This window comes from Carassius auratus, unplaced genomic scaffold (genome assembly GCF_003368295.1).
Source record: "Carassius auratus strain Wakin unplaced genomic scaffold, ASM336829v1 scaf_tig00025918, whole genome shotgun sequence".
NCBI classification, from domain to species: domain Eukaryota; kingdom Metazoa; phylum Chordata; class Actinopteri; order Cypriniformes; family Cyprinidae; genus Carassius; species Carassius auratus.
In genome coordinates, this window is record NW_020525467.1 from 8582 (window position 1) to 80670 (window position 72089).

At 36.2% G+C, this 72089-nt stretch overlaps 4 protein-coding genes, 1 long non-coding RNA gene and 1 other non-coding gene across 6 annotated transcripts; 1 reads left to right on the plus strand and 5 right to left on the minus strand.

The window, feature by feature from the left end:
• Window positions 1–20415: 20415 nt before the first annotated feature.
• On the minus strand, window positions 20416–23860 carry LOC113078516 (ependymin-like). The gene is made up of 6 exons (XM_026250815.1): window positions 23706–23860; window positions 22814–22848; window positions 22473–22607; window positions 21164–21350; window positions 20790–20877; window positions 20416–20708 (listed from the first exon to the last, which is right to left on the minus strand). The coding sequence occupies exons 1-6, from the start codon at window positions 23803–23805 to the stop codon at window positions 20594–20596; spliced, it is 660 nt and encodes a 219-aa protein (XP_026106600.1). The 5' UTR covers window positions 23806–23860; the 3' UTR covers window positions 20416–20593.
• A 2889-nt stretch (window positions 23861–26749) lies between these two features.
• Window positions 26750–35652, minus strand: LOC113078514 (alpha-protein kinase 1). The gene is made up of 14 exons (XM_026250813.1): window positions 35370–35652; window positions 35006–35108; window positions 34509–34663; window positions 34245–34443; window positions 34107–34166; window positions 33943–34029; window positions 33759–33835; window positions 33546–33641; window positions 33361–33465; window positions 31151–32690; window positions 30921–31068; window positions 29735–29897; window positions 29277–29463; window positions 26750–27375 (listed from the first exon to the last, which is right to left on the minus strand). Exons 2-14 carry the CDS (start codon window positions 35091–35093, stop codon window positions 27197–27199), a joined length of 3084 nt encoding a protein of 1027 aa, XP_026106598.1. The 5' UTR covers window positions 35094–35108; window positions 35370–35652; the 3' UTR covers window positions 26750–27196.
• A 198-nt stretch (window positions 35653–35850) lies between these two features.
• On the plus strand, window positions 35851–35941 carry trnar-ucu (transfer RNA arginine (anticodon UCU)). Its single transcript is given in 2 exon segments — window positions 35851–35887; window positions 35906–35941. It is a non-coding gene; the product is annotated as a tRNA-Arg (tRNA).
• Window positions 35942–48408: 12467 nt separating this feature from the next.
• Window positions 48409–53270, minus strand: LOC113078517 (macrophage mannose receptor 1-like). Its single transcript, XM_026250816.1, has 5 exons — window positions 53216–53270; window positions 52771–53115; window positions 51570–51896; window positions 50806–50894; window positions 48409–48848 (listed from the first exon to the last, which is right to left on the minus strand). Exons 1-5 carry the CDS (start codon window positions 53268–53270, stop codon window positions 48738–48740), a joined length of 927 nt encoding a protein of 308 aa, XP_026106601.1. The 3' UTR covers window positions 48409–48737.
• A 12930-nt stretch (window positions 53271–66200) lies between these two features.
• Window positions 66201–69410, minus strand: LOC113078519 (uncharacterized). Its single transcript, XR_003281544.1, has 3 exons — window positions 69133–69410; window positions 67492–67580; window positions 66201–67130 (listed from the first exon to the last, which is right to left on the minus strand). It is a non-coding gene; the product is annotated as an uncharacterized LOC113078519 (long non-coding RNA).
• Window positions 69411–69552: 142 nt separating this feature from the next.
• On the minus strand, window positions 69553–70290 carry LOC113078518 (snaclec coagulation factor IX/factor X-binding protein subunit A-like). Its single transcript, XM_026250817.1, has 3 exons — window positions 70227–70290; window positions 69737–70126; window positions 69553–69638 (listed from the first exon to the last, which is right to left on the minus strand). Exons 1-3 carry the CDS (start codon window positions 70279–70281, stop codon window positions 69553–69555), a joined length of 531 nt encoding a protein of 176 aa, XP_026106602.1. The 5' UTR covers window positions 70282–70290.
• Between the last annotated feature and the right edge of the window lie 1799 nt (window positions 70291–72089).

The window sequence follows — 72089 nt, forward strand, 5'->3', positions numbered from 1 at the left end:
TCATATCTAAAATCAGATTCTGAATCTCCACCCACAACCCTGTCTGTCCAGTTTCTGCTTAGTTTCATTTCTGCATTGATTCATAAGACTTTTTTTGAGAAAACTAAAACTTCCGTATAATCATACCATCGTCACAGATATGCACTTCATTTTTAACATAAGGGCATTTGTGACCATTTGGAACTTGAATGTGTGAGACCTCTGTATAATTCACTTCCAGATTCACTTCCAGTCTGTCATGCTGTTTGATATAATATAAATAGGCTGATGAACTGGAAGTCTGGAACATTTAAAGAAAATGGCTTCCTTCCTTCCTGCAAAATCAGGTGGATAGCCTAGAATTAATTACAGATAGAGGTGTGACAGATTGAATCTCACTGCGGTGTTTATGCATACCCGGAAGGCTGCAGTCCAATGAAAATATTTGTTTACATTCTCAAGTATTGTGTACAAGGGCTGCATGATTAATCAAATGTGATTGTAATGTGTATCTCATCAGAAAAGCCAGTTCTGTGATTCATAGTTAATCTCCATCACATGCTTTCAGATGGAGCAGCATTTAATACACAGAGCCGTAGTTCTCTGACAAGCAACTAAAACTATGTCCATAATCGCAGGCCGATTTAATCAGGCACGCAGGATATTTCATAGTGATTAAGGCTAGCATTGCATTATCACATACTTAATTATAATTAAAAGTATAATAAGACAAACTCAGATAAACCATATATTGTCATAGTCGTGTGTTTGTTAGACATGTTGACTTAATAAAAGCAGCTAAATCTTCTGTTTATTCAGCTAGCACTAAAGGGATTCCCGGAATTCTTGTAAATATTACCACATGGACAGAAATGTGTCAGCAGCATTACAGTCAGATGACTAGTCTCTTTCTCAAAGACATTCCATCATTTCTTCCATCTATCTCTGTTCTATCTCCAACGATAAGATCACAAACCTGTTCTCATTCTCATGTGCAAAAACCATTTCTTAATCTGAAAACAAAATCTGGCTGAAGCACACGAATATCATATTCTTGAAAATATATTAATTACACGATTAAATGAATCAATAAATGCAATCAAATGTTATTAATTGGTTATTTCTGTTAAAAAATGACTAGGCTAGAAAATAATTGCTTAGACATGTATTGTTTCCAAAGACAACATAACCAAATATTACATAGAATTTTTCTATCATCTTGTTTTCTTTAACTAAGCACAATGTTTGGAACCGATTGGTCAAAGGAATCATTGGTCTTAGTTTATGAGTCAACATTACCAAAATTATATAAAAAAAGATTTATTTACTTATTTTTACTCTAAAACAGAAGTGCATGAGCTCAAATCAATGAAACCCACAATCAACCAGTTTCAAAAAGAAAAACTAACCTGTCCTAACTGAAACAGAACAAGGTTGATGATAATACAGCATAATGAGAGATTTACAAGCAAAAAAGGCCAGTCATTTTTTGACAAGGAATTAGTTAAAGGATTTTCAGAACAGAACAAGGGTTAAGAAAATGATTACTTATCAGAATCACCTTGTTTTAGGGTCACAAACAATACAACTATTCATTGTTAAAACTACTACCAAACTGATCACCTAAATGAAGTAGAATGAAATACACAAAGTTTAGCTGACAAAGATCCATTGTCCATCAGTTTTCAATCAGTTTCACTTTCCAGGAACCACAATGTGACAATATTTTTGACTTTTCTCAGCTGAACCTTTTGTCAACTGACCCTTACTGAGGTAAAAATAAAAATCACAGAGATAAGAAACCGGTAAAACCACTCTGGATAGGCACTTCCAAAACTTCCAAACTTCATCTTCATTGAGTTTTCTTCTTCTTGTACTCTCATTCCAATTTAATTATTACTTTGTGTCATCATGACTACAGTTCCCACTTCATGAACCTGGACGTATTTTCTGTGACGTCTCTCTGCAAATGTTTTTCACAAGGTAATGTTGCATGGCAATGAGTATTTGTATGATTCATCCAGCTGCATTCCTCTGGAACTTTTGAAATTGCAGCTGAAAAGGAAGAAGGAAACAGTGATTTCCAAATAAATGTGGCTAGGAATGTTCACATGAAAAGAGGCAGAGCTATTTTTACACACAAAAAAAATAAACAAAGCACTTTGTTAAAATGTAAAAAATAAAAAATATTACACTAAACTAAAAACCAAGTGGCTGAAAACCTTCATGAAATATTATAAAATGAACTAAAATAAAAATTTAGTAGTCCCTGGTTCATGATTTCATAACTTGACATTCCTGTGGAGAAAACCAGCTCACAAAAACACAATTGTGAACAAGAAATGGAAGCTTTAGCCTAAGTTCTGCCAGGAAGACTCAATCACTTCGTCATTAATTACCTTCATCATTATCCAATCACGTCTTTATACTCCTGTATAAAAGATCGTACTTACACATGTTTGAGTTCGCAGATGCCAACGCGACAACAACCTCCACCCTCCCCACCACCACCAGGATGGTCCTGTCCTTACCTTCCAGGGGGGTCTGCTGCGCCCCTGCCTTCGTCTTCAGGCAGGAAATGCAGATTCGCTACCCTCGGATTACGAACCATGGACGGGGCCTTCCGCCAAAGAAATTTATAATTGTGCTCGCTGAGCTGTCAATAAATGTATGCTTCGTACATTCCTCTATCTCCCGAGTCTTTCTGGTAGAAATAAATTGTTAAATTACTTCCTTGGTCAATCAGCACAACCACAATGATCACACAGAACATGGTTGCTTAGTTAAAAAAAGGCAAATCGATAATAAAGAAAAGAAAAGAAAAACAGCATCTGAGATTGAGAACTTTTATTTTTTTTTAATGGGAACATGATAAAATGTTGGGAACAATATCTGTTTCTCATGGCCAATAATTATTATTAATATGCTACGATATACTTTGCAAATACTTTAAATGCCAGACAGTCATGCAGATAAAGTTTTGACTTTATGATTGTGCCAGTGTGTGATAAATGAGCGTGTTTTGTCTTCATTTATAAATTCATTGCTCAATGAAATTAGTTTTATGGTCTATTAATTAGCCGAAATAAAATTAAATATGTTAAATTTGTTTATGTTACATAATTAGGTTAACTGAGTAAATGGAGACTGTGGTATGGATTATTTTATTTTATATAACATTTCTTCATGATAGATTCATTCGAATGCTGTCTACATTGGTCACACTACAGTCTGGTAGCCTAGGCCTTGGGTTAATATAATCACTTAATAATGTAATAATTGATATAATTTCTTAATTTCAAAATTAAATATTACTAAATCAGTCTCTGATGATTCTAAGTTGCTATGGTCACGTAGGTTTATTTACATGAGATTGTAAATATTATTTTAAAGTTTCAAATTGTAATTCTATTTCAGATTTCTAATTATTTACAAAACTTACTACCAATATCTGAGTGAAAATTGCTTGAATCCTGCATGTTTTTATTTTTTATTGTACAAATCATTTATGGCACACATAAAGAAGCTATTCATTCCCATTTAAGTATATTTTCTTCAGTCTCTCTTCAACCTGTCAGACCAGGCTGGCATTTCTCTCACATAATAGCGACAGGCTTTATTTAACGTGCTGAAAGTCTCCTGACCCGAAGCAAATCTAGTTTCAGAGATTATAAATTATGTCAACACAAGTAATGTCAAAGACTTGAAGAAAATCAACACGTACCAGTAATGTGATACGTGATCTTTTCCATTTTAACTGGAGCCACATTTTTTTAATAAACCAAATACTTTCTGAAAACTTCACTAATACTCAGTTGTTTTTCAACCAAATTCATGTTTAGATAATAAACTAGGGTATTAAATTGAGCCCACAGGATCAGGACAGTTAAAAAGAACATTGATTTGTGTATTTGGTGTAATGAAATGTGTTTATGAGATGTAAGGTTAAAAAAACACATTATTGTCCACATGCTGTACATATTTCTTCCTTAAATACCCTGTCTTCCTGTCCTGTCTACCCTACTGTCATATTGTATGTATGTATGTATGTATGGACAGGCTGATGGCTAATTTCGCTGGTACTTGTGACTAGTGACAATAAAGGGCTACTACTACTACTACTACTACTTATTGTTTATCCTCTATGCCCCGTCTTCTGAAGAGAGAGGTGTGCTCTGATTGGTCAGATATCCAGTGTGTTGTGATTGGCTGAATGTCTCAAGTATGTGACAAAATGTTACTTCCCTCACCAAACTGTGATGCCAGCGATGAGACCAAACCAGTAAATCTTATTATTACATAATACATAATTACTGATTACAATGACTTATACTGTTTTTACATGTTGCGTTGCATATCGTGCCAATAATACATGAAACCATGTTTGCATTTGTGATTGAAGAAACAACAAGCACTACATATTTAAAATATCAAAAATATTTTAATATCAATAACACTCTAAAATAACACAACAAAAGATAGATTCAAATATATTAACAAACTCAAATCAGAAGGGTAAAAGATTTGCATGAGAAATAGAAACAATAAGCTGTTCAGTACCCTCGTCAATTTGTAATTCCTAATAACACTGTATGAGATGTCTTATTTCTAGTTTTCAAATATTTACTTTGTTTTTATTGAAAATAAATGTATTTCTGATCTGATATGTGATGGGAAAAGGAGTAGAACAAGTTTTGTTAAAGGGCGGGCCTTGAACTCGGGTCAAAATATTCTGCAGTGCTGTTTATCACAGCCAGGCATTGGTGGGCGAATTATTTATATTATTATATTACTTCAATATTTTTATTATTCAGTACCTCTGAAATAATCTGTAAAGTATAAAGCACTAAAGAGATAAAGGTGACATCATTTGACTTGATCGGAAACGTTCTGAAGAGATTGAAGTATAATTTATGTCCTACTTACGATATTGTTTTTGAGCCTGTCCTCCAACAAAAAATGACCATATAGGTTGTTTGTGTAAGTACCTTATTACAACATATAATTACTTTTTAAAGTTAAGCACCCTGTAGCGGGCGTAAAAATAATGACAGTATTACGTTGCATCTGTTGTCATGAAATGACGTATAACGTCATTACCAATCAAAACGCACGTTTATTTAAATGCAATGTTTGGACTTTTTACACCGATCTCACAGTAATTTGTACATGGGTCTTATTTCAGGGATTTGGATAAACGACCTATACGAGCGTATTGGTTGGAGGACAGGTTGTTATTTTTAGATACACAGTGATAGTTTGTAGTTTACAGTAACTTATGTATAAATGTGTTCTATAATAACTATTCCCCGCCTCCAGTTCTCTCAAACCTTTGAATATGAATCATTACATGGAAAGTATTGTGTTCTGGGAAACAGTATCCCATGCAGTGTCTTCAGATGCACACATCAGACTTCAGCAAATGTAGCATTCCATGCATACAGAACATTCTCTTACTATTCACTGTGCACACGCAGCATACAGCGGTATAGGAGCAGGTGTGTGCTAGTATGCCATTCTGAACACAGATTCTGTACTAATTTCAGTGTACTTGAGTTATATTCAGCAGATTCTTGGAAATATAGTAACTCATCCAGGTATTTGATGCATACTGAACATTTACACACTATGCACAGCATGCATACTGGATACTGCAGAAATAGTAAGAGTAGTATGATAGCATTGCATTTCAATACTAAATAGAATAGAGAGCTCATAAGAAATAATGATACCTCAAAACCTCAAAGTCTGTTATTTGATGCTGTTAGTTTCTGATTCGGCTCATTAGAGTCATGTGTTCATGAATCGAGCTGCACTGTTCATGCTGAATGCTGTTTTGATATCCATGATGTGGAAACTCGTTTCTCGCCACTATATATTTTGTGGAATTTTTATTTATTTATTTATTTTTGGAAATTGCTAAAAATTGTTCTGTGTTTTTTCATTGTCTGATAAAGTACAGAGGAGGAAAATACAGATATCCACTGCTTTTTTAAAACATTGTTTTATTTAGTGACATGCACTGACATGATAAATACAAAATTATACGAAATAGCAATAATAAAGACAATACAAAATCTCAATTGCACCTCCAAATTTTTTATTATATGCAAATCAAATTTTTGACATTTTCGAATCTATTAAACTTCCTGGTCATTTCACGTTCAACAGTGTCATATTTTAGTTTGTGTGAAGGAACATACGTTTAATTGACAAGAATTTATGAATATAACACAGAGGATGTGGCAATGGTCACATGACAAGAAATTTATATAGATGTGAATATCTAAAAAAAACACAAAGTCATATTTCCGAGATCCAAGTCATGCGTAATGTGTGTCAGGTTTGTGTGAAGATATCGCAACTGGTGTGACTTGACCAGGAAGTTTATGCATGACGGAAAGATTAATTACAGATTCATCTAGTATTCTTTTGGTGATCTGACTCATGTATTATGGGAAGGAAATGTGTGTGAACAAATCAGACCAGTTGCAACATCATCAGATCACACAACCAGGAAGTTTAATAGATATGTATGACCGAAAAATACAGAAGACTTAAGACTTTTATTGTGGCGATCTGACTGTATGATGGAAAGCAAAATGTTAATTATAGTGTAAGAAACATCAACTTTGAAGCACACGCTGATTGATGGACTAGCATTACTCAACATTACCACCTTCAACACTACATTCAGTGAAGATAAAACAGTAAAAAATATAATAATAGTTCATTTAAATGGAACCGGAATCGGAAACCTGGAAATTGTAATACATGTTGAATTTTGCCAAACTAAGTCGACAGTAAGTAATAAACAGTATTGAGCATTGAGTAGTGGAGTATTGTGCATTTTTCCTTTCCACTATTTTTTAATAGTCATTTAATTTTGTAGCTCGTGAGTTATGTGAGCAAAGCTGTTTTACTTCATAGTAATGTGAAGTATTATAAATTGTTTTTCATGGCTTATTGATTTTTTGCCTTTTTTGAGTTGTCAGACTTAATGAAAAATAATGAAACATTCAAACATTTTACAAAAAAAAACAAAAACCATCGTTAACTCTTCTCAGGCTAACTCATTCATGTCAGGAGGATGGTTAATGGTTGTGATACAGTACATATGGATGAATCTTATTTTATTTTAGTTCATGTATATGGTTTTAATAGATCTGATATGAATGCTACTCTGATGTTTGAGATTTCTTTGCTTATTGCCCTCTGCTGACTTGATTATTGGAGGAGATTTCATTGAAGCCCCTAATTATTCTGAAGACAAATATCTTCCAAGACAACGTCAGAGTGCTATGAATCCAGTCATCTCTAGTTTCTGTCGATCTCTGGGTTTGATTAACCAGGTTTCTGTTTCCTTGTTCCAGTATATATTTTGTGGAATTTTTATTTATTTATTTATTTTTGGAAATTGCTAAAAATTGTTCTGTGTTTTTTCATTGTCTGATAAAGTACAGAGGAGGAAAATACAGATATCCACTGCTTTTTTAAAACATTGTTTTATTTAGTGGCATGCACTGATATGATAAATACAAAATTATACGAAATAGCAATAATAAAGACAATACAAAATCTCAATTGCACCTCAAAATTTTCTATTATATACAAATCAAATTTTTGACATTTTCGAATCTATTAAACTTCCTGGTCATGTGACCTGATGACATCACACCCGTTATAAGATCTTCACTCAATCCTGACACACATCACACATTTATAATAAATTGGATAAAGAACTATTAATTAACCCTCATCTATACAGAGCCTGATCTATAATGTTATTTTTCCAAACTAGTGGTTTCAGTTTCTTATTAATGTGTAATAATAACATTATGAAAATCTCAATCCAACCTTTTTTATATGCACATATTTCATATTGTTAGATTGGTCCCCCATTTCTAAACACAGTTTTACACCTCTTACGTGTACATTTTTTTTCACGTTCAACAGTGTCATATTTTAGTTTGTGTGAAGGAACATACGTTTTATTGACAAGAATTTATGAATATAACACACACAGAGGATGTGGCAATGGTCACATGACAAGAAAGTTATATAGATGTGAATGCTATGTGCTATGAATCCAGTCATCTCTAGTTTCTGTCGATCTCTAGGTTTGATTAACCAGGTTTCTGTTTCCTTGTTCCAGCTCGTTTACTTGGTTCAAACCAGATCAAACTCTCGTATTGAGTCATGGCTAGTCTCTGCTTCTCTGATTTCATCTTTGACGTCTGTCTCTTGTAGTCCTTCACCACTGACTGTTCACTGTGATACTGATTTCATATTGAAGCCAAACTATTCTAGAACCTATAACCCTGGCTACTGGAGATTAAACTCTTCCCTGCTGCTCAATGAGTCGTTCTGCTCAGATCTAAAAATAACAATCACTGATATCACATCTTAGGTTTAGGTAAGGGTAGGGTTTGGGTAAGTTAGGGTTAGGGTTAGGGTTAAGGGTAAGATCTTCTGTACAAGAGGAACTAAATTCCTTGTATCCTGAAAATCAAAGGGAGATTTTCTATGATCTTGAGCCAAATGGCTTTCATGAATTTGGCAAAAAGAACATCAGCTTTTTATTTATTTATTTATTTATTTATTTATTTTATTTATTTTTTTATGAGGGGTGGGGATCTTCAGGATTTTTTTTATTGGGCTATATAAGCACAGCAGGCTATTTTTAAAAACAATTACTCATTTAACATAAGTTTTCTTTAAGTGTCCGAAAGTTTACAGACAATCGTTTTTTCCTCATATTATTGCAGTTTTATCATTACTGATGAGATGATAGACGGTGTCAGCTTTAACAGGCTGACTTGACACTAATGCACAGATATATTTAAATATCAGATGTTTTGTCCTGCTCTGAAAACATAACTTACTCATCAATTTCGTATAAAAGTATTCGAAAAATAGCTGTGCGCGCGTCTCACGGATCAGATTCTGTACGCGTGTCTCACGGCTCTGCGCACACTGGCTCAGTATAGATTCTGAATCGTTGAAGAGAGAATCTTGATGCATTGGAGAATCGATTTTTCCTCCCAGCCCTATTTTTAATCTTGTCCCGTCTCTCCCTTTTTCAATCACTGCAGAATTATAACATTTATATGTAGTTAACTGCACTGGTATCAGAGGAATTCAGGATGGAGAGGATGGATTAATCAGAAGTCAAGTGGTCAAGGATACATGCATTTTTTTAAAGACAAAGTCAAAGTCACCTTTATTTATATAGCGCTTTAAACAAAATACATTTCCTCAAAGCAACTGAACAACATTCATCAGGAAAACAGTGTGTCAATAATGCAAAATGATAGTTAAAGGCAGTTCATCATTGAATTCAGTTATGTCATCTCTGTTAAATAGTTAATAGTTAAATAGTCTCTGAGCATTTATTTGCAATCAAGTCAACGATATCGCTGTAGATGAAGTGACCCCAACTAAGCAAGCCAGAGGCGACAGCAGCAAGGTACCGAAACTCCATCGGTGAAAGAATGGAGAAAAAAACCTTGGGAGAAACCAGGCTCAGTTGGGGGGCCAGTTCTCCTCTGACCAGACGAAACCAGTAGTTCAATTCCAGGCTGCAGCAAAGTCAGATTGTGCAGAAGAATCATCTGTTTCCTGTGGTCTTGTCCTGGTGGTCCTCTGAGACAAGGTCTTTACAGGGGATCTGTATCTGGGCTCTAGTTGTCCTGGTCTCCGCTGTCTTTCAGGGCAGTAGAGGTCCTTTCTAGGTGCTGATCCACCATCTGGTCTGGATATGTACTGGATCCGGGCGACTGCAGTGACCCTCTGATCTGGACACAGACTGGATCTGGTGGCTACGGTGACCTCGGAACAAGAGAGAAACAGACTAATATTAGCGTAGATGCCATTCTTCTAATGATGTAGCAAGTACATTGGGTGTTATGTGAAGTGTTTCTGGTTCCGGTTTACCTAATTAATGCAGCCTTAAAATCCTTTAACGGATTTGGATATTAAAAGCATATTAGTATATTATGTGTAAGCCAGGTTAAAGAGATGGGTCTTTAATCTAGATTTGAACTGCAAGAGTGTGTCTGCCTCCCGAACAATGTTAGGTAGGTTATTCCAGAGTTTAGGCGCCAAATAGGAAAAGGATCTGCCGCCCGCAGTTGATTTTGATATTCTAGGTATTATCAAAATGCCTGAGTTTTGAGAACGTAGCGGACGTAGAGGATTATAATGTAAAAGGAGCTCATTCAAATACCGAGGTGCTAAACCATTCAGGGCTTTATAAGTAATAAGCAATATTTTAAAATCTATACGATGTTTGATAGGGAGCCAGTGCAGTGTGGACAGGACCGGGCTAATATGGTCATACTTCCTGGTTCTAGTAAAAACTCTTGCTGCTGCATTTTGGACTAGCTGTAGTTTGTTTACTAAGCGTGCAGAACAGCCACCCAATAAAGCATTACAATAATCTAACCTTGAGGTCATAAATGCATGGATTAACATTTCTGCATTTGACATTGAGAGCATAGGCCGTAATTTAGATATATTTTTGAGATGGAAAAATGCAGTTTTACAAATGCTAGAAACGTGGCTTTCTAAGGAAAGATTGCGATCAAATAGCACACCTAGGTTCCTAACAGATGACGAAGAATTGACAGAGCAACCAACAAGTCTTAGACAGTGGTCTAGGTTATTACAAGCTGAGTTTTTAGGTCCTATAATTAACACCTCTATTTTTTCAGAATTTAGCAGTAAGAAATTGCTCGCCATCCAGTTTTTTATATCGGCTATGCATTCCATTAGTTTTTCAAATTGGTGTGTTTCACCAGGCCACGAAGAAATATAGAGCTGCGTATCATCAGCATAACAGTGAAAGCTAACACCATGTTTCCTGATGATATCTCCCAAGGGTAACATATAAAGCGTGAAGAGCAGCAGCCCTAGTATTGAGCCTTGAGGTACTCCAATTCAATTCAATTTCAATTCAATTCAAGTTTATTTGTATAGCGCTTTTTACAATACAAATCATTACAAAGCAACTTTACAGAAAATTATGTTTCTACAATATTTAGTAGTAGCTAGTAGTTTGTGCACGTTTGACAGGATTTTAGAGAAAATACAATAAAAATAATAATAATACAAGACTTAGTCAGCTAGACGATGAACTATCAATATTATTAATTAATAGTTAGTATATTATGCAGTCACACATGTAGCAATAATTGTTAGTTCTCCATACTGCACTTTTGATCGATATGATACCTCTTCATTCACTGCTACGAACTGATTGCGGTCATTTAAGTATGATTTAAAACATGCTAATGCACTTCCACTGATGCCAACAAAGTGTTCAAGTCTATGCAAAAGAATGTTGTGGTCAATTGTGTCAAACGCAGCACTAAGATCCAATAAAACTAATAGAGAGATACACCCACGATCAGATGATAAGAGCAGATCATTTGTAACTCTAAGGAGAGCAGTCTCAGTTCTATGATACGGTCTAAATCCTGACTGGAAATCCTCACATATACCATTTTTCTCTAAGAAGGAATATAATTGTGAGGATACCACCTTTTCTAGTATCTTGGACAGAAAAGGGAGATTCGAGATTGGCCTATAATTAACTAGTTATTTGGGGTCAAGTTGTGGTTTTTTGATGAGAGGCTTAATAACATGTCAAGGAAATTGTTTAATTCATGTGGAAAAATAAGATGGAACACATCAACAGAAAATCCAAATGCAGTCATATTCACAGGGAGGGTTGAATGTCTCTTTACATGAACCATATGTTTTAAATCAACTTGCTAAAAAAAAGTGTTTGAAGGGGAATTGAGTTTGGTTCCTGATGCGATTTTTTAAGAGATGTGGACATGTACAGTTTGTGCTTTCTTGTTATTTGTGAAGCTTTCATACTTCCATAAGTCAGTCATCTGATTTATTTTCTTCGTGTCTTTTTGAAGTCTGTTACAAAAAGGTAGATTGGTCTGTGAATCCTAAAAGTGAGACGGATTGGCTAACTACTAATTGGTCAAACTAGTTTGTGTGAAACAGCCCAGACATATTCACTATGTCATCATGTTTACAATCTATATATCTACCCATCCATCCATACATTATTTCAGAATATTTGAGATAATATTGTTTGTTTGTTGTCTGATTTTTTTTTTTTTTAATTTAAATTATAGTCAAAGTTTTAATAATTTGGCTATTTTAAATGTTTGCCTTTTTAAAAAATGTCTATATAGTTTACTAATATTTTTTACATTTTTCATTTTTTGCTAACTTTAGTACATCAAGTTAAGTAAGTAAATATTAGACATGTTGCTTTGACAAATAGATGAAAGCATGCACTTTATTTCAGAATATTTAATATAGTTGTATTTATATTATTTGTATTTAATTTTTTCTCTTTTTATTTGTATTTTTGCACAGTCTAAAAGGAGTATGCTAAACCTACATTTCACTGCTTGTTGTTTGTTTAATATTTTGTACATGAAAAAAACATGTACATGTTTTGTTTTGCCAGTTAATCTTTTATTTTTTGATGTCCATAGTATTTTTCTATATTTTAATCTCACTTGGAAATGTAACTTTGTAAATTAAAATGGGAAATGTTGCTTTGGCAGCTAAATTGTTTATACGAACATGTATTCTAATTGAACCATTCGGTACGCATTACAATCTCAACGATTCGGTTGAGCAGTACTTTTACATTTCCCTCTTTTCCTCACTTTTATTCACGTGAGAGTGAAGACCGTATAAAACATCCCCAGAGTGTGAGTCTGAAGATCTGAAGTTCTGGATAGATTCGGTTGAGCAGTTCAGTTTCTGATGGAAACACCTACACACCGAATGTTTGCATGATCTCACAGGCATCACATTTCATTTAATTGGATGTTTCACATATCACCAGAGTCAGGAAAAATGCTGATTGATTGCTGACAAATATATAACGACATATTTGATTATCACATGTGTTGAGATTACAGTTAGTGTTGAGATTATAGTTAGTGTTGAGATTAGAGTTAGTGTTGAGATTAGAGTTAGTGTTGAGAATAGAGTTAGTGTTGAGAATAGAGTTAGTGTTGAGATTAGAGTTAGTATTGAGATTAGAGTTAGTGTTGAGATTAGAGTTAGTGTTGAGAATAGAGTTAGTGTTGAGAATAGAGTTAGTGTTGAGATTACAGTTAGTGTTGAGATTAGAGTTAGTGTTGAGAATAGAGTTAGTGTTGAGATTAGAGTTAGTGTTGAGAATAGAGTTAGTATTGAGATTAGAGTTAGTGTTGAGAATAGAGTTAGTGTAAAGATTAGAGTTAGTGTTGAGAATAGAGTTAGTGTAAAGATTAGAGTTAGTGTTGAGATTACAGTTAGTGTTGAGAATAGAGTTAGTGTTGATAATAGAGTTAGTGTTGAGATTACAATTAGTGTTGAGATTAGAGTTAGTGTTGAGAATAGAGTTAGTGTAAAGATTAGAGTTAGTGTTGAGATTACAGTTAGTGTTGAGAATAGAGTTAGTGTTGAGAATAGAGTTAGTGTTGAGATTACAGTTAGTGTTGAGATTAGAGTTAGTGTTGAGAATAGAGTTAGTGTAAAGATTAGAGTTAGTGTTGAGATTACAGTTAGTGTTGAGAATAGAGTTAGTGTTGAGAATAGAGTTAGTGTTGAGAATAGAGTTAGTGTTGAGATTAGAGTTAGTGTTGAGAATAGAGTTAGTGTTGAGATTAGAGTTAGTGTTGAGATTAGAGTTAGTGTTGAGATTAGAGTTAGTGTTGAGAATAGAGTTAGTGTTGAGAATAGAGTTAGTGTTGAGAATAGAGTTAGTGTTGAGATTAGAGTTAGTGTTGAGAATAGAGTTAGTGTTGAGAATAGAGTTAGTGTAAAGATTAGAGTTAGTGTTGAGATTACAGTTAGTGTTGAGAATAGAGTTAGTGTTGAGAATAGAGTTAGTGTTGAGATTAGAGTTAGTGTTGAGAATAGAGTTAGTGTTGAGAATAGAGTTAGTGTTGAGAATAGAGTTAGTGTAAAGATTAGAGTTAGTGTTGAGATTACAGTTAGTGTTGAGAATAGAGTTAGTGTTGAGAATAGAGTTAGTGTTGAGAATAGAGTTAGTGTTGAGATTAGAGTTAGTGTTGAGAATAGAGTTAGTGTTGAGAATAGAGTTAGTGTAAAGATTAGAGTTAGTGTTGAGATTACAGTTAGTGTTGAGAATAGAGTTAGTGTTGAGAATAGAGTTAGTGTTGAGATTAGAGTTAGTGTTGAGAATAGAGTTAGTGTTGAGATTAGAGTTGTGTGTGAATGATCAGACGTCTCTGTCTGTTTCCTTTGATTCAGCTCCTGGATGATTCTGGGACAGAGTTTTTATAAACTGTTATTGCTTTTATTAATAGTTTGAATTAGATTTTTATTTTTTATTCTTAGTCAAATAGTTTTGTGCTTTTGTAATTTATGTATTTATTTGTTTGTGCATTTATTAATAAATGTATTTAAACATTACAGTTAAGGTTTAGTTTCTTTCTTTTTTAGCATGTTGCCTTTGCAACTAATTAATATTATTTGTATTTTAGTTTATTTCAGCTTTATTTTTTATTTTAATTAACCAAAATGAATACAACGAAATAAGGCTAGTTTTCTAAATCAGATTTGACAGATATCAGCTGCAAAAAAATGTGGCCAAGAATATTTTGAGATGAAAATTAAGATAAGGAATGTTTAAGATCTGAGTGTGTCTGGATCACACACACACACACACAGATGGAACTGAAGGGTTCTGTGTGTGTTTGCTGAAACACTTTCAGTTCTGTGGTGCAGTTCAGTTTCTGATGGAAACACCTACACACCGAATGTTTGCATGATCTCACAGGCATCACATTTCATCTTATTGGACATTTCACATATCACCAGAGTCAGGAAAAATGCTGATTGATTGCTGATAAAGATATAACGATATTTGATTATCACATGTCTGAGGCGTCACATGACAACAGAACAGCCTCCTTCAGATGAATTCCACATAATAATAAACACCAATAAGGATTCGGCATAAATATGAACTAAATCAAGGTTCATCTAATAAACCTTAACACTTGGATAAAATCAGGATTAAAGTTGAATTGTTGAACGTTGAAGTCCTGGAGCTCTACAGTGGATAATTTAACTATTATTGGTACTACGATGGCATTAAATCACTTTCAGATCTACAGTCTTCAGAAACCTAATCGACCAGCACTAGCTGATATTCTCATGATGAAGTCTTTTGTATGAAAACCCATTTCTGCCACTAAATAAAGAAGATAATTGTGACTTTTTATCTCACAATTAACTCTTTACCTTTTTTTGATGTTCTGTTTTTATACCTCTCAATTTTACTTTTATATCTTGTAATTCTGCACTTTTAAATATATATAAAAAATAAATAAGCCCTTTCTTAATCGTCTGTCAGAAACAGCTTCCATGTGTTTGTGGTTGAGGGATGAAGTTGATTCCCTGAGGCTGTTTTAGAGAAGAGCCTGTGTTCCTCGATCCACTCATGCTTTCTCTTCTCTGCTGAAATCTCTTTCCTGTGCCCTCTTCTGTGTGTGTGTGTGTGTGTGTGTGTGTGTGTGCTCCTCCCAGCTTCCCATGCACCGTAGTACCAAGGTAAGCCTGAACACTGCAGCAAAGCATTCTGGGAAATATCTGGGCCAATATCGGCTGTGTTCGGAATGGAATACTGTTTCCACTGAATGAGATGAAAATTGGAGGTCACCAAATTAAACCTGTAGCATGCTATCATTTGAAATGAATTTAGATACAGATGCTAATGAGGCTGATGACCAGAAATCATCTGGTGAGTTTTCCAGAGCTAGTATTCCCATCCTCAGCAGCTTAGACTCCACTAGCATTCATTTATTTGAACGAATCCTGATTCAGACGGGACAGTTTTTCACCGCAGAGCATCCTGGGTCTGGTGAGCACTGTGTGTGTGTGTGTGTGCTGGGGTCAGAGGTCAGGCAGGACATGTGATTCTTCTGCAGCTCGTGAAACAAGGATGTCATCTGCTTGAGAATAACTGCACATGTTTGTCCAAGGCTCGGGACTTTGTGTCAGTGGAGTGATCTTATAGTTTAATGTTGTGTTCGTCTGTAGTCCACGAGACGCTCCGCTGCTGCATTATTCACTCAAAATATGAGAGAAATATTGGAACTCAACACGTCGAAGATCAAGAATCAAGATTAGGTGAAAACTGAAACCAGCTCATTCACACAAGACTCATATTCAGTGCATGTTGTAGACGGACAGATGTGACTGATTGTTCTCACACAAGAGATGCAGAGAAAGCCATGCAGAGTTAAAACAACTTCCACTTTCAGAAAACACATCATGAATTTGTGGAGGTTTATTCCTCTTCACTGAGTCTCTTATGTTTTTACAAACAATCGTCTCTTTGTATTGAGCAGTGCATAATCGAATGTGCTGCATTATTTTGCTCATTGTGCCCTCCTGTGGCTTCGGGAGACAAGACTAAAGTTTACTTTAAACCTATATTTATACAGTTATTACATTTTATTTTGTGTAAAAAAACAAAAACAAATGTTGTCTTAATAAAGTGAGAAAATTAAAAAAATACTTTGTTTAGATAAATACAAAAATCTATTGCTCTGTTTTAACAAAGGTTAAAATAAAAATGTCAATAATCATCGATACCGAATATGAAATAATATATAAATGTTGATAATTTTTTAGCTATATTGCCCAGCCCTTATTAAAATATTAAAACAAAATCCATAAAAATGTAAACGTATTTCATAGGGCACTGAAATGTATTTTTTTGTTTGTTATGAAACAAACACCTTGTTCAGGCTCACCTTACTACTAATGCGCGTGGGAAGCTGGGAGGAACACTCACACACACACACACACACACACATAAACACACACACACGATTAATACTCACACACACACACACACGTTTGTTTTTGTGTAAAGTGTGTTCATCCCATAGGTGTAATGGTTTTTATTCTGTAGAAACTGTATATTCTATGGTCCTTCACCAACCCTACACCTAACCCTAACCCTCACAGGAAACTTTGTGCATTTTTACTTTCTCAAAAAAACTCATTCTGTATGATTTATAAGTGTTTTGAAAAATGGGGACATGGGTTATGTGCTCATAAGTCACCCTCTCCTTGTAATACCTGTGTCATACCCATGTCATTATACAGAGTTGTGTCCTGATATGATACAAAAACAAGAGCACACACACACATACACACACGCACGCACACACACACACAAACACACACACACACACACACACACACACACACAGGTACAGATACTGGAGGACCGAGAGACGCTCATCAGAGAGTTGGAGAAATCCCTAGAGACCGAGATCAGATCACAGAAGACTCGACGTCAGATATCACTAATAATACATGTGGAACATTCACACAGTTGAGATATCAATAAAGAAATAAAGATATTTTAAATAATATCAGCATTGAGATATATGTAAATGAGTTGGATATAAAAGTATATTACAAACAGGGTTGAAATATGCTAAATTAATATGTATTAAATATGCATAGACATATTATAAATAAATAAATATTATTTTAGAAATATAAATATATTATAAGCAAGCAGTGTTGAGATTATAAATATTGATATCATGATTTCCTTTAATGCCGCTTTGTGTATTTTGACAAGCATTACACAAGTAATATTGACTTGACCTGAATTAAATCTAATATATGTTGTAATGTTATATGTATTATTATTTTTCATGGGTGTCACAATATACTATTGATGATAACGATACAAATAAATAAAACATATAAAAAAAAATTTGCACACCTTGTTATATATATATATATATATATATATATATATATATATATATATATGTGTGTGTGTGTGTGTGTGTGTGTGTGTGTGTGCATTTTTCCCCAATTGTTGGCCAAAACAACACAAGAGAACTTGATGAATTTCCAGATGCATGTATTTTTCAAATTTGTAAAAATAATATTTTTTAATGTTTTTGTCAAAATAATATGTTTTACATCTCTGATAGGGCTTGGCGATATATATATATATATATATATATATAAAGAGCAACAAAGAGCAATAGTTTAAAACAAAAAGCAATAGAATTTTTTTTTTTTTTTTTTTTTTTTTTTTTTGTAATCACTGCATTTTTAAAATTTGCCCACTTTATTAAGACATTTTTTTTTCTTCACAAAATAAAATGTAATGAATATAGGTTTGAGACTTGAGTCTTGTCTCCTGAGGCCACAGGAGGGCACAATGAGCAAAATAATGCAGCACATTCGATTGTCAATGCAAATACTTGTCTATAAAACGTGCATAATATCTAAATTAACTCATATTCATCAAATATAGTTTTGTAAATTGCATAAATAAAACAGCATCATATGTTTATGCACTGCTCAACACAAAGAGCCGAATCGCTCATCACACAGACTGCATTTAAAAACAGGAGAGACTCGAATGCGTGAAGTGTTTGAACTGCATCTCTTGTGTGAGACACATCAGTCCGTCTACAGCATGCACTGAATATGAGTCTTGAACTATATCTGCATTCAAATGCTAATCTTCATTTTAATTCGACTAATATTCACACACACACACACACTCTCTCTCTCTCTCTGCGTGACCTCTGACCCCGGCAGGCTGAGAGTCCTCCACATCAGCAGAAACAACTCTTTCTCATTGGTGCTTAGTCAGTCAACATCTCTTAAAATACTACAGTACTGTCATGTTCTAGTGAAGCGAGTATCTGTATTTCGTCTCATCTCGTCAGCTGTCTCAGAGTGATATAGCTCATTACTGCCCAAGAGTATGATGAAGCTTTTACTCTTCAGCTCAATCATATCTTCATGAAAGACACACGTTGAACAAGGAAATATCTTTCTCGTAGTATTCTGTCCAGTTGTCTGGGATGATGGTGTGATTTTTATCTGAAGAGAGCATGTCAGCTTCACCGTTTCCTCTAGCTTTGGATTAATCTCATTGATTCCCGGTCGTAGTCTGTTGTGGACGTTCATCTCTTTGTACGTGATCTCTGTGTGTTATCCTCAGCTCTTGGTGTGTGTTCTGTCTGTTTCTGTTTCTCTGTTTCTTCTCCTTAAACCTGTCTTGTGAAGTGACTTTTGGTGAGGCGTTATATAAATACAAGTTAATATTATTATCATTGTTGTTATGTGAGATTAAACTTGTTACATTTCAAGAAAGTTTTTGAAATAAAATGCTGAGAATTAACTGCAATTTAATGAGTTTATTTTCAGCATTTTAGTTTCACTTTATTCTCCTAATTTATTGAGTTTATTCATAAAATACTTACTAACCCACGTTTAGCCCTAATCCTCATCCATAAAAACGATCATCAAACAAAAAAGGTATTTTTTTTTCAGCAAACAAATTTTAACATTTAAATTTAAAGTTAAGATTATTAATTGTTTTTATTTTTTTGATGAGAGAAAAAGTATGGATTTGTTTCCAAAGCTGAAGGCAACTCGAGGCCTGTCGTGACTTTTATTATAGTATTACAACACAGTCTCAGAATTAAAAAGATATAAACTCACAATTCTGACTTTTTTGCCAGTTTATATCTTGCATTTCAGAAAATAAAGTAAAAATTGCAAAACTAAGTTGCGAGAAGTAAAACCTGAATTGTGAGAGAAAGTCCAATGGTTTGTTTTGTGTTTTTTCTGTGACAGAAACAGGTTTCTTGTGCTTCAGAGGAACTCAGCAGGACACGCTTCTGGTTTTCAGACAGATTTACAGAGACATCATCTTTTCTTTAACAGAGGAAGAGTCTCTCAAAGCTGAACCCGTGTGGACAAGCTTGAGCTGTTAATTAGCTGATCTTTGTTAAACGCTTCGCAGATATCGCTGCGTCCATGCTCTGGTTTTGTAGTTCGTTGTAGTTGTAGTTTGGTTTATTATTTCACATAATGTTTGGTGAAGGAGGCTAACTGTGCTAACGCTGTAGTGAAGAGATCAGCAGTTTGGATGATAACCGTAGGTTTCTCAGTGGAAACAATTGCAAAAAAATTATATTTTGACCTTGACTTTTTACATTTGAATTTAAAAAGAAATGCACATTACCAACATTTGGAAGTCACTTTGGATAAAAGAGGGTCTCAGTTCTCCCTTCCACAAATTAAAGCAGAACCTGACAGACACAAACACTTGATTTTGAGCAGTACCTCACGAAACCGGTCTTAATTTAGCTCTTTAAAGTCTTTAGACATGTTCTGGAAAGCAAGAGAGAAACACTGCTGAAGAACTTCACTGTAGAGTGTGATGAGAAGATATAATAGACATTATCTGTGTTACATCACCTAAATATCTATAGACTGCATTGATGTATTGAGTTCTATTCAATTTATTCCTAAACACATACACATACAGGTGGAAAGGCCAGAAATATGAAAAAAATAGACGTTTCAGTTTTAGTGTTTGAGAAAAAAAAAAAACGTTTATTTCCCTTTTGTAAATGATTAAAGTGCCTTTGACTGTACATACATTAGGTGCACAAATCACAAAGACCAGCAACAGCATTTAAAACAAAGAGCATTGCTTCAGAGCTGTTAAAATCATGATAAAGGAGTGTAAGAGTGTGTGAGGCAGGTCAGTTCAGTAAAAGGCGCTGAAGAAGTCGAGCTGCTCCTCTTTAGTGTCTGCATGAGCACAGAAAGGAGGAGGAAAGAACTGCTCCGGGTCCTCGATCCCGGTCACCGCATTGAAATATCTGCAGAAATCAAGACGAGAGCTGTTAATCATCACAACACATCACAACACACAGAGCAGAACCAGCTCTTATCACACGTACGAGGTGAGGATCCAGCCCGTTTTAGGAGTGTAGTAGAGCGTGGACACCGGGATGCATCCGAACTCTGTGACTGTGGCCACATATTTACCTGGAATATAAAAGAGAAACAATAACCTTGATTTGAACTACGCTCCATACAGCACTTTATATGAGGACTTCTGAACCATTATCCAGCATTAATGCATTGCTCATATTCACAATGCTTTTGACTTTGTAATGTGACAGACTTCTGTCAATCATAAACAATACCCAGAGGGCAACTGATGCACTAAAGCTGGTAAATATACAGATCAAACTGAAGTCAAACGTTGTCTAGTCTCGAAGGCTCGTTCGTGTAGTGAGTTTGTGTGAGCTGTGGTTGAGTTGTGGCTCACCTGCGGTCGCAGGGACGTCCCCCGTCCAGGTGTTGACCAGCAGACCCTCACCTGGAGCTGACGAACCTCCCAGAATCACCTGTGACAGCAGCGAGGCGTTGTGGGGAATGTGTGAGGGGTGGAAGGCTGTGTGGAGAGGGTTCTTCTGACACGTGCGGTTCTTATAGTCGATGCTGTAGACCACGGCCTGAGGACGATCACAACACACACACTGGTAAATCATAATTATCATAAAACAAAGATAAAAAGTCAAGTTTAAGACAGCCAACAGGGATAAAGAGTCAAAATTATGAAAAAAGGTATAATATTGGATAAGTCAAAATGACTTTGAAAGCCATCATTATGAGGTGAACACCAAAATGATGAGACCCGAAACTGACAAAAAGTCCATTCTGAGATACAATTACTTGTGTGAGTCAAACTTGAATCTTTGACAAAAAGTCATAATTATTATAAAGTTAAAATTGTGACATAAAATGAAAATTATAAAATTATTAGCAAATTATGTCAGCTATGAGAAAAAGTCAAAATTATGCGGAAAAAAAACAATTATGAGATAAAGCTGAAATTATGACTCAAGTCAATTATGAGAGTCATTATTACGCCAAAACAATGAAATGTCAATTATGAGATAAAAGTTGAAAAATTACAAAAAGTCATAACCCTGAGATAAAATCCAAATTATGATAGTCAATTATAAAATAAAAAATTAAAACTATGACATAAAAAGTTATTAGACTATAAAGTCAAAATTATGACATAAAGACAATTATGAGACAAAATTCTAAATCATGAAAAAATGAAATTGTGACAAAAAGTCTGAATTATGAGATAAAAAAAGTCAAAATTATAACACACAGTTTTGGCCTTTTAAGTCATAAGTTCAACTTTTTGATTTTGATTTGATTGTTAATTATGATTGTGTCATAATTTTGATCTTTTGTCATAATTGAACCTTTTAAAGTCTTTATTTCAGTTGATGTCAGAAGAGATGAGCATCATGAAGAACGAGCACAGTTTCAGTTCACCTAACATCTGCTGAATCTAGTAAAGATTCGTTTGACTCTTAATTGAGTCAGATATTGTCAGATTTCAACATCGACACATTTTCTGAGTAGTTTCTACACTTGTTGCTTCATTCATTGTTTCTATGAATCTGGAACAAACAATGTTTTGACGATGTTTCCTGTATATTAAAGCTGCACTGATGAGGACTTCTCCCTTCTGCTGGGTTTCTGTTCCTGTAAGGCTGACATTTCAGAGGTCATGAGAAATAAAAGCATAGTTTCACGCGGTGTTTGTGCTTCACCTCTCGGAACAGGAACAGCATGTCTGCGTGGAACGATTTACTCTGAACCTGACCGAACTCCCATAATCTGATGCGCTGGCCGATAGCATCGTAACGATATTTGGCCAACACCCAGTCCTGGCCTTCCCGAGCACTCTGAAACACACACACACACACACACACACACACACTGAAATGTATCAATATACTGTCAAACAACAAGATAAATGACTTCTTTATTCAGCAAGGAAGCATTAAACTGATGAAAAGTGTGAGTGAAGAGATTTCTAATGTGACAGTAGATGTCTGTTTCAGACAGGTCTGATCTTTCTGTTGATCTGTGAGTGTGAAAGGTGTCTCACCACGCTCATACTGCCGGACAGCAGCGCTGGCGTCCCTGAAACATAGAGCACATGATTAATTCATGCAAAACATCATCCACACGCTCACAGTGAGAGCTCAAGAGTGGATCTTCCTGTTGGTTTGCTTTATTAATAGTCAGCTCTGTGTGTCTGGACGTGCACATTGAGTTTTACTGTAACGAGAGATCAGATAACAGTTTGAGATGTGCTGTGAATGACTCAACATGTTTCCACACTCTTACACAATAATAATTATGAAGTATGCATGATTTATAATCTACTCGTAACAGCTGGACTTCAAATATACACTGCAAAAAAGTTTGCTTGTTTTAAGCACTGAATTTATTTTAATTCTAATTAAAGCACAAAAATGCATCGTGAATAGATATAGTGACCAGCATCTAGTGCTGATCTTATCAAATATTAATTACATTTAAATTATATGAATTTCAAATCTGTCTTAACAAATATCAACAGTTATTATTCTTAAATAAAGGCATTTATTAAAAAAAAAAAAAAAACTTTATAAATAAACCAAACATTAAACATAAAATATATATATAAAAAAACTTCCATATAGTTGCATTTCTCATAAGCTAAAAATACAAATCAATAAGAACTACATATAAATATTTGATAAAACTAATAAACAACATTACATAAACAGCAAAATCACAACTTCTTCAAATCGATCTCCTTCAACACTAGCACATTAACGATCCTAAAATAACACTTGTGCACAAGAAACACATTCAACCAGCACACATTGTCTGGACATGTATTCTTCGAAGTTCTGTGTAAACAGGATTGATGCTAAATCAGTGCAACAGTCGTCCAGTATCTCGGGATTATTATTGTTGTGTAGCAGACAGCAGTAGTTTGTCAGACTTACGGCATCGATGTGGCATCTGTGCGGAGCTTCTTCCAGTCAGAACCAGCACCAGAACCAGAACCCAACACAAGCCCAGCAGAGGCTTCATTCTCTTCATCATCTTCACAGCTCAGATGTGTGTGTCCTTCAGCTGCTCTCTCTGCTCTTAAAGCACCTCCAGCACTTCCTCATTCACAGCTCTCTGAGTTCACTCCTGAATCCACTTCTGCTTTTCCTTCAGCTCTCAGGAGAATGTGACGTGTGCATCATGAGAGCCGAAAACAACACACCTGCTGCAGAGATACACCTGAGCACTTGGGATTAATGCACTTCCAATCATTTCTTTCTGTTAGATTTGAGTGTAATGCATGTATACACACACTACTGTTCAAAAGTTTGGGATCAGAACCATTTTTAATGTCTCTTCTGCTCATCAAGGCTACATTTATTTGATGATAAAAATAATAATAATAAAAAAAAAATATATATAATTTTGTTAAACATTTTTAGGATGTAAAATAATGTTTTTCTATTTTAATATACATTACACTGTAATTTATTTCTGTGATGCTCCGCTGTATTTTCAGCATCATTCCTCCAGTCTTCAGTGTCACATGATCTTCAGAAATCTGAATAATATGATGATTTATTATCTAATACGATGACTGTTGTGCTGCTTCAGATTTGTTTATGGAACATGTGATCCTTTTTTTCTGGGTAATTTGATGAATAAAAAGTTAAAAAGAAGAGCATTTATTTAAAACTGAAATCTTTTCTAACAATACACACTTCAGTTCAAAGGTATCGCAGTTTCCAGGAAAATAATTGTCAGCACAACACTGGTAATAAATCATCATATTATTCTGATTTCTGAAGATCATGTGACACTGGAGACTGGAGGAATGATGCTGAAAATACAGCGGAGCATCACAGAAATTATATTTTAAAGGATATTAAAATAGAAACTGCAATTTTATATTGTAATAACTTTGCAAGATTACTGTTTATTATTATTATTATTTTCAGTACTCTTGATATTTTTTTTTATTCTATCTGTTTTCTTTTTATTTATTATATAAGTTAAAATCCCATGCTACGTGTACTGTGTTAAGCTAACTGAGACTTGTTATAGCACTTATATATCATTGCTTGTTTTTGATTGCTTCCACTGTCCTCATCTGTAAGTCACTTTGGATAAAAGCGTCTGCTAAATGAATAAATGTAAATAAATGCAGCCTCGACGAGCAGAAGAGATTTCTTTAAAAAACATTAGTCTTATCCCAAACGTTTGACCGGTCGTGTATACAGTATTGTTCAAAATAATAGCAGTACAATGTGACTAACCAGAATAATCAAGGTTTTTCGTATATTTTTTTATTGCTACGTGGCAAACAAGTTACCAGTAGGTTCAGTAGATTCTCAGAAATCAAATGAGACCCAGCATTCATGATATGCACGCTCTTAAGGCTGTGCAATTGGGCAATTAGTTGAATTAGTTGAAAGGGGTGTGTTCAAAAAAATAGCAGTGTGGCATTCAATCACTGAGGTCATCAATTTTGTGAAGAAACAGGTGTGAATCAGGTGGCCCCTATTTAAGGATGAAGCCAACACTTGTTGAACATGCATTTGAAAGCTGAGGAAAATGGGTCGTTCAAGACATTGTTCAGAAGAACAGCGTACTTTGATTAAAAAGTTGATTAGAGAGGGGAAAACCTATAAAGAGGTGCAAAAAATGATAGGCTGTTCAGCTAAAATGATCTCCAATGCCTTAAAATGGAGAGCAAAACCAGAGAGACGTGGAAGAAAACGGAAGACAACCATCAAAATGGATAGAAGAATAACCAGAACGGCAAAGGCTCAGCCAATGATCACCTCCAGGATGATCAAAGACAGTCTGGAGTTACCTGTAAGTACTGTGACAGTTAGAAGACGTCTGTGTGAAGCTAATCTATTTTCAAGAATCCCCCGCAAAGTCCCTCTGTTAAAAAAAAGGCATGTGCAGAAGAGGTTACAATTTGCCAAAGAACACATCAACTGGCCTAAAGAGAAATGGAGGAACATTTTGTGGACTGATGAGAGTAAAATTGTTCTTTTTGGGTCCAAGGGCCACAGGCAGTTTGTGAGACGACCCCCAAACTCTGAATTCAAGCCACAGTACACAGTGAAGACAGTGAAGCATGGAGGTGCAAGCATCATGATATGGGCATGTTTCTCCTACTATGGTGTTGGGCCTATTTATCGCATACCAGGGATCATGGATCAGTTTGCATATGTTAAAATACTTTAAGAGGTCATGTTGCCCTATGCTGAAGAGGACATGCCCTTGAAATGGTTGTTTCAACAAGACAATGACCCAAAACACACTAGTAAACGGGCAAAGTCTTGGTTCCAAACCAACAAAATTAATGTTATGGAGTGGCCAGCCCAATCTCCAGACCTTAATCCAATTGAGAACTTGTGGGGTGATATCAAAAATGCTGTTTCTGAAGCAAAACCAAGAAATGTGAATGAATTGTGGAATGTTGTTAAAGAATCATGGAGTGGAATAACAGCTGAGAGGTGCCACAAGTTGGTTGACTCCATGCCACACAGATGTCAAGCAGTTTTAAAAAACTGTGGTCATACAACTAAATATTAGTTTAGTGATTCACAGGATTGCTAAATCCCAGAAAAAAAAAATGTTTGTACAAAATAGTTTTGAGTTTGTACAGTCAAAGGTAGACACTGCTATTTTTTTGAACACACCCCTTTCAACTAATTCAACTAATTGCCCAATTGCACAGCCTTAAGAGCGTACATATCATGAATGCTGGGTCTTGTTTGTTTTCTGACAATCTACTGAACCTACTGGTAACTTGTTTGCCACGTAGCAATAAAAAATATACGAAAAACCTTGATTATTCTGGTTAGTCACATTGTACTGCTATTATTTTGAACAATACTGTATATTACTTCTGTTCCCTGAAAATACTGATTCATCTACTGGATAAAAAGAGAAGTACAATCCTTCATAAAGAAGCTCCTCAGATCCCATCATATCATGAATAAGCACTACAGACATTACAGAAAGTCTACATAAAAAGTATTTTATTAATTTTCAGGTTTAACAATCACAATTTCTTGATATTTCCATGACAGTCAGAAATATTGTCTCATGTTTCGTCCTCTAAAGTAAACCTGTGTTGTGCATGTCCCAATCAAACAGCAGAGTACAGCGTTTGTTTTGAAGCTCTGGAATGGAGCTGATCTGGTTTCAGTCACATGACATTAATGATGACGATCATGTGACTCTGGCACAATGTGACCCAGATATTTCTGGATTTACAGAAGCCAAAGGTCTTTGTGGTCAGATAATGTATTACTGATAATAGTCAGTTCCTCTTTTCTCATGCAAACATTGTTCTTTCTTCATAGCCTATGTATTTATATAAACTATTCAAGATTTTATAGCAGCACATGTTCTATGAGTGTGAATCCTAGGCCAGTGTTTGACTGTATACAGTGAGTCAGGGTTATCTGATGTGTCTGAGTCCGGCTGCTCCACAGATCTCGTTGCACTCGTCTCCGTGCTGATGTTTGAGGAAGTTATTGATCCCGTTCTGTTGGAAGTTACTAGACCTGGACTTCAAGAGCGAGTGTATCTGAGGGTCGGTGAGGTACGTCAAGCCCTTCCCGTTGGCCGTTATCCATCCTGAGGAGAATATTACAAAAGGAACCTTCTTAGTTTCTTTCTCCACTTCAGCAGCACTTACACACACCAAACGTATCAGTTTTACACCTCTCTGTATCCTGAAGGGTTTTACTGAGGGGTTTGTTCATATGTCATCTGCCTGATTATAAACAGCACTTTATTCCCAAAAACTTGCTGAAACTTGGTGACAGTATTTTTGATTTATAGAGTAATTCTGTCACTTTAACAACTTCTTCTTATTGCCCCAGAAATAATGGCGATAAGTGATATTATTGTCATTATAAAGACCATTTTATGCCAAAGAATATATAAAATCATAATGTAAGCATATAATAATGCAGGAAGGCCTACACACTTCCAAATGACAAACTTTTAATTTTTAAGAATATTTAGGTAATGGAAATTAAGTATCAAAATATTAAATAAATAATTAGTAAATGATCACTTTTTAACAAAAAGTGCAAAGTAACAAGCAGTATAAAAGAAAAATGCGCAAATAATTTCCCCATCTACAGATGTTTCTCTCTTCTCTGTAAATGAAGGAGGACACACTATTACTGAAATACAGGATCATTACTCAGCAGTCAGATGCACACAGTTCTGCAAATGAACCTTTCCTATTCGCACTTTTTAGATTTGAGCTAGCACTGACTACACCACGTTATGAACTAGAAACTGCTAAAGACAGGCACAAGTGGAATGGACAAAACAGTTACTTCATTTTTAAGTAAATATAATGGGTGATATATTGTTTATGTTTATATATTGCACAATAAGTCGATATAGTGATTATTGCGACAGGCCTATTATAGAGTGATTAAAAGAGAAAACCACGATCCGCTCTGGAAAAACCTTTAACCCTCAAGCATCCTTCATAGAGCAGCTCTTAACGAATCCTTCATGAATAAATTTGGGCTCAAACGTCTCAGGTGTGATCCTTAATTATCATTATTTTTTTAAATAAATGTCATACTATCTTCACTTAAGTAAAAACAATCAATTTATGCACTTCTTTTGTTATTTTTTTTTACCTATAAAATTACAAAATTACTTTATTGACTCTCATGTAAAGTATGAGATTACTTTTACTTATTTTTTTTACTTCAGTTTAAGTATTCATTCCAGTAAGTTGAAAAGGCTGAAACTTAAAAATGTGGCAAGCTTGGCGATCCCGGAGACTTAAGTTGGTGTAAAAATAGCAATTAAATGAAATATCAACGGCCACTAGATGGCTATAGAAGGCCTAGCTCTTAAGTTTTAGATTTTTATCACAAATTAAAATTTTTAATAATAATAAATAAACATGTGTGTTGCATGAGACCATACAAAGATACCAAAATATGCTTACAGACAAATCTGGCCATGCTACAAGGAAAAGTGGTTGATTCTGGAAATGTATGTAAACTAGTGCACATTTAATTAGATAATGCATAATTTAAACATAACATTTCATAAAGGTTTTATCTCCACTTCAGCAGAACTTACAGACACCAAAACCTAGAGATGTATTCCTCACTATATTATAAAGGTTTTTACTGAGGGGTTTGTTCACATATTGTTTGCATGCCTTTTTATAACATTTTATTCCTAAAAACATGGTGAATTTTTTTTTTCTCTGGTTTATGGCGTAATAAAAAGAGAAATCCAAAATCCCTTCAGTAAAAACCTTTAAATTGAATATGTAAACAAAATCGACCAGGAATTTTCAACATGGCTTTAGTTTCATGTTCTAGAAACATATGCAAACGAGTGCTGATTTAATTAGAAAATTCCTCTAATTGCATAAATTTCCGAAAACTTAAAATGTTTGCATGTGATGTTTTTTAGTCAAATTGCCGTGTAAAGTCAATCATGCGTTTATCACGTCAGAATGACTGCTGAACAATGAAACGGTCTCTCACCTTGCAGATCCACCACCACTTCCTGATGACCGGAGAACTCGTAGCTGAAATGACCAAAGGCGATGCCGTATTTAGTGGCGTCATGTTTCTTGTCAGTATCTCTTGCGTTGTTTGTGAGTTTTACAAATGTCCCAGACATGTACGGCTCAGCAGACAAGCAGGTTACAATACGATCCTTCTCCAGAACCTGAAACACACGTGTGAATACAACTACATTAAAGTCTACGCTTTTGTTTTCATGTTGGAAATATCTTAATCATAACTGACATTATAAACCATATCCACAAACTAATTATCCGTATAATATATTCAATAATTAGTGATGTTCACTGATTGTTTCACTGATTCACTGTCCAAATACAGAAGTGGGTTTAAGAATACAGGTGTTTTAGACGTACACACACAGACATGCAGTACTTTGACCAGGCTGATAAAGCAAATAAAGTAGTGGATCTCACCAGCAGCACTTCAGACGGGATGAAGAAGATCTGGGTTGTGACGTTATTATCGTACAGGCATTTATTAAACTCTGTAACGTAGTACTGTGCAGTCATCTGTCTCTCCACGTCATCAAGATGCATGTGGAGCCCTTTAGCTTTCAGGTATTCCTTTCCCACATAGCTGAAGATTGCAGGAGAGCAAGTGTACAAGGCATAACATAATGCACATAATAATATTCATAACATTTCTGTCTACTATAGTGCAATCATGCATATCATCAGATACAGACAAGAAAGAAGGAAAACTTGTCCCCCCAGCCCTGTTCACTGACTGTAGAATAACAATAACAACAATATTCTAAACATTAAAAAAAAAAAATTAAATGACATGCATCAAAAAATATATTGTATGCGCTCCAAAAACATAGCCAGTCCGTTCTCAGTGGTGCATATCAAGAAATATCCAGAGATTTAAAGACATTTTAATAAAAAATAAAAATAAATGACAAAAGTGAAAAAAAAAAAAACTGTCTTAAAAACAGACGTTTAAGCTCATGCTTTCTTCAGCACTCAGTTGTTTTTAAGACACCTTCCACTTTTTTTTTTTTTCCACTTTTTTCACCTTATAGATGTTAAATTAAAGTGATTTTTGTGATACGCCTAATTTTATGTCTTTTGGTGTGAGGACTTTTTTGTTTTTGGTTGATTATTTAAAAATGTAACAAAACAAAGAAATATTTTACTTTCACAGTAACTCTGTACTGTAAAAAAAAAAAAAAAAAAACAATATTTAATACATATTATAATAATTATTTATTTTGTTCTGTAATACACACACACACACACACACACATATATATATATATATATATATATATATATATATATTAATATTAATATTATTTTTTTGATTTAGAACATTTATTTTGGCTAAAAAAGTGTGTCCTAAAATATTCACTTTTGTTAACAACAAATTTAGAAACTATTGTTATTACAAATGTGGGAAGATAGCTATGTGCTAATTTTTAATCCTCACAGGCTTCTTACTTGAACATTAAAAATAATAATAATAATTACATAATGTATACAATTCATAATTTGTAGACTGGGAAATAAAATCTGTTTAAATACAGAAAAAAGCTATGTTTTAATTCTTCTAACGTAACAGTGGACTGATAGAATGATAAAATGAAACGAGTTGTACCTGTTGAGCAGTTGCTCCTGGTGTAGGTACAGCACCTGGATGGCTCGCCTCTGTTTGCCCTGGACACCCATCAGCTTCCCAATGTACACGCTGGTTTCAGAGCCTATCCAGACATCAGAAGCCTTCGAGTACTTCAGGACGATGGCATCTGCCAGATTAGATGAGGACATGTGCATCTGTTCAACCGTTCACCTCAGTTTGCAGAAGAAACACCGTGACAGATCTCTTACCGTAGGCCTGCTCCAGTTGTCCGGGCTCCAGAGGCTTCAGCGGTTTGTTCGGCAGTCTCTCAACAAGGCAGCGTTGACAAACTCCAGCCAAAAGAGATCTGTAGTCACGCTCAGTCAGGACGTCACTTCCCATGATGCAGTTCTCGAAGCAGTCCTTGCACAGCGGTGCGTTGTCTCCTGTAGACGAGGGTTTGGCGGGCTGACACTTCTCAGGTGTTGAGAGATGCTCAAACCCCAGTTCCTCAAACGGGTCACTCTCGGTGGACGGCAGAGTGGTTTCTTGCCATTCTTGAATCTTGTTTGGGACCTGAAGATGCTGATCCGTCCTTTCTTTCTTGTGTGTTAACTCAAGCCGCTCTACATTAGCGATGGGGCTTAAGGACAGTTTTTGCCATGAAGAGGACGACGCAGAACTATCGCAGAGGGAAAACGAGGAAGTGCTTCCACCTTTGGTGCAGCCAACCTTTGCATCGTTATTGATTTTGCTGCTATCATGAGAGGGATCTATAACGTCCTCCTCGGTTTCTATGCCACTCTGAGACTGTCCTGATACACGTTCCCATGAAGAGCCACTGCTGAAGGAACTGGAAGACGCTCTTGCATCCAGATTGTCTCTCCATCGGATACTTGGCATTTCTGATGGGTTGATCTCAACATCTTCAGTTGTAGCGAGCTCTTGAATGGCTTGACCTTGACATTGGTTTTCTTTATTGTTACTAAAGGTGTTGGGAACGGATGGACTGGTGCTACTTTGATTGCTCGGGTTGATGATGTTTGCTTCTGGACTCCCATTGCTGAAGTCATCAACCAACTCATAAGATCCAGTGCTGCTTTGCTCATCGACAGTATGACAGCTATGATCAACCAAAACCAATGATGATCCATTGCTAGATGGATTCCGCTTGGAGGAAAACAGACTTGAATGATCTGCTCCATGATCCGGGGGTTTCGGGATCTCTGTTGGGAGAACTTCGGTGTCCGTCTGAAACGCTGTTATACATTGTGCATGAGTCGAGCACGAACCACTTCCAACGCCGTTCTCGAACGCCTCACAAACAGACTTGTGGTGCTTTCCAAAAACATCCAGTGCCTTCGCAAAATCACTGAGCGTGAACAAAACAGACCCGAACTCCATCGAACGGTAGCTGTCGGGAATAAAAGAGCGTGGATCGGAATTACGAAACGTTTCTACCTTCAACAGCAACTTAATCTGCTGTATCTTCGCCATGATCTCGGCGCACAAAGTTGAATCGGCTTTAGTGCAGTAGTCAACAAACACAGTCATGGCTTCCCGACAGACGCTCATGGCTGAGGTGACCCTCTCGGACGGGCCGGTCATCCATCTGTGAGTCGTGGCTAAGCAGTAAGCAGCTTTGAGGAACGTGTGTAACTCCAGCTTGCTGGTGACGACGTCTCCTGTCGTCTTTGTTAGCAAGCCGATCTCAAAGGCCTCCTTCGCTAAAACCAGGTACAGCCGCTGATCCTCCGCAGGGCATTTTTTTGAGAAACTGTAAGACAGTAAGCAAATGCCTTGGGCGACCTGCAAAAGAGCATCAAGAGGGGGAAATAAAACATAAATACAGTATAATAACAGGGTTTGTCAGTCTACTGAACGATCCTTATTATTTAATGAAGGAATATTGTTTAATTTCCACTTTTTGCCAATTTAGAATTTTTACTTTCTCATAATTATAACTCATTATATCATAATTTTGAGGTTTATCTCATAATCTCTACCCCCACCCCCAAATTTTTTCACTTTATCTCATAATTTTTATTTTTATGTCATAAATTTGACTTTGTCGTAACTGTTTATCTCATAGTTTATCTCATAACTTAGTAAGTCATAATTCTTTTACCTCATTTTTATACATTTATATAAGACTTAACTCTAATAATAGTTTTTTAATGCATATAAGCATTTATCATAAAAATTATTTAAATGGAGTACAAAACTGTGTCTTAATTTCTGGATTTAGCCAAACTAAATCATATATGAGCAGTTACATTATGTAACCTCTTTTTTTTTACTGTTTACTTAGGTTTGCACTTTTGCAACCCTGTTACCAAAGACGGGAAATTTTAAGTCACATGACTGCAGTCACTTCAGAAAAATGAATGCCTGTAATGCTTTAGAAAAAAGGACAGCAGAGGAACTATCTGTGGAAGGAGCCAAAAGGAGATATGATTGTTTATTCTCAAGAACTCACCACGTTGGTCAGAACGTACAGAGATCCGTACTGACTGAACACAACGGCCATTTTAGCCGCTCGCGCCGCGGACAGCAGACGATGGCGACTCTCTCCGAGAAAACTCTGGAAGAGCAGAAAATAGTGTCCAATAACAAGCTCAACACAGGCGAACAACTGCTTTAGGACATATAAGACTGTATTACCAAATCAATGTGAGACTTCTTCTGAAGTGCAGCGAAGTCTCGGTCATTCATGGAGGTCAGTATGTTTGCCAGGAGCCCGAGAGACGTCCCAATGCCCTGAAAACAACAACACCTGATTCAGATTCTGATGAAAGGTTGTAGTGCCTTTCACACACTACAACTCCAGACCAAAGGACTGATAGAGGTCGAGTTTCATTGTAAGAGTGTCCAGACCTTTTTATCAGGTTGTGGAAGAGCGTAAAAGCCGATCAGAGACGCCCATATGAGCTCAGCAGCCTCAAGCCACAGACCTGATAAACACAAAACATGCTGCATTATACATTCACAATAAAAGACATGTCTGACCGGATGATCCAAACATATAATCGAGTGTGAAACAAGTGTGTGTCTCTCTCACCGAGCGTCTGCAGCACTTGTCCGCGCACCTGAAGACTGACGGCTTGCACTAGCGTCTGATCGCTGGCCTTCTGATACGTCCACGAGCCTGAATCACAATGAACCAGAAACAGCATGCTGTATTTACACAGCGGAGACAATGAGCTGAAACATGAGTGAAAGTACCTGTCGAAGCATTATTACTGATCAGACTGCTGAGAATGACCTCGGCTTTCTGGAGTTTACCTGCAGCACATCAAACCAAAGAGCTGTGTTATGGTTTAGAGCTGACACACACACACACACACAGCGTGAAGAGCTCACCAGTGTTCAGATAGACTCGAGCCTGTCTGATGATGACCTGAGGGGCGATGGGAACGTCCGGATAACGTTTGTGCAACGCTTTAGCAATCTTCAACAGCACATGAGAGCCGTCCATCCAGTACAGAAGACGGTCGACCAGGAAAACCACTGCGAGCGCCCACTCCGGCTCATCGGCCGCGATGCTGTCTCTGAGAAACACCTGCAATCACAGCATCCTTCAGATCCAGCAGCGCTCGCTTGTGTCACACACGGTCAGATCCTCACCAGTAACTGCGGCAGGTGCTTCCTGATCAGATCCGAAGAGTTCATTTTGTCCTCAGACGTCACGGACTGCTTGTACTGCCATTTCTCCTCGACGAACGGCCACTTTCTGTCTGCGGCCTCCTGGAGAAGCGTGTTCAGATCGTCCGGAAACGACTCTGAGAGTCAGAGGTCAAGAGTTTAACAGGAACACTGGACACTGCATGTCTTTCTCCGCTCACACAATCAAAATCAATGGGGTCCAGTGTTGTTTGGACTTGCATACCGCTTGCATTTTATCATCTAATGCAAACATTCATTTGGATAAACTGTGTAAATATTTGTTGGGCTGCTGTTATAAATGCTTAGGGGAGTTGCAGGGAGAGCCATCACGTTTATTTTCTAAAACCAAAATAAAATAATAATTTATAAATATACGTGTTTATTTTTATATCGTAAGCTTCCGGTTTTTGCAAACAGCAGGGCTACTTTGTATCTAAAGCAAGTCCGTCAGTAATTACCGCGGAGGGGGGTCTGCGTGTCTCTCCTCGGTCCGCTGATCGCGCGTCGCAGACACTCCTGCAGCAGCGCCTCCTGCTGGCCGCTCATGCTTTAATCAGAGATCTGATGAAGTCAGAGAGACTATTTACACACAGACAGCGCCAGTGTTTCACAATACTCATGTTTCCAATCAAATATAATACAAAATCGTGACAAAAAACTTTAAACGTAAACTGTTCTAAACTGTTTTAAACTTTAAAAAAAACAGTACATTACAGATAATGTAAAAACTGTTTTTTTTTTTTACAAAATATTTTTTTTCAACAGTTTCTTTTAACAAAAACAACTCAACGATATGTTTAATAAAAGTGCTAGCGTTTTTACCTTAATTGTGGAGTCTGGGGCTTTGAGGTTCAGAGTAAAATTCACGACTACAAAACAGGAATACCCACAAGCCCGTCCTCGCTGTTGGAGTAATGCTGGTAGTTCACACCTCTCTGTTAGAGTCGGAGGATCGTTGAGATACAGTAACCTTATTTAAACTTATCATCTAATAAAATATTTTTGTAAACTTTGCTTATTTGTTTTCTGTGAATGAGTTACAATGATACAATCGGACCCCGTTCATGTTGCGTTCGCTTCCGTGTCACGTCTCCGTCCGTCTCAGCCAATCACAGCGTCGGATGAGTGACACGCCACAACACAAACACAGACACCGAGGAGCTAGAATAATATGCACAAAACATAAATATTAATAATATAGCAGGTTAATAAACATTTTAAATGACAAACACCAAGAAAAAAAATACTTCAGACGCCGTTTACAGAAGAATAATATGTGTAAAGTTGAACACGATCAACAGGTGGCTCCGTGGCGCAATGGATAGCGCATTGGACTTCTAGGCGAATCTAGTGAAGTGATTCAAAGGTTGTGGGTTCGAGTCCCACCGGAGTCGCAGTTTTTATTTTTTTTGAAAAAGTAGGTAATCAACGAAACGAAATACTGCTAATACTAACTACACTAGTTCATTTATAATATAAATATAATAAAGCGTGGTTGATATCTGTTAGAAAATACATTGCAGATCCCAGCTCAAATGAATCTTCATCCTGAACATTGGTCAAAGAAAACATGACTCTCCATGCAAATAACTCCTTTTCTTTGATTTTTTTTTTCAGTACTGACAGGCATCATTAGCCTAACAAATGCATGAGCATGCAAACATGTGTGTTTGCCATAGTTACGACTTTAGTACAGACTCCACTGGTTAATAAATCATCATCTGATCTGTTATACAGTGTTACATGAACCCAGAGCTCATTTGTCACTGTCTGGTTTATATGATATAAATGAACTAAACACATAAAGAGGAGAGTTCAGTCAGGAAAACTCCTGTCAGCATTCACTCATCCTCATACACACAGTAAGATTACATTAATTTGAATGCATTTGTCATCAGTGTGACTAACCTCTGTGCATCGTCTCTCTACTAACAGAAGTGGACTTTAATTACTTAAAAATCAGAAATACACAGCATGCTATAACCTTTCAGTTTCTAGGCTAGCATCTGTCTGTAATCAGCTAAGAGGCTATTTACTTCCACAATGAACTGTTTCAAATGTCACTAATCAATACCCAGAATCCATATAGTGTACAGAAACAAATCCCACCAGAAGATCCTACACATAACCTTCTCCTTCTTATGGCAGAAAAGCTCTTAGATAAAGTAAGTAAATCATGTCCAGGAGTCTCATCTGTATTTTTACCTGATGTCCAGCAGGGGTCAGTGTTTCCCTGCAACTGAGAGATCATTTATATTTAATTATGAAGTATGAATTATGTTGGTGAATAATACATTGAGTTAATATGTTGACGTATTATAATAATAATTATTATTATTATAGGTTCATTATATAAATAATAGCCTAGCATTTTAATATGTATAAGGTATGTGTTTCTATGTCTATCAATCAGTCCTCCAGCTCACAGAACATTACAAAGTCAAATATATTAATATTCCCATGATATTAATCATATCATATGATAAAATATAATTTGTTGTTGTTACCACTGTAAATCTATATTAAATGATTATAGCATCCCCTTCAATGCTTTCAGAATCGTTACTTTTTAAAATAATTTTGTTTCTGTCTTTTTCTTAACCGTGTATAATATTTTATCAATAGATCCGTGTATGTGTATAAACAGAATTAATCTGTGTTGGGTGTAAAAGGCCCCCTTGCCACCTCATACATTTATACGATAATTTTTTAAAATGAAATAAACTACTGTAAAACCTATAACTACTTCATAATTTTTTCAATTCAAACACACATGCATGTCAGCAGCAGCATCAGATCATCTTTTGTGTGTGTGTGTGTGTGTGTCTTTGAACAGTTTGCTTTGTGCATTCAGTTTAAAGTTAAAGAGCACTCACATAGTTTCCCATGAAAGCACATTATATCTGTCCCATATTACTCTTAATGTACACACTGACTTCATCCTAGGCTGAAAGACTGTATTGTGCATCTCTCAGCACAACGTTTGTCTTTCTGTCAGTATGCTTTATGAGCTAACAATGATCCTGCTTTCTCTCTCTGTTTGCTCTGTTTTCTAAAACACACTTCAATTCCTGAAGTGAACTTGTATATGAACTCTTGGACTGCTGTCTTGTTCTCTCTCCTTCCGTGCATTAAATGTGCATTTTCTGATGTAATTACCTTTAACTTTTTGAAGGTAAAATCAATGGCAACGTATTTCAGAAAGTACAAAAACACATATTTTTATTTGATTGTTTGATTTTTATTTGATTGACAGTTTGGTCATTGGATATTAGCTGTTTTATTTTTGGAAAGTATGAAATGTTTCTAACCTTGTCACCAAAGTTTGCCACACAATCATAAACCAAACCTTATATTCTGCTTGGATATCCATTCATTTGCAGAGACGAGTTTTTCTCCACATTGATCTGATTATTGTTTTGTGTAGTCTCTTTCAGACAGATTTCCCCCAATCAATGGGTAAGAACAAGATGACCTGTGACCTCATGATAGAGATATTACAACAAGACATGGCAGGTTTGCATGCACTGAAATTTCCTAAAATTTTAGTTTCACCTGAGAATAAAATTACAGGCTTGTTTTGAGCCAGTCTTCATAAAGTTTGAATGTATACATTTAGTTAAAGTATGGATTGTTTGTGTAATGTAGAACTAAGTAGTTATACGGAAACAATTATATCTCAGAAATTGCTTGTAAATTGCACAAATAATAATAATAATAATAATAATAATAATAATAATAATAATAATATATTTAAAATTAACCCTCCTATTGCAAATAGTGCTGAAACGTTTGTACTGTTTATACTCAATGCACCCAAGATTAAACTTTAAAGTTAAAGGGAAATTAATCATAATAATAATATTACTACATTAGCTCATTTATAATATAAATATAATAAAACTTGGTCTATATGTGTTAGAAAACATTGCAGAACCCAGCTCAAATTACTGATCATCCATCATGACTCTCCATGCAAATAACTCCTTTCTTTGATTTTTTCAGTATTGACAGACATCAGTAGCTTAATTATTTGCACCTTTTACTGCCAGAATCCAGCCTGATAGGGCATCCTCCCTCTCCACCCTCGACAGTGGTGAAGCAAGGGTGTATAAAGGGATCCTCCTGGTGAAGCGGTCATTTCTGATGCTGTTGTGTAGTGTCCTGTATGTCCCAGCTGATTTGGAGATGTTTTGGAGCCTCTCTGGTAGACCTGTTTGCCTTACCAGAGACCTCTCACTGCCAGTTATTGTACTGCCTGTCCAAGGGAACACTTAGCATGGATGCAGTGGCACACAGCTGGCTGCAGGGCCTGCACAAGTGTGAGTTTCCTCCAGATAGATCTTTTTCCACAGATGCTGTGCAAGGTCTAGGAGGACGAGGAGCAGGTCTTGCTTGTGGCGCCGTAGCACAAACTAGTGCTCTTCGCAACAACCGGAACTGGAAACACTTCACATAACACCTGATGTACTTGCTACATCATTAGAAAAATGGCATCTACGCTAATATTTGTCTGTTTCTCTCTTGTCCCGAGGTCACCGTGGCCACGAGATCCAGTCTGTGTCCAGATCAGAGGGTCACTGCAGTCACCCGGATCCAGTACGTATCCAGACCAGATGGTGGATCAGCACCTAGAAAGGACCTCTACATCCCTGAAAGACAGCGGAGACCAGGACAACTAGAGCCCCAGATACAGATCCCCTGTAAAGACCTTGGCTCAGAGGAGCACCAGGACAAGACCACAGGAAACAGATGATTCTTCTGCACAATCTGACTTTGCTGCAGTCTGGAATTGAACTACTGGTTTCGTCTGGTCAGAGGAGAACTGGCCCCAACTGAGCCTGGTTTCTCCCAAGGTTTTTTTCTCCATTCTGTCACCGATGGAGTTTCGGTTCCTTGCCGCTGTCGCCTCTGGCTTGCTTAGTTGGGGTCACTTCATCTACAGCGATATCATTGACTTGATTGCAAATAAATGCACAGACACTATTTAAACTGAACAGAGATGACATCACTGAATTCAATGATGAACTGCCTTTAACTATCATTTTGCATTATTGACACACTGTTTTCCTAATGAATGTTGTTCAGTGCTTTGACACAATGTATTTTGTTTAAAGTGCTATATAAATAAAGGTGATTTGACTTGACTATTAGTATGTTATGTGTATGCCAGGTTAAAGAGATGGGTCTTTAATCTAGATTTAAACTGCAAGAGTGTGTCTGCCTCCCGAACAATGTTAGGTAGGTTATTCCAGAGTTTAGGCGCCAAATAGGAAAAGGATCTGCCGCCCGCAGTTGATTTTGATATTCTAGGTATTATCAAATTGTCTGAGTTTTGAGAACGTAGCGGACGTAGAGGAGTATAATGTAAAAGGAGCTCATTCAAATACTGAGGTGCTAAACCATTCAGGGCTTTATAAGTAATAAGCAATATTTTAAAATCTAATCATAAGCTAATATGGTCATACTTCCTGGTTCTAGTAAGAACTCTTGCTGCTGCATTTTGGTCTAGCTGTAGTTTGTTTACTAAGCGTGCAGAACAACCACCCAATAAAGCATTACAATAATCTAACCTTGAAGTCATAAATGCATGGATTAACATTTCTGCATTTGACATTGAGAGTATTGGCTGTAATTTAGATATATTTTTGAGATGGAAAAATGCAGTTTAACAAATGCTAGAAACGTGGCTTTCTAAGGAAAGATTGCGATCGAATAGCACACCTAGGTTCCTAACTGATGACGAAGAATTGACAGAACAACCATCAAGTCTTAGACAGAGTTTGGTGCCGGTATCCTCCTGTGTCCTGTGCACTGAGTGGGTTTACTTCTTGTTGCGAGCCCTGGCCTACATCAAAAAGGGCGCAGGTGGCTCACACAGGGCACTGGAAGGGGCAGCATCCATGGCGCTTTGATAGGAATCCCAATTCGATGGTCATTCAACGTGACGTCAAGATTGACTGACTGAAACTGAACAACTCTGTTATGTATGGTAACCCTCGATCCCTGAAGGAGGGAACGGAAATGTGACATCCCGTCGCCATGGCTGCTTTATGGTCATTGCATGATATAGGCCTATTCTTATAGAAAAAAACATTTGGAGATGTGTTTATGCATATTATTTTTCTATTTTACGCATTTTAGTAAATCAAGACTTTTAAAACAAATAAAACAATACAGAATAAACTGTGTACCGAAAGCAAGTAAAGGACTCAACATTAGCCTACAAAAAGATCTGACTACACTGCACTGTTAATCTCTTACACGGCATCTTTGTTGTTTATGATGACATCGGTTCTTGCACGTACAGCACTTAGATGTCCAGATAGCTGCAGTACTCCAAGTTTGCCACAAAGACTGTTTTTATAAATATGACCATTACAGTGGAATTTAGCGTTCACATACTCTAAGATCAAATCTGTGCATACGCACATTATAACTGAGGCCCCCACTATCCAGTGTTATGGGTCTTTTCCCCTTCTCCAGAAGATTTGCAGAATCTTTCACAGACGCAGCAGCAGTTTAGTGCAGTTCTTATTCACCCTTGGGTTATTTTCATGTATTGTGTCTTATTTTGTGTAATTATCTGTACCTGTGCAGGACACTTTATTAACACACAGGTTAATAAATACATTCATTTGTGCCATATCTGTTTTATAATAGTAAAAAAAAAAACACTTCTGTGATCTGTTCTCATGCTCTCTGACGTTATTTGAATACAGAGCCTCATATTGCAGCACAATCACAATGTAAATCAGTCTCAGCATCTTACTTACACTACTAAACAAAAGGCTTTGCATAATGCAATCCATAAAGCGTCGGGTAGATATTAAAAGACAAGTACAGAGAATATGTTAAGAGAAGAAACTTATCCTGGTGACAAGATCAACCTTCAGTCGGTCCGGAGCAGGTACATTTAATTATTTATTGTGACTGACATTAATATGAAGGTCTTTTCCCATTGAGTGAGTGAGTGAGTGTCAGTGAAAGGAACTGATGGAGTGATACATACTGTACATACTTTTGCCAAACTGTTAAGAAATTATACAAAACTTCTATTCAGTTTTATAAAATTAAACCTTTTACACACACAATATTTGATCTTATTTTCCAATACAGATATCTGTTTAAATATCTAATGTTTAAACATTCTCAAAACAAGATTTACTTTACATTTACTTCAGAAGCAAAATTACTTAAAAATAAAACAAATAATCTGAAAGGAGTTTGAAAAAAAAAATCAGTACAATTTTACTTTAAATTGTAGCTTCAGAGTGAATAAATATTATTAAATATTATTTATTTGAATAAATAAAATCTAGCCAAATTTTCTATAATACCGCTCACAAAAGAGAAACTGAAAAAATAGAGAAAATGGTGATTAACCCATGGAGTAACTGAAAATAATAAAAAGAATAATAAAATGAATGACGCTAAAGAAGAAGAAGTGAAACGCAGAAGCAAATGATGCTTCTCTTATACTCTATCACAATAGGGTTATTATTATGAAAAAAAATATATATATATAGGCATTTAATAAAAACACAACAAAATTACTATACTTCACCTACAATTAAAGTGAAAACAGAAAATATAAAACACTGCACATAAAAAAAACAAATCAAACAAAAAACCTTCTCTAAGCCATTTATTGAAGATGGGTTTGTATTTTATAAGAGCACACTTATACACTCTTACAGTTAACTTTGTATGGCACTTCAAAGTCTCTACACAAATCTAGCCCTTACAGACAACAACAGACAAGTTTAGTTATGTAGAAATAACTGGCATGATGCTCAGAGATACTGTATTTCAATATACAAAAGTGTTTCTTAATAGTTTAGTTTTAGTTAACTGATGTCTAAACGGCGGTAGATTGATCTCGTTCTCTAATCACTGATGTAATCTGGTGTCTAGATGAAGCAGATCCTCTCGGGTCAGACGTGGAAATCAGATACAGCATCACATGGAGCGTCCAACCTGACGGGGAGATCTTCAAAACCACACAAAAGATGAATGAGTGACATCTAAACGCTAAACTATACATTGTATATTGTGCAGTCATCAATGAATTATGAATTTATGAAAGTTACAGGAATGTGTAATAAATAAGACTATTTAACACCATCAAAATACAATACACTTGCAATGATATCATTAATGATTTGATGCTTTAGATACTGTACAAATATTCATGAATCACATTGGATAAAAACACAGGTACCAAATATTACTCTCTCATGATTTCTCTATTTAGTGCACATACATGCATGCTTTTACTTTAAATAAATAAATAAATAATAGTCTAGACATGTTTAAAGTCTTGAGAACATACAGATTTTTTAAATAAATAAACAAATGAAATAAAACAACCAACCAACAAATATAGTTCTGCTCGGTTTTTTATACAGCAGTCTTTTACACTGAAGTTACACCACAACAACTCTGAATATTCATTTATTGTTGGGCTATATATTGTATTATTTGGATAAATAACCGGAATCCATGTTTCCATATTTTATATATATATATATATATATATATATATATATATATATAAAATATGGTGCCTATGCGGAAGTGAGACCACTAGTGGAGACTCAGGGAAACACAGACCAGACAGCGTGACAATCTTATGGATATTCTAGACCATGTATACGCACTCTTTTTCATGGCATGAGAAAAGTAATTAAGTAAAATCTGTTTTCATTTCAATATACACGTTTACATTAAATATTCCAATCTCATTAATGGAGATAAGCACTGGAAATTCATAAATTCAGTACGCAGAAGTTAAACAAAAATTATATGAATTTAGACATATTTACTGGATGCGCTTGATCACGTTTCCTGTGGCATGCTGTTTTAATGACAGCGAGGAGTGCTATAGATGCACAATAATTCATCTTTCAACTAAACTGCAGATCTCATGCTATGCGAAAATATTGTAGTGAGAACAATGATCAATGATGTGCACTTACATCGATATTATGATGGACTACTGGATTGAGTAGTTTGATTAGGTCCAATGATAATATCTTACTGTACAACCACAGCTGCACGGAGGTGATGATGACGTGTGAAGTCATCTCTACAACATTATGAAAAATACCACTGTATTTGAAGGATACAACTTGGAGAAAATGGTAATTTGCATGTTTTCTTTTAAAAATAGGTTACTTTGTCAGTGATGCACCGAGTCAGACAATTCTATGTACACTGCAATAATTATAGGTTGAAAATAACTAAAAGATGTTCACTTTATCAGCAAAACTGATACAGCAAAACCCATTTACCTAAATTCATTACTTCAGACTTATGTGCCCTCTAGAAGCTTGTGTTCTGCAAGTGAACGTCGCTTGATTGTGCCATCCCAAAGAAGCACAAAGTCACTTTTACAGACTTTTAAATCAAATGTTCCTCCTGCTGGAATGACCTTCCCAACTCAATCCGAGCAGCTGAGTCCTTAACCATCTTCAAGAATCGACTTAAAACACATATCTTCCATCTTTATTTGACCCTCTAACTTTAACACTCACTATTCTATTATAAAAAAAATCTACCTTTCTAATATTTTTGTATTCTATTATCTTTTCATTAATTATGCAATTGTACTGTATGTGTGTCTGTGTATGTGTAAAGACCTCTAACACTAGCTTGCTCTATTCTTTTTTTATTCTATGTTTTCTTTATATTATATTATTTTAAATCCCATTGTTAACCTAACTGAGACTTGTTATAGCACTTATATATCATTGCTCTTTTTGTTGTTTTTGATTGCTTCCACTGTCCTTATCTGTAAGTCGCTTTGGATAAAAGCATCTGCTAAATGAATAAATGTAATGTAATGTCTGATCACAGGCCTTCCACTTCTTGAGTTCTCTCCAGTGCTGGGAAGCTGATGCAATATTTACATGGGTCCTACTTATTGCCTTAAGTTTTTGTTCCACAGACATTTTTCTCTTGTTTTTTATCCTCCATCTCAATGTTTCTGTCACCCGGCTTGGCTAATATCTGCCCTGTGCACACTCTCCTCCACATAACAAGCATTGCTACTCGACCCGAATCAGATTTCTAAAGTGTTTTTGAAAAATCGCTTACCCCACCTCTAAGCATATAAGCAGCAACATTTAGCATATTAGGGATGGTAAGATTCCCTTATTTGGTTTTGATTTATTCTATAATCCTCTTTTGTAAGTCACTTTGGATAAATGCATCTGCTAAATGCCTCAATGTAAATGTATAGTAAAATCACTGAATTAGCATGTGGATGCAGACTTCCCTTTTTGAAAGGATTTTAGAAATGAGTGTACCATGTACAAACATCCTGACTGCATTCACACATTACCTTACCATACACTTTGAGATTTGCCCTATAGTGTCTATCTACAACGATATTAATTCAATACAACTGTATGTGTAAGACAGAAATGACAAACAGGTAGCTTGATGACACCGTAGACATTTAATATTGTTGTTAAGAATGTTAAAAATATTTCTTAATAATTAATGTTATAATGATGAAAATATTTGTGAAAGACAAGGAAAGACAACTTAAACTTTGAAAAACGAGAAACTTAATGAGAGCATTTTGATTATCATGTACTTTGTTAAAAACAAATACTTTTTAAGTATGTAACTGTTTTAATAAAAAAAAAAAAAAAAAAAAATCAGACTTCAAGAGGAAAACCCTGAATACTGTATCTTTTGAATCCCTTCTGATGTATCTAAATGTAAAAATAATAATAACCTGATAAAGAATCTGATATTACCTTTTAATATTCATACTCTGTTGGATCTGATGAACCATTTACATTTTTTTTGTGGACAAATTCTCAGACTCCACTGCTTTGGCTCTTGGGGCCCAATATCATCTTTGATGACTTTTATTTTCTTTCACAAAGCACTACTGCTTCCTAGATGGAATTGTATGACTATATCAGAACAAAAACAAATATCCTGACCTCCACTGAGAAAATAAATATAGAAACTTGAGCCTGTGGAAGTTTAATCGAAAACCCCTGGTTTACATCAACCAAATGAATTCAGTTGGCTTGTCAAGCTCATCCATCTGTGAATCAGATCAGAGATGATTTCCATGTCTTTTGCTTTTGCATAATGGCCTACAGCCGAAGGAGATCCATTAATGTCATCAGATAATGAGAGGCTTTGCATGAAGGCTGGGTTATTACAGATGGATTTATGTGAAATAAATTCAAGAATAAATGACCAGTGTATTGAAGTCAATAACACTGCAACACTACTTAACGTTTTAACTACAAATCATGTATGGTGATGAAAATTTTCATTCAAAAATTGCTAATAAATTTGTAAAACTAACATTATAACAAGTAACATTGAATTATAACATGAAATTAGGAAGTGGCAAGACTGAAAGAATATAGCCGGAAATAGGTTAGGACCTCCAGCGAAGTCATTGTTGAGTATGATAGTGACACCAGGGATAGGAAGTATAGCACAAACTCCTACGACTTCAGGACAGAAACACTCCCATCAGTGAGAACATTCTCCATCTAATCCACTGATGTAGAAATTTAAACCAACAGGTTTAACAGCCTTCTCTTTCTTTTTGAGAACAGCACAGTCTGAAATGTTATGTCCTGGCTTCCTACAATAAAAGCAAACAATTTCTCAGTTTGTACGTGTGAATGAAGCATTATCTGCAGACGTTGAGAAAACACTCTGACGTGCAACCATCTTTTTTTATTTTTAACTGAAACTCTCAACTTTGACCTGCTCAACTCATTTAAATGAATAGAACTTTGATGAAAGAGAACAAATTCATCTGCCATAAGAGCATTATCAGACGATGTATTCTCCTTCTGTTCACTGAGATTCATAGAAACAGCACATGTAACACAACTTTTAAACTCTTCTAAAAGATGAGCTCTCTAAGCTGTTCCTTAGTGGTAATTTTAACAGAGGAACACCAACGATCAAACAGATTCTTTCTCTGGAGCAAACTCAAGATAAGTGCACTTCTCCGACTTAGAATGAACTTTGGCCATTTCAATGACTCTGCAATGCATCTAGAATGCTGGAAATACTTCTATTCCTCCTTCTCCAAAACTGGTGGCACAAGACTAATGCTTTTATAAACATCAAAGACCAGCGCAGCGAGCGCAGGATCAACGGAGAACACCTGAACAAGGGTTTGATCGGTTTGTACACTCAGCACTAACTCAACTGAAACTTTCTTCACTCTCTTTCCCTTTCAAATTGTAATTACATTTTAAGTATCTCTAACTGTTTTGGGAATTTCTTTATTTCAAAGTCATTCTCAAACTCTTTCTCTTCTAAAGCACAAATGTCGTGTTCAGCACAAAGTTATCGAACTGCTTCTGTTGTAAAGACATCTGACTAAACTTTGCTTTTTGATCGATATCACAAAAAGGGGAAGATGAAGACTCCTTAGGGTTAATAACTTAAGCTCTTACCTCTAAAGCCTTCTGCACACTGCACGATTTTAACAATCCTATAAGATCATTGCTGGTCACACTGTGCAACATGGATCTAATAAACTTGGGTACGACATGCATGTAGACTGAACAATGATGACACCTATTGACTCGTTAGCTACGACACATGTTTCTATAGAAGAATAAAACATCATTACCCTGCACTAGTGGTAAACAAATAAAGCACAATGAATACCATTTTGACAGTTGTGGTTTTTATGTGTGCTGAAAAAAAGTGGGAGTGGCGAAAGTGGAAGAAATAAGAGCTTCATGTAAGCAGTTTAATGTTTTAGCGCCATGTTGATTTCATGTCACATTTTTACTGGTTGTTCAGTAAACGTGGGTCGTAGCTGCAAACACAATGTGTGATGAGCATGCTGCATTTCTGACACTGACAGAAAATGATCGTAGACTATCGTTGATAGCAAGACTGTGACAACGGCCGTCTTTGAACCTCCCTCACTGTATGACATAGGATCAACGATTAGGAGCCACGATCACAGTAATCGCCACGATTGTTTCACGATGCCAATCTTTTATCTGCGACAGCCGAAAATCGTGCAGTGAGTCTCAGGCTTTAGACGCTTCGATCGGAAAGTGCGCTCCAAACAACTTTTATCAGCATTTCCTTGAGCTTCTTATCACTGCTCGTTACCTCCACATCAAATTGTTTGGCAATCTGCAAGAGCCCTTCCTTTATGCACGTCTCTAATAATATGTCTGAAGGAAATGCAAAGAAATCCTCCACTAAAGATGATGACATGACTATTGAGAGACAGAGCATACATGAACACAATGTGAACACACGTGTAACTAGAAGTGTTAAAATTACAAATCCCATCAGCCACTTCGCTAGCGATTGTCACAGCAAGCACACTCCAAATAGAAAACATCACCGTTACAGGATAAATAAAAACTTACCACAAGTAATTTGTCAAATTCTCTTGAAACTCGTTAGGCATCGGAAACAAAAGATACAGAAAAACAACAAAGTGTCACCTGATGAAAGATGAGAGACTCCTGTTACAAACAAAACTAACTAAACCTACCTGATCTTCAAAGATGTACCAGCGTTTAAACACTGAACTCGAAGACAATTGGCATTTCAAACCAAAAGCTTGAAGCATACCTCCATCCAGACTAACCTTCAAAGATATGAAAGGAAAAATAACAAACTAAAATAACAAACAGTGCCTCGATGGAGGGATTATAAAGGACACTCTATCTAAAGTCTACTCATTTACACAGGTGAACACACAAAAGCACTATGCATTTATTTATACTGTACATGTAGCAATCCGGGACAAGTGCCCAATTTTATGTTATCACCCATTCGTTCAAGGATCAGACAACAGTATAATCAATGCAAATTGTTTATTGAATTAAACTAATACAACAGCAGTCAGTAATGATAATAAACATAAGTCTAGGGATAATACAGAAATTCATAGAAATAAATGTAGTATAAATATTCAGTAAGGGACATTAAGACATTTCACAGTGTTTTAACATTAAAGTTACAATCATTTTTTACAACGGACTTTAAATATAGTGATTAAATTTAGCTTTAAGGAAACTACAGAACAGCTTTTCTCATCTGGTGGATCAAGATCCAAAAACTGATTTTTAGTTGATTATTCAGTCAATTATCATCTCTTTCAGAAAATCCTGCCCTGTATTGACGGGTGAGAAGAAGATGATCTGTGATGTCTCATGTCTTTCTCGTCTTCTCTTCTCTTTGAAAGACGTCTCCATTTGCTTGCTGCTTCCATTGCAGATAAGCATGCACTGACAAACCCTGGTATATCATTTTCTGCTTAATCTGAGGGGAGAAAAAACTGATTTGTTAGGTTAAGTGCTTACGGTATGTCTGCTGGTCTTCATAAACATTTCTTACCATGTTTGAATGTACAAACCCGATTCCAAAAAAGTTGGGACTCTGTACAAATTGTGAATAAAAACTGAATGCATTGATGTGGAAGTTTCAAATTTCAATATTTTATTCAGAATATAGCATAGATGATATATGGTGTTTGCTAGTTTCAGTCTGGCGCCGTTCACATTTACCCGTCCAATACCGCGTCATTTAATTAGCAAATGCATTTGCGCCCATTTGTGTGCCCATGGGCGTGCTGGTCTAAAAAAGAAGTGTGGTCTAAAGTCTGCGCAATATTTTGTCTTTGTCATTTAAAGAGCGTGTTAGTATCGGCGGGTCCACAACAAATTAAAGGATTGCAATGCATAACAATTTTTGTAGGCTACTTAAATATAAAATGCCTACATGTCATAATGGATAGTCATTGCATGTATCAGAATTAGGCTATCTATTTGCTCGCACACAAGCAGCTTCATTGTAATTGATGCAGTATGTGGTCTGGCATTGTCATGTTGGAAAATGCAAGATCTTCCCTGAAAGAGACAACGTCTGGATGGGAGCATATGTTGTTCTAGAACTTGGATATATCTTCCAGCATTGATGGTGCCTTTCCAGATGTGTAAGCTGCCCATGCCACACACACTCATGCAACCCCATACCATCAGAGATGCAGCTTCTGAACTGAGCGCTGATAACAACTTGGGTTGTCCTTGACCTCTTTAGTCCGGTTGACACAGCGTCCCAGTTTTCCAAAAAGAACTTTAAATTTTGATTCTTCTGAACAAGGAACAGTTTTCCACTTTGCCACAGTCCATTTTAAATGAGTCTTGGCCCAGAGAAAACACCTGTGTTTCTGGATCATGTTTAGATATGGCTTCTTTATTGACCTATAGAATTTTAGCAGACAACGGCGAATGGCACGGTGGATTGTGTTCACGACAATGTTTTCTGGAAGTATTCCTGAGCCCATGTTGTGATTTCCATTACAGTATCATTCCTGTATGTGATGCAGTGCTGTCTAAGAAATGAAGATCATGGGCATCCAGTATGGTTTTCCGGCCTTGACCCTTACACACAGAGATTGTTCCAGATTCTCTCAATCTTTAGATGATATTATGCACTGTAGATGATGATAACTTCAAACTTTTCTCTGATAAACTCCTTTCTGATATTGCTCCACTATTTTTGGCTGCAGCATTGAGGGAATTGGTGATCCTCTGGCCATCTTGACTTCTGAGAGACACTACCACTCTTTTTATACCCAATCATGTTCCTAATTGAACTAATAAGTTGCAAATTGGTCCTCCAGCTGTTCCTTATTTGTGCATTTAACTTTTCCGGCCTCTTATTGCTACCTGTCCCAACTTTTTTGGAATGTGTAGCTCTCATGAAATCCAAAATGAGCCAATATTTGTCATGACATTTCAAAATGTCTCACTTTCAACATTTGATATGTTATCTATATTCTATTGTGAATAAAATATAAGTTTATGAGATTTGTAAATTATTCCATTCCTTTTTTTTTTTTTTTTTGATTTTTTAGATCACAATTTGTACAGTGTCTCAACTTTTGGAACTTTTGGAATCGGGTTTGTAACTTGTTTAAGAAAGAAATATTTGCATATGTACTGTAGCACTGACTGATAAGATGCACACTTCAAAATTGCTAGTAAACTTTACAAATATTTACATAGAAATGGCAAGTTACACACTTTTTAATTAATGTGAAATGTTCACGTTTGTGAAATTTACAAGCATTTTCAGATTTTCGCCACTTTTTTTTTTTTGAGCGCAGTAAATAAAAGATTCACCAATAAAAGAATCACAGATTAATCTGAGTCGCTGGTCAATATCCATAGTATTCATTTTTGTAAATGTTGCAGTTAAAGATTAAATGTCTCACCTCCTGAAGGATTGTGGCCGTTATATCGGGATCATTCACATTCTGATCCGATTCCACCTTCAGTCTCAATATCTGTCTGACCACTGTTCCTGTGGGTTATACCACACACACACACACATTGCATACTGAGTAATTCATTGCCAATTTTTTCTAATATCAAAGTTACTTATGGAAAACTAATACGGTACATTAATCAAAGTGAATATTTTGAAAAATATTCAGAAATAACAAATTCATAAAACGGCATGTTTCTCTAACATTCGCATAACCAAGAAGCAAATATCTTAGAAACAATAGTGCTTTGAGAGAACATCCACATGTAATATTCTCATATTATTTACGTTATAGAATAAACTTTAAGAATAAACAAAGAAGTAACCCTCTTGGTAAAAAAAGGGGGTGTTTTGAACATTTGAAAAACAACATTTATGGAAATGTTAGCAAACATTGGCTGAACATGTTTTTGTTAGCTAGGCATTCAGTACTGAAATCATTGTCAGAGTTTTTATGTTAAATGGAATGTCGCCAAAATAGAAACCGTTTTCCTATTGTGTCTGGTTTGGACACGGAAATTAACCATGGTTTTACTGTAGTAAAAGTGTATTAACATTATAATTTGTATGACAGCAGTTTTATTACAAATATCAGGGTTGAACTACCGTTAATTTGTGTTTGCCATGTTTTTTTTTTTTTTGTTTGTTTTATTTGTATTTGTAAGGGCTGTTTAAGAAGCCACACCACACCAAATGTGGAGAAACACTCACTGTCGTAGCAGAAGAAGGGATTCGTTTTACTGCAATCCTGATCATCCCACAGTCTGCTGTGTCGTAAATGCACCACACAGTCTCCCGATCTATCCGGCTGATAGTAATCCCAGTTCCTGAAAGAAGACGTGCTGTTATCGGACCAGACGAAAGCGTCTTTGAAAAGCCCCATGTATGAGACTCCTGCAGGAATCAGCTGCTGGATCTGACGGTTCTCCTCCTGGTTCCTCACGCTGACCAGCTCTGTGTAAGACTGTCTGCAGTAACTCTGAGCCTCTCTCCAGGACTTCGGCCCATTGACCAACATGTATTTGCTGTATGTCTGACCTAGGAGATAAAACAGATAAGCACTGAATCAGCAGCAATCAGCGCTAAACTCCATGCGTTTGCACAGACCGATAATGATAACATTTTAATAATTGTTGTAATTCCCAGAGAATGGCACGTCCACATCACTGGAACCACATGATTGGAATCACATTCACAGTGATTTTTCCCAGCTGATAAGCGAGAAATGCCCTGGGAACAATGTTTTGAAATATTACTCAAATGTTAAAATTTGATTAGAATGGTGTTTAAAGGTTATGATCATGTTCCTTACAACATTCTACTAACTTTTCACCCAAATATATAACATGACATTTAAATAAAATAAAACATTACATATATTTAAAGTTCTAAAAATGTTAAAATGTTTTTTTTTAAATCATATTTTTTATAAGGTTACTAAAACGTTACTTAGAACCTTCTTCTAACTTTATTTTCACCCAAGAATGTTATTTGAATGTTTATTTTTAATATTCTAAAAACATTAAAATGTCAAACGTTTATTAATAAAATGTTATTTTTTTATATTCAAAAAATTTTCTCTCAACACTGTTTATCAACTACAAACAACATCACAAGGATGATTTGAAAATGTTGTTCTTAGAAGGTTTTAAGAATGTAACAATACATTTATAAGAACATTACTCTGAATTTTTTGTACTCTATAACTTAAAAAAAAATGTAAGTGAAAGTTGTGAAAACGCTCCCTATGATCTGAGTAGTTATTATTTCTGGTGTGAACAGTTTAGTTATCAATTAAATCAGTAATTTAGCATACATTGTTTTGAATAAAACTATGTACAGATGTGCATGAATGTAAATACAGTACCATAGAGGTCTGAGTGGTAGCATATGAAGTTCCTGGGCGTCTTACAATCTGTGTCTCGAAAGTTTCCGATAGAGTCCATTACTGAACAGTATTCATCACTACCGTTAGTTGGTTCACTTGGTCCCCAGTTTCTGTATTCAGTTTCTCTGTCCTTGTAAAGCTCTGGATCAGCCCAGCGCCACTGCTCATGACCTGTTTTCCTCAGTCCGATCCAGGCAGAGTCAGTGCTCATTACGTTTTCAAGAGCCAGAAGATCCTTCATGTCTGCCCAGTCCTCCAGAGTCACCAGATCAATGTAATGCTCTCGGCAGTATTGCTGAGCCTCAGCAAATGTTTTGTATTCATTCACAAAGTAGAAGTTTTTATATGACTCCATGAAGGTGTTCAAACCTTTAAAAAAGTAAGTATGCAGATGCAAATTATACATAATTGGTACTTAGCACATGCACACTATGTTTACATGCTTGGTTTTATTCCTTCAGTATCTCACCTGTAACACAGTTTATTCCACAGATCATGAGGATGAGAAGAAGCTTCTGCTCCATGGCTCTGTCCTGCCGTCAGCAAATTATGATGAATTAAAGAATGTCTAAAAATGATACTCTGCATAAAGTGATGTTCTTTCTCAGTATTTTAGTTTTTCATGTACAAATATTGAACTTGTTTTCGCTTATGTAGATTTTTTTTAAAAAGAAAATTTATTCTTATTTTAAGGATGAACTAATTTCTAATGCATTTCTCACTTCTTAATTTCTGTCATTTTGCTTTCCAGATTTTTTTTTGTAGTTTTGTCTTGTTTTCAAATAATAATAATGAAAATATTTTATAAAAAAGCATGTATCCATTTTAAAGCTTGTTTAGATATTTGTGCTAAAAAATGACTTTTTGCCGTGTACATGAATTAGGAAAAAAAATCTGTATTTTTTTTGCTTTCTAATAACAATCAATATTTAATAATTGAAAAAAAAATGGTATGCATTGTAATAAGACTTTTTTTTTAATTTAATTTAATTTATTATTTGTGCTGGAAAACAAGACAAGTATAAAAAGTCAGAAAAGGTCCGGCCTCACCTGTTGTGTTGAGCTATCACAGAAATCTTTTAAAACGCTTTGAAACTGACTTTGTTTTTTTTTCTTCTTGCTCGTTCTGCTCCTTCGGTTTGCTCTATAACTCTTCTGAATGACACTGACTGGTTTTCATCCTGACTTTGCTTAAAACATGAAACCCATCATTCAAAACACATTAAATCAACATGGAAATGAACAGTAGCTGAGGTCAGTGGCTTAGCCAGAATTGTATTTTTGGGTGGCCTGGGCCAAAGTGAGCTAGCACTAGGCTAACTAGCGGACGGACTCCAGTGGGTTAGCCCAATTTTGCGGCCCCCAACTGCGTACTCAAGGGTGGGTGGGTGCAAGGGGGGCTGGTTACTTTGCAATATTGTAAATATTTGCTTTAAACCAGGAAGGAGAGCCAATGGATATCACACAAGCAACGTGCAAACTTTGCGCAAATTTTATGCGGTGAACCTCAATCTCAGTCGATTCACGAGAAAGTGAAAGTAAAAACTGACCGCGCTTTCAGCATCTGACGCTGCATCGCGGCGCATATTCTCTCAGAGACGACGAGAGAATCTACTTCACATGCCGATAATGGTATTTAGCTAAATGTTTTCATTTACTCCCTTAATAGTCTCTTGTGGCCCGAGCATAGTCTAGTGGGGAAAAAAACAAATAAATAAATAAAATAAAGAGAGAAGAGACATATTTCATGTTAAACAGGTTTTTGCTTTTTTTTACATCAGTGCTTGAAATAAAGCTTGATTTCAGTGTTAATAATTTTAATTACAGGCCTATAATTCATTGTATAATGAGCCTGTTTTGAATGACTTTAAAAAAAAAAAAAAAACATTTTCAATGAGTAAGCGAGGTATTTCTTTCTTTTTCTTTTCCTTTTTCTTTTTTTACAGAATAAGCATTGATGCTGCTTTTCTAACAGTTTTCTAACAAAGCTGCAAATTACAGTCCGACAAAATGGGTGAACACACACAAATTTACATGTGCGACACGCCCAGAACATCCTGGATAACAGTTGGCTAATCAACTGCTTTCAATCAAACTCATCAATAATACATTTTCTTTATTTTAGTTATTTGAGATGTTATAATAGTTCTCTGATTGTGTTAAAAAAGATTGAACAATAATTAGATAACAAATACTTTATTTGTATAATAAACTATAATAAACACCCCTGGGTGAGGTGGTCAAGCATAGAAAAATACTGGCAGACCGCACAAAGACAGTTGACTCCAGGTCAGCTCCTGGTCACCCAATAATTTATTGACAGATCAAGGAAAATAAAAGTCTGAAAACACATTTTAAAAGCACATTTTAAAATGGCAAAAACTGCACAATTGCATGCTGCAAAAAATTTATTTTTTTGTCTTGTTTTTCGGTACAAATATGCTAAAAGTCTTTAATCAAGATTAATTTTGAATGTATCTTCCCATTGAAACTTACGCACATAAGCTGGGATAAAACTTTTTTTTTTTAAACCTACTATTCTAACTGCTGTACCTTTTTTTAAGGCACTGTTCTTTCTTTTGACATATTGCATGTGCATACATTCATAAAATATTGCTGGTGGTGGATGACAACTTAAAAAAAAAGAAAAAAAAAAGAATGTATCAGGGGTTTAAAGGGTTTATTTATTTTTCTATTTTTTGAAATAATAATTTTTCTTGTTTGAACTCACTTAAGTCATTTTGCTAAGAAAATCATTTCTGTAGTGCAAGAATCTGAAATAAAACAATTTATATGTAACACATTTCTGCCACAGTGTAAACATATACACATAGTGTCTACAGCGTTAATATTTCTGTAACTATACACATGTAACAACCCTCCAAATGGTTTGTGTACATACAAATGTGTAACAGGACATATATAACTACATTTTGTAACAACAACATATACAGGAGTAATTAGAACCATTTGGTGGAGATGGGTAGGTTTAGGGATATGTGAAGTGGGAGGAGTTGGATCTTGAGTTGGATGGAGTTAGTTCTCCACTGTAATACCAGTGCACTTACATGGAAACTCCTCAGGAACTGTCCACTTAATATAAAGTGTAACATTCTGGAAACCAATGTGTAGTTACACAAATATTAGATACGATGTACCAATGTGTACTAAACTACTGTACTACCACTTTCACGAGTCTCTGAACAGACTGACCCAGGCACACGTGTAGTTTTCACTGCAGTAATTCTGAGCTTTATTCCAGGACGTCACTGGATCAGTAACTACACTTGGCTTTCCTTCAGAAAAACATCAGAATAACTAGAATAAACTTTACAGTTTTTGGTCTATTTTGCTTCCATAATATGTCTTCATTCAGATTAGTAGAAGGAAAACATCCGAAATACATACTTAAAAGTTTAGTTTATTACACTTTATCTATTATCATGTGTAGATTTGAAATACAACACATATCTCCAAAGGCAGTTTTCTCTAAATGAGTTTTATCTCTACTTCAGCAGCACTTACACACACCAAACTTAGCAGTTTAATTCCTCTCTATGTTATGAAGGTTTATACTGAGCTGTTTGCTCATATATCATTCAGTTATTATAACATTTTATTCCTAAAAACATGGTGAAAATGTATTTGTTTTCTGTTTTTTGACAGTATTTTCTGATTTATGGAGGGATAAAAAAAATAGATCCCTGGAAAAACCTTAAACTCTAATATGTCATTAATATTAACACAAATCTTTAACCGTGCTTTATACGATGTTCAGATTTACAATCTGAAAATGTAGTCAAATTAGTTTGTATTTAATATGATAATGCCTCATCTGCATATTTCAGAAAATACAAATACTTGTCTTAATGCTCTGCGATTAATAAACAGGGGAAGTTCATCCTATTACTATTATATAGTGTCTTGTCTTAAGATCGAGGAAAAAATGTAAGTACAAATACTAAACTAATAAAACAATGTCTACCCATATTTTAAACTAAAACATTTAAGTTAATGTAAAACAGACTGCAGTGATGTCCTCTGATTAACACAACTATAATGTCAGTCGATAAATATTAAAATAGCTTCAGAAACCAATATGTCAGCCCATAAATAAAAGTGATGTCTACTGATTGTCCATTGGGTTGACATGTTGGTTTCCATACCAATATTAAAAGTGGCTACAAAAACCGATATGCCAATAAATAAATACTGTGGCAGGGTGAAGAAAGACACGACGTGAGGATGCAGGTAAATTCCCCAAAGGGTGTATTTTATTAAGGGTAGGGTGGTGAAAAGGCGTTAGTGTGAGGCGGTTTGGTGCTCGGCTTCCTCTCCAATTGGTGCACTGGTGCGGTGGGGGTCCGTGCTGTCCCTGTGGGGTGGGGCTGGGGGTCACACACTGCTCTCTGCAGAAATAATAGAGTAAGGGGTTAGCCAAGTCTCATGGAGACATCTCTCACCTCTGTGTTCGTTTGCTGGGTTTAAATAACCAGAGCTTGATGGGGCACAGGTTTGGCCGCTCAGCCCGTGACGAGCAGGTGCAGGTGTGACTGCTCAGTTTCCAGGGCGACGCTGACGAGAGCTCGGGACACATGCCACAATACTAAACTGTAGGATGTTGAGGCTTACCATCACTTTGGCAACCCCCCGCCTAAAACAAAAAACAAAAAGGGATTAATCAAATGACAGACTTGATCTCACCAGAATTCATCCTTAGATTTACACAGTATTGTTTTCCATTCAAATTGTTTGTCTGGTCTAAATCTAATTGTAGGAAAATCATACTTGCCAAGATCAGTCTCATGCGTTCACATAGTCCAATCCAAATGTAAAATTGTAGTTTATCTCTCAACTTGTCCACTTCTTCATCGGTCTGGACAGGGGCCAGGTCAGTGTAGTTCTGTCGGCAGTAATCTTGAGCCTCGTCTCATGTTTTATACTCTTTGGTCAGAATATACTCACATGAGCTGCACAGAATGACAGACAGAAAACCCTTTTTGGAAAAAAAAGGTGTAAAATGCGACTTACTGGAAAACGATCTTTAACGAGATTTAAGTTCTTGAAATAATGCCACATGTAAATATAATATTACAGAAAATGCTATACAAAAAACATTGCAGATGGTGTTTTAGCTGGTTTAAAATGATAATGTTGTTTTTCAACCTGCCGCAGAAAAGAGCTTGTGCTCGATAATCGATTGGTATTTAGCTCTTAACTTGTTTAATTCAGTCCACTCTTCATCAATCTGGACAGTCGCCAGGTCAATGTAGTTCTTTCAGCAGAATTCTATGCTCACTTCTCTTGAATCAGAACATAATCATGTGAGTCGCACAGAATGACTGAGAGAAACCCTGTTTAGAAGACATTGAGTTGGGGAAATATATTAATTTCAAACGATTCACTCATTTGGTAAAAGCAAAAACAGCAAGCATAAGATGTGACTTAATGGAGATGGAAAATTCCTTCAGTTCAACTAGCAAGTGAAAAATGAACGTACAACAGAGATGCACTTTATTTTATTGATGTTGTTTATGGTATAGACAGCCAAAAGACACAAGACATATATATATATATATATATATATATATATATATATATATATATATATATATACACACATTTCTTATATTCTATAAAACATACATACAAACAAAACACACACTCACCTGAAAACAAAATAAGGTGCATGGGTCTTTGTTCCATCTCTGTTAAGCGTAGATTAGGTTTGTGAGTCTGCTAATGAACTGAAGTGTCTGAATTTGATTTGAAATATAGCTTGACTGAGGAGTGAATGCACACCCATTCTCATTTGCACATGTAAATCAGCATCATCATCAGTCATTAACAGCAGACGATAGAAATACATGGTGTAAAGATTTGCTCTGGTAATGAGGCACATCAAATGTGTTTTTACACAAATGCAGACATATGCATCATAGGAAGAAGGGTATGCCTTACATGGAAAATCACTAAAGCCAGAGATGGAGGGCCAAGAAATGTATGAATGCTGTTCAATATTGCTCAATTAATGCATTATGGTGAATTAATCTATTGAATGAAAACGAGCTCTTATCAACTAACAACTAAACATTGTTTGGTCAATGATTTCATAGATGATAAATAAAACAATGGACTTCTGTCATGTTTATACATTATATTTGTTCAAAATAATAATAATAATTGTCAGTAACAAACATAACATGATCAAACTCTGCTGCTAAACCTGTTTCACACTCATTCTCCTGCATGTCTTCTGTCTCTGGTTGATAGTTTAGTAAAAGTCATGACATTTGCCAAGTATGGTACCGGTTGCACCAGCTGGACATACACCCAGTTGTAATGCTAGGTTGGACGTAAAATATGGTTTCATTTTAGGATTCATGTCTGTCAATTTATTATTATTATTATAATTATTATTAATCATTATTATTCTGATCGTGGGTGTATTTCTCTATTGGTTTTATTGGATCTTAGTGCTGCGTTTGACACAATTGACCACAACATTCTTTTGCATAGACTTGAACACTTTGTTGGCATCAATGGAAGTGCATTAGCATGGTTTAAATCGTACTTATATGACCGCCAACAGTTCGTAGCAGTGAATGAAGATGTATCATATCGATCAAAAGTGCAGTATAGAGTACCTCAAGGCTCAGTACTAGGGCCGCTACTCTTCACACTTTATATGTTACACTTGGGAGATATCATCAGGAAACATGGTGTTAGCTTTCACTGTTATGCTGATGATACTCAGCTCTATATTTCTTTGCGGCCCGGTGAAACACACCAATTTGAAAAACTAATGGAAGGCATAGTAAATATAACTGGATGCTCAGGTGTGTTTGATTAAGGTTAGAGCCAGACTCGGCAGGAAAGTGGATCTCGAGGTCCAGATTTGAGGATCCCTGGCCTATGCTCTCAATGTCAAATGCAAAAATGTTAATTCATGCATTTATGACCTCAAGGTTAGATTGTTGTAATGCTTTATTGGGTGGTTGTTCTGCACGCTTAGTAAACAAACTACAGCTAGTCCAAAATGCAGCAGCAAGAGTTCTTACTAGAGCCAGGAAGTATGACCATATTAGCCCGGTCCTGTCAACACTGCACTGGTTCCCTATCAAACATCGTATAGATTTTAAAATATTGCTTATTACTTATAAAGCCCTGAATGGTTTTGCACCTCAGTATTTGAATGATCTCCTTTTACATTATAATCCTCTACGTACGCTACGTTCTCAAAACTCAGGCAATTTGGTAATACCTAGAATATCAAAATCAACTGCGGGCGGAAGATCCTTTTCCTATTTTGTGCCTAAACTCTGGAATAACCTACCTAACATTGTTCGGGAGGCAGACACACTCTTGCAGTTTAAATCTAGATTGAAGACCCATCTCTTTAACCTGGCTTACACATAACATACTGATATGCTTTTAATATCCAAATCCGTTAAAGGATTTTTAGGCTGCATTAATTAGGTAAACCGGAACCGGAAACACTTCACATAACACCCGATGTACTTGTTACATCATTAGAAGAATGACATCTATGCTAATATTAGTCTGTTTCTCTCTTATTCCGAGGTCACCGTAGCCACCAGATCCAGTCTGTGTCCAGATCAGAGGGTCACTGCAGTCACCCGGATCCAGTACGTATCCAGACCAGATGGTGGATCAGCACCTAGAAAGGACCTCTACATCCCTGAAAGACAGCGGAGACCAGGACAACTAGAGCCCCAGATACAGATCCCCTGTAAAGACCTTGTCTCAGAGGACCACCAGGACAAGACCACAGGAAACAGATGATTCTTCTGCACAATCTGACTTTGCTGCAGCCTGGAATTGAACTACTGGTTTCGTCTGGTCAGAGGAGAACTGACCCCCAACTGAGCCTGGTTTCTCCCAAGGTTTTTTTCTCCATTCTGTCACCGATGGAGTTTCGGTTCCTTGCCGCTGTCGCCTCTAGCTTGCTTAGTTGGGGTCACTTCATCTACAGCAATATCGTTGACTTGACTGCAAATAAATGCACAGACACTATTTAACTGAACAGAGATGACATCACTGAATTCAATGATGAACTGCCTTTAACTATCATTTTGCATTATTGACACACTGTTTTCCTAATGAATGTTGTTCAGTTGCTTTGACACAATGTATTTTGTTTAAAGTGCTATATAAATAAAGGGGACTTGACTTGACAGATAAGAGCAGGTTCACACTGAGCACATGTGACGTGATAGATTCTGGAGACGCCGTGGAGAATGCAACATTATTCAGCATGAATGTTTTGATGGTCTGGGAAGGAATATCCTTTGTCGGCATCCTTACTTCTGATAGGTACTAATAGTGAAAAGCTGCTGTGAGAGCTCATGCTGGTGCAGTGGGCCATGTGTTCCTCTTGGTGCAGGACAATGCCTGGCTTTATATAGACAGAGAGTCCCTCATGTATCCCAGACCTGAATCCAATTGAGAACTGTTAGTATCAGAGCATCCAAAGCCACCAAGTAGCACCACAGAAGTCCAGGAGCTCACTGATGCACTGATCCAGGTCTGACTGGAGAACCTCCAGGACACCATCCTCCATCTCATCAGGAACATGTCAAGACATGATTGCTCGGAGTTCATACAGACGTGTACTTTTTTACAGTTCACGACACTACTATTCAGCAACTGAATCTACATGAAACATAAAGGCATTGCTTTGGTTTGAATCCTCAGAAAACACCGTTCCCAGGAGCTTTACATAGTTATTAATGGAACATAATGAATAGAGACTAAAAGAGAGCATTTGGTCAGAATGCTTTGGGATTGATATGGTGAAGACCACAGTGAATCAGGACGCCCTCTGCTGGACACAGTGGCTGCATCCAAAAACTTTGGCAGGTGACTTTTTGACTTTGCTGTCTAACAGGCAATGACTTTTTTGCCCGAAGGCACCTCATGAATTGGACAGGCTTCTGAGGCGGAGTAATGGTTTAATGATCTACAGCAAAATATAGAGAGCTTTGGTAATAACTAAGTGGATATTTCATTACTGCAATATTAATTTCTCGCTAGAAATTATATAAAAAGTGGAAAACGTTGTTCAGAAACATACATTTACACACAAACTGACCACCGACCGCAACTTTCAGATGCCATCTTTATTTTTTGGCTTAACTGTCACAGAATGGAACGTGGGATATTAAAGGCAGCGAAGGATACATCTATGCTGCTTTCAAAAACTGGCCAGATGAAGGCATCTCAGGAGACAGGGAGTGAAGCTGACATTGATTTCGGCCCTGCCTTGATGCCTACCTACCTTGGAATGCGACCTCCGAAGGCAGCATTTTTCAGTTTTTGGATGCAGCCAGTAGGCCTAATACTTCAGCTTTAGGTTTCACTCTACTTTAGTGAATTACTAGTCATGAGCTGCACTGTATATTTCATCAAGATTAGATCTAGGACATCTAACCCCTTTCAGCAGTTCTTCAAATCTTTAGAGAAAAACGTCATCTGGTCTGAATCAGGAGAGAAATGTGTGCAGATCAATCACAGCTTACAAGACAAATATGCTATAATAAATATCATGGTGGATTTTGCCGTAAGAAGAATACAGGAGATGGAATTTTTTTCTACTGGAGTTTTATGGATTATTGATTATCCCTCCCATCATTTACAATTCCTGCCAGTACTGAGAACTGAACCCGTGACTCCCTGACCGACGGGCAAAGGCAAGCTCAGTCCTAGAGAGGCACTGTACTGCAGTGTTTAGCTCCAACCCTGAAACCAATATCCCCTGCATATAGCTTTATTGATCCTGAAGAAGCGATTAGCATGTACAGGTGTGTTTAGTTAGGGTTAGAGTTGAACTCTGCAGGTCAGCTCTCCAGGGCCAAATATGCCTAACCCAGTTGTTCCTAATCCTGGTCCTGGTGAACCCCAACACTACACGTTTTTGTGTTGTCTCTCTAATCTGACACACATATTTGAGGTCTTGGAGTCTTCACTAATGAGCTGATGAGTTGAATCAGGTGTGTTTGAATAGGCAAACATCTAAAATGTGCAGTGATTGGGGTTCTCCAGGACCAGGATTGGGAACCACTGCTCTAACCATTAGGCCAAGACTGCCCCATATGTCAATGACATCCACATGACAAAAAATAAATAAATAAATAAATATATATATATATATATATATATATATATATATATATATATATATATATATATATATATATATATATATATATATATTATGTTGTCCTCTTCACCTTCATTAGGTTCTTATTTGTATAATGGAGATAAATTATAAACAAATAAAACTCCTCTCTCATGCAAACATGCAGGGAAATGAGCTCATGCAAACTTAATGGGAGGTTTGAGGTGGATATGAACTCAAAAAATGGCATCGATGGTGTCTATAAAAATAAAACATTTGTTCAGAAGACAGACAAATAAATGTATGTGAGTGCATGTAGTGCCTCACTTCTCATGGAAAAACCAGAGGGAAAGGTGCTTGTGGATTTAAATGACTAGGTCCTCCAAACAGTCTGTTATTCGTTCTTAAAGTTGTGATGAAACAGAGGTTTCACGTCTCTGTATTGTGAATAACACCCAAGTGTAACAGATCTGACTGGGGCATTTGATTCTGTCCATCTACTCTTGTCCTACGGTTTTGTGGTTCTTGTCTGATTTGTAAGAGTGGTTTGTTATGTGGGTTGAATGACGTTGCTAGTAATTTGCTTTTGTTTTTCTTCTGTTTCTTTGTTTTGAGATTGTGTTAGTGTGAATTATAGTTTCCAGTTAAGTGTTTTTGGTTTATTCTCATTGTTGTTATTATTACTAGTATTGTTAGTATTATTATTTTTGTTATTGTTTTTTTTTTTGCTGTTTATATTGACTTGATTCAGTTGTGATTTCATTCTAATCGTGATCCTCTTTCTTTATTTTGTGTGTGTGTGTGAGCAACTGTAAACTCTTTCTGCTAGATGTCAGGGGCTTCAGTCAGGAATCCTCCTCTTCCTCAGCGTGCTGGTGGTGGTTTGAACACTGGGTGCTGTGTGCAGTGAGACGCACAGATTTTGTGTGTGAGTTTACTCTACAGTGTGTGGTTTGGTTTCTTGTTCTTTAGCCCTCAGCTGAAAAGCTTTTGAGTGTAAGGTTTTATTGTATGTTCATTTTGTAGTGATTGACTTTTGAATGATTGTATTTCTCCTCTGCCTTTATAACATATACATTCTATGGTCAGATGCCGTGAGGAATTTTGCCTGGTACGCCCGGTTTACTCCTGTGTGCTTTTAATAAAGAACTCTTTTGTATGATTTGCATGTCTCTGTTCCTTACTAGTGCAACGAACTTGTGTGCCTTAAGATAAAGGGTATCAATCATTCTCTGTGATGTCAGTGGCGTAGTCTGTTTTCATAAAGCTGCAGTTATTCTATTCTAAATAGCTAGGCCCTAGTGCCCCACAAATTACGAGCCCCCCTCGTTCTGCCACATAAGCATGAAAAATAGCAGACTTTACAATCTCATAGTCACACTTTACTCAGTAGTCAGCGTTGAATACCCTTCCTGTGCTCTCCCTACCATCACACATTGCAGTAATAATGTCCAAAATTTCTTTAGCCATTTCAATGACTCTGCAATGTATTCAAAATGCTGGAAATACTTCTCTTCCTCCTTCTCCAAAACTGGTGGCACAAGACTAATGCTTTTATAAACAAAGACCAGCGCAGCGAGCGCAGGATCAACGGAGAACACCTGAACAAGGGTTTGATCGGTTTGTACACTCAGCTCTAACTCAACTGAAACTTTCTTCACTCTCTTTCCCTTTCAAATTGTAACTACATTTTACGTATCTCTAACTGTTTTGGGAATTTCTTTATTTCAAAATCATTCTCAAACTCTTTCTCTTCTAAAGCACAAATGTCGTGTTCAGCACAAAGTTATCAAACTGCTTCTGTTGTAAAGACATCTCACTAAACTTTGCAATTTTGATCGACATCACAAAAAGGGGAAGATGAAGACTCCTTAGGGTTAATAACTTAAGCTCTTACCTCTAAAGCCTTCTGCACACTGCACTATTTTAACAATCCTATAAGATCATTGCTGGTCACACTGTGCAACATGGATCTAATAAACGACTTGCATGTAGACTGAACAATGATGGCAGCTATTGACTCATAGGCTACGACACACGTTTCTAAAGAAGAATAAAATTTCATTACCCTGCGCTAGTGGTAAACAAATAAAGCACAATGAATACCATTTTGACAGTTGTGGTTTTTATGTGTGCTGAAAAAAAGTGGGAGTGGCGAAAGTGGAAGAAATAAGAGCTTCATGTAAGCAGTTTAATGTTTTAGCGCCATGTTGATTTCATGTCACATTTTGCTGTGACATGAAAAGACTCCAGTTACAAACTAACTACAAACAAAACTAACTAAACTTACCGGGGCCCGTATTCATAAAGAATCTTAATGCAAAAAGTAGCTCCTAGTGACAAAATTCTAAGAATATTCCTAGAAATGTGGGCGTTTACTCTTAAAATTAAAGAAAAAATCCTAGTAAAGAAAAACGTAATTCAGAAAGAATCCTAACCCTTAAAAGAGGTCTTAAGGTCAAACTTGTTAGGAGCACAGACAAGGACTTTTAAGAGTCTCTTAATTGGAAAGAGTGGAACAATTTTTAACATTCTATCGTTTATCAAGCCAATCAAATACCTTAAAGGAAATTAAAAGCATTAATTATATACACACATATAATGTGTGTGTGTGTGTGTGTGTGTGTGAGAGAGAGAATGGTCAAATAGGAAAATTTACGCATGTAAATTCAAAGTGAGAATTAGAATAGACCCTATACTTAAAATCACTCTTTTTTTTCCTTCTTGGACAACCAACCAATCACAGTCTTCAAAATATTGTGTCATACATAGCAACGGGGTCAGCCCCGCCTCCTCACTAAGATGAAAGTTTTTGTCTTTTCCTTACTCAGAGTTGCTCTCAGATCGTTCCCGAATCACTTTTAAGCTAAGACTCCTACGTAAAAGTTTTTGAAATAAATTAAGAGTTTTCTGAGAGGACTCTTAGTATCTTTATGAATACGGGCCCTGATCTTCAAAGATGTACTGGTCTCTGAGCGGTGTTTAAACACTGAACTCGAAGACAATTGGCATTTTTAAACCAAAAGCTTGAAACATACCGCCGACAGAGATTAAAAACCTCCATCCAGAATAACCTTCAAAAATAAGAAAGGAAAAATAACAACCTAAAATAACAAACAGTGCCTCGATGGAGGGATTATAAATCCAGCTGAGGAGACTCTAAGTACCTGAAGTCTACTCATTTACACAGGTGAACACACAAAAACACTATGCATTACTTATACATGCAGTAATCTGGGACGAGCGGACAATTTTTTATTATATCCCATTCGTTTAAGGTCAAAACATAAAAGGGAACAGACAACAAAGTCTAATCAATGCAAATTGTTTTATTGAATTAAACTAATACAACAGCAGTCAGTAATGATAATAAACATAAGTCTAGGGATAATACAGAAAATCAAATAAATAAATATGACAACAAAACGGTTTAACTACATGATATAAGAAATGCAAAGGGGAAAAAACGTTAGCGAATCAACAAGATCTTCCATGTTGAGTCAGAGCCACTCCTGAGAAACCATCCCACAGATCTCCCTCAGGTAACAAATATGCTAAAACTTACATCTAGTGCTGTTTTATTATATATTTGCAGAATGCTAAATGTTTCAATGAAAGCATTTCAGTCAAATGTAATTCATGCAACATTTCAAACCTTAAACCCATGGGGGAAAATCCATGTCCCTCATCTCACCCTAAATCTACATCTAAAAATCATCTTTGTCACCCAGTTTTGAGAACAGATTTTCCATCAGGAGCACACTATTGAAATAAACAGGTAGCACACTAGGTTTAGGATCAGAACCACAGAGACATGGAGGGGATGCTTAGATTTGGACTCCATAAAGCTTAAACGTGGTTTTTGTTCAGTAAGGGACATTAAGACATTTCACATTGTTTTAACATTAACGTTACAATCATTTTTTACAGCTGACTTTAAATATAGTGATTAAATTTAGCTTTAAGGAAACTACAGAACAGCTTTTCTCATCTGGTGGATCAAGATCCAAAAACTGATTGCAAAAGTCAAGAGACATTTTTAGTTTTTTCCACATTGATTCAATCAATTATCGTCTCTTTCAGAAAATCCTGCCCTGTATTGATGGTTGAGAAGAAGATGATCTGTGATGTCTCATGTCTTTCTCGTCTTCTCTTCTCTTTGGAAGACGTCTCCATTTTCTTGATGCTTCCATTGCAGATAAGCATGCACTGACAAACCCTGGTATATCATTTTCTGCTTAATCTGAGGGGAGAAAAAACTGATTTGTTAGGTTAAGTGCTTACAGTATGACTGCTGGTCTTCATAAACATTTCTTACCATGTTTGAATTTTACTTGTTTAAGAAAAAAATATTTTTATATGTACTGAAGCACTGATTGATAAAATGCACACTTCAAAATTGCTAGTAAACTAAGTAAACTAAAAAGACTTTATGTTCTTTTCACGTCTGTTAAACTTACAAGCATTTTCTGATTTTCGCCACATTTTTTTTCAGCACAGTACATAAAATATTCACCAATGAAAGAATAAAAGATTAATCTGAGTGGCTGATCGGCATCGTTAGTCTTCATTTTTGTAAATGATGTAAAGATTAAATGTCTCACCTCCTGAAGGATTGTGGCCGTTATATCAGAATCATTCACATTCTGATCCGATTCCACTTTCAGTCTCAATATCTGTCTGACTACTGTTCCTGTGGGTTATACCACACACACACACACACACACACACAATTGAATAATTCATTGCCAATTTTTTCTACTATCAAATTTACCTTAGAAAATTAGAAAACTAATTTGGTAAATTCATCAAACTGAATATTTTGAAAAGACATTCAAAAGTAACAAACTCATAAAATGTTCCTCTAACATTCGCATAACCAAGAAGAAAATATCTTAGAAACAATAATGCTGCTAATGTTGAGAGAACATTGAAATGTAATATTTACATTATAAAATAAACATTAAGAATAAACCAAGAAGTAACTCTCTTGGTATATAAAAACAAAGAAAGAAAGAAAAGGGTGTTTTGAACATTTGAAAAACAAAATTTATGGAAATGTTAGCAAACATTGGCTGAACATGTTTTTGTTAGCTAGGTGTTCAGTACTGAAAGCTTTGTCAGAGTTTTTATGTTAACTGGAATGTCGCCAAAATAGAAACTGTTTTACCATTGCATCTAGTCAGGGCCGTATTAAGACAGTGTGGTGCCCCTGATAGTTGTCCAACTATCGTATTTTTCGGACTATAAGTCGCACCTAAGTTTAAGTCGCATCAGTCCAAAAATACGTCCTGACAAGGAAAAAAACATATATAAGTCACACCGGACTATAAGTCACATTTATTTAGAGCCAAGAACCAAGAGAAAACATTACCGTCTACAGCCGCGAGAGGGCACTCTATGTTTTCAGTGTAGACTACAGCTTTGGGAGCACTGAGCAGCATAGAGCGCCCTCTCGCGGCTGGAGACGGTAATGTTTTAGCTTTAACTTCAATGGTAAACAGGAAGAGCAAGCGAGAGTGCAGTCAATCGCTTCTGTGTCATTGTCGTCCTGAGCTCATTCTTCACTCGGTTTAAAAAAAACAAAACCTTTTGATCCCTGGAACATTTTGAATTGTAGCTTAACGTCTAGAGTCATTCTCTTTCTTTAACTTTCATTTTTCAAAACCAATCGATTGATGTCTGTCCATTTTGATTGATTTTCTGTAGCCGTTAAAAAAAATTAACATTTGCGCGTACTTGTTGTGGACCAACTCAACTCTGACAGATTGGGGGCGGAAGGGGGGGACTGATAGAGGTCATGTAATCTTTATTTATTTATAATTTATTATTATAATTGTTGTTGTTAAGTTAGTGTTCATAAATGAGTTATGTATGGTGTTTTAAGAATTTCGAGTTAATAATAAAACAATTTACGAAAAATATTTTTAAAGCTTGTGTCATGTGGTGCCCCCCTAGTTTTTGTGAATGTTTGGTGCCCCTGGGCACTGGCCCAAGTGCCCTTATGGATAATCCGGCTCTGCATCTAGTTTGGACACGGAAATTAACCATGGCTCTACCGTAGTAAAAGTGTATTAACATTACCATTTGTATAACAGCAGTTTTACTACAATTATCAGGGTTAAACTACCGTTAATTTGTGGTTGCCATGTTTCTTGTTTGTTTTATTTGTAGAAAAACCATGGTTGATTTTTGTAAGGGCTGTTTAAGAAGCCACACCACACCAAACTTGGAGAAACACTCACTGTCGTAGCAGAAGAAGGGATTCGTTTTACTGCAAGCCTGATCATCCCACAGTCTGCTGTGTCTTAAATGCACCACACAGTCTCCCGATCCATTCGGCTGATAGTAATCCCAGTTCCTGAAAGAAGACGTGCTGTTATCGGACCAGACAAAAGCGTCTTTGAAAAGCCCCATGTATGGGACTTCTCCTGCAGGAATCAGCTGCTGGATCTGACTGTTCTCCTCCTGGTTCCTCACGCTGACCAGCTCTGTGTAAGACTGTCTGCAGTAACTCTGAGCCTCTCTCCAGGACTTCAGCTCATTGACCAACACGTATTTGCTGTTTGTCTGACCTAGGAGATAAAACAGATAAGCACTGAATCAGCAGCAATCAGCGCTAAACTCCATGTCATGCGTTTGCACAGACCGATAACGATAAGATTTTAATAACTGTTGTAATTCCCAGAGAATAGCACGTCCACATCACTGGAACTACTGTGAAAACGCTCCCTATGATCTGAGTAGTTTTCTGGTGTGAACAGTTTAGTTATCAATTAAATCAGTAATTTAGCATACATTCTTTTGAATAAAACTATGTACAGATGTGCATGAATGTAAATACAGTACCATAGAGGTCTGAGTGGTAGCATATGAAGTTCCTGGGTGTCACACAGCCTGTGTCTCGAAAGTTTCCGATAGAGTCCATTACTGAACAGTATTCATCACCACCGTTAGTTGGTTCATGTGGTCCCCAGTTTCTGTATTCAGTTTCTCCGTCCTTGTAAAGCTCTGGATCAGCCCAGCGCCACTGCTCATGACCTGTTTTCCTCAGTCCGATCCAGGCAGAGTCAGTGCTCATTACGTTTTCAAGAGCCAGAAGATCCTTCATGTCTGCCCAGTCCTCCAGAGTCACCAGATCAATGTAATGCTCTCGGCAGTATTGCTGAGCCTCAGCAAATGTTTTGTATTCATTCACAAAGTAGAAGTTTTTATATGACTCCATGAAGGTGTTCAAACCTTTAAAAAAGTAAGTATGCAGATGCAAATTATACATAATTGGTACTTAGCACATGCACACTATGTTTACATGCCTGGTTTTATTCCTTCAGTATCTCACCTGTTACACAGTTTATTCCACAGATCATGAGGATGAGAAGAAGCTTCTGCTCCATGGCTCTGTCCTGCCGTCAGCAAATTATGATGAATTAAAAAATGTCTGAAAATGATACTCTGCATAAAGTGATGTTCTTTCTCAGTAATTTTTGTTTTGTTTTCAAGTACAAATATTGAACTTGTTTTCCCTTTGAATTATGTTTACTTTTTGCTCTGTAAATGAACAAAAGGAAAAAATATTTTACATTTTTTTGTAGTTTTATCTTGTTTTTAAATAATAATAATAATAATAATAATAATAATAATAATTAAAAGATTTTTATGCAGCATCACAGGACAAAATACATTCACTTTCTATGAAAAAACAAGCATGTGTCCATTTTAAAGCTTGTTTAGATATTTCTAAAAAAATGACTTTTTGCCATGTACATGAACAAGGAAAAATCAGTTCTAAACAAGTATTTTTGTTGCTTTCTAATAACAATCAATATTTAATAATTGAAAAAATGGTATGCAATGTAATAACACTTTTTTAATTAATTGTATTTATTATTTGTGCAGGAAAACAAGACAAGTATAAAAAGTCAGAAAGGGTCCAGACTCACCTGTTGTGTTGAGCTATCACAGAAATCTTTTAAAACGCTCTGACACTGACTTCGTTCTGCTCCTTCGGTTTGCTCTATAACTCTCCTGAATGACACTGACTGGTTTTCATCCTGACTTTGCTTAAAACATGAAACCCATCATTCAAAACCCATTAAATGAACATGGAAATGATCAGTAACTGAGGTCAGTGGCTTAGCCAGAATTGTATTTTTGGGCGGGGCTGGGAAAAAGTGAGCTAGCACTAGGCTAACTAGCGGATGGACTCCAGTGGCTTAGCGCAAATCTGCGGCCCCCAACCGCGTACGCAAGGGTGGGTGGGGGTTTTGGGGGATTGTGCTGGTTAATTTGCAATATTGTAAATATTGGTTTTAAACCAGGAAGGCGAGCCAATGGATGTCACACAAGCGACGTGTAAACTTTGCGCAAGTGTTATGTGGTGAACCTCAATCTCAGTCGACTCACTAGAAAGTGAAAGTAAAAACTGACAGTGCTTTCAGCATCTGATGCTGCATTGTGCCACATATTCTCTCAGTTTTAATTTACTCCCTTAATAGTTCTCTTGTGATCTGAAAAAAAAAAAATTCAATGAGGAGTAAGCTACAGTAGCCTAATCTCTATTATCCGCGCAGCGTGTCAGTTATTCTTTATGAAATTATTGTGAGTCAAATTAATTGCAATAGGCTATTAATTTAATAATAAAATGAACTTAATAATATTAATAGGCCTAATAATCTGAAGAATGTAACAGGCCTACATTAACTGAAAATGGCAAATTAGATTAGGCCTATAACTACGTGTATTTAATCACCGTTATCAGTCAACAAAATGTATAAAAAAGAATCTTTGTGAGTGTAACGAACCTGGTTTGCAGTCTTCTGTTTGATCACCACCAGAATTTGCCTGCGCTTTACATTGACTCTTGCACCACACAGACTGTCACAGATCACCCTGGACTACAGTTCCCACAATCCATCTCACTGACTAAATGCACATCCGAGGCCTAACTAGCCTTCTACCACGCTACAACCCATCACGCACCCCAAGATCACAAAACTCTGGACTTTTGGTAGTTCCTAGGATAGCAAAGTCCACTAAAGGAGGCAGAGCTTTCTCACATTTGTCTCCCAAACTCTGGAATAGCCTTCCTGATAATGTTTGGGGTTCAGACACACTCTCTCTGTTTAAATCTGGATTAAAAATGCATCTCTTTCACCAAACATACGAATAATGTATCTCTTAAATTGTGAGTGTAGTTGCATCT

Coding starts and splice junctions, on each gene's coding strand:
- LOC113078516 (XM_026250815.1), bottom strand. CDS start 23,805: ATGATGAAGAGAATGAAGCCTCTGCTGGGCTTGTGTTGGGTTCTGGTT. Junction 22,608..22,813: donor TGTCCGGCAGTATGAGCGTG/GTGAGACACCTT, acceptor TGTGTGTTTCAG/AGTGCTCGGGAAGGCCAGGA. Junction 21,351..22,472: donor TGCTGTTCCTGTTCCGAGAG/GTGAAGCACAAA, acceptor GATCGTCCTCAG/GCCGTGGTCTACAGCATCGA.
- LOC113078514 (XM_026250813.1), bottom strand. CDS start 35,093: ATGAGCGGCCAGCAGGAGGCGCTGCTGCAGGAGTGTCTGCGACGCGCG. Junction 34,664..35,005: donor CACGCAGACCCCCCTCCGCG/GTAATTACTGAC, acceptor TCTGACTCTCAG/AGTCGTTTCCGGACGATCTG. Junction 34,167..34,244: donor TCGAGTCTATCTGAACACTG/GTGAGCTCTTCA, acceptor GATGTGCTGCAG/GTAAACTCCAGAAAGCCGAG.
- LOC113078517 (XM_026250816.1), bottom strand. CDS start 53,270: ATGGAGCAGAAGCTTCTTCTCATCCTCATGATCTGTGGAATAAACTGT. Junction 51,897..52,770: donor AAACTTTCGAGACACAGATT/GTAAGACGCCCA, acceptor TTTATCTCCTAG/GTCAGACATACAGCAAATAC. Junction 48,849..50,805: donor CGGCCACAATCCTTCAGGAG/GTGAGACATTTA, acceptor TTCTCCCCTCAG/ATTAAGCAGAAAATGATATA.
- LOC113078518 (XM_026250817.1), bottom strand. CDS start 70,281: ATGGAGCAGAAGCTTCTTCTCATCCTCATGATCTGTGGAATAAACTGT. Junction 70,127..70,226: donor TGGAATAAACTGTGTAACAG/GTGAGATACTGA, acceptor ACTTTTTTAAAG/GTTTGAACACCTTCATGGAG. Junction 69,639..69,736: donor CTACCACTCAGACCTCTATG/GTACTGTATTTA, acceptor TGTTCACACCAG/AAAACTACTCAGATCATAGG.